This window comes from Ptychodera flava, chromosome 13 (assembly GCF_041260155.1).
Source record: "Ptychodera flava strain L36383 chromosome 13, AS_Pfla_20210202, whole genome shotgun sequence".
In the NCBI taxonomy this organism is placed as follows: domain Eukaryota; kingdom Metazoa; phylum Hemichordata; class Enteropneusta; family Ptychoderidae; genus Ptychodera; species Ptychodera flava.
This window is the reverse complement of record NC_091940.1, coordinates 35,493,486-35,565,574: the sequence shown is the minus strand read 5'-3', so window position 1 is coordinate 35,565,574 and position 72,089 is coordinate 35,493,486. Positions and strand designations below refer to the sequence as shown.

Sequence of the window (72,089 nt, the reverse complement as noted above, 5' to 3'; positions counted from 1 at the left end):
TAAAATCTGCACATGAATTGGTTTTATGGAATAAAAGTAATTTTTGCTCTCTAAAAAGTCTTACATCGCATTTGACTCATTGACCTTTGTGTTGCCTGCCACACTTTGGCTTGTAAGTTAATGAGTAGCACTGACTGTGTATAAAGGATTTCATAGTAGTTGTACTGTTGTACCTGTTCACTTTTGTGTCAATTTTTATACCGTACTTCTTTCTCAATGTTTGTGTTGTTTTTGTCGATGTCAAATCATATAAAGTTGTATTTCGTGTATTTGGTAATTTACACAATTTAAAGCTACAGTATTTTCATTCTGGTAATTGCCCTCTGTGAAGCTTGTCAGTCCCTTGACATGTCTTTACAGTAAAATTTATCGTCAAGGACAGAAAATACTTATGATCACACCCTTGGTGTTTGTAGGTTCTTGCATTTTTGCAACCGTCAAGAGCTTTTATGCGATGTTTGTTAGGATGATTTATAAGTTTGGTATCGACAAGATAAATCAATACAATAATAAATTATATTGCATGTTGTCATAACATATCAGATGTTTCTAACAGCTTTGAACATAAAAGTTCAATAAAGACTGAAGTGTGTAAGTCAGTTCATGACTTTTCCTGTTCAGAATATTCACTGTTTCATAGAGCCTAACCAACCAATTAACTGGCTTATGCCAATTTTCCCCCTCAATTTATGCAAGTTGCCTGTTGTATTTATGTTAAAATTACAGTGACATAAAACATAACAAAGAAGTTAAACTTTCAGTTTCGTGACATCAGTGAAAATATAATTACAAGGGAAGGTGATATTGATCATGAGTGTATGGCTTTCAATCCATTTAAAATCTATAATTCTGTAATCAAAGTATAAATTCTTGACAATTTTGTTTATTCTCTTACAGCTCCATTCTTCCAAGACTGCATTTCAGAACAAGATCTTGATGAGATGAACATTGAGATCATCAGAAACACACTGTACAAGGCCTACCTAGAGGGCTTCTACAAGTTCTGTAAAGGTCTTGGTGGGGCCACTGCAGATGTAATGTGTGAAGTACTTGCTGTAAGTATCAAGGTTATAAATATGTATTCTATTTTACTGTAAAAAGCTCCAACTTAACTTGTTAACCTCTATCCCCTGTAAAGAGGTCCACACTCACCATTGATAACAATAGGTTTGGGCCAAATCATAGTGGTTAAAAGGGTGAATGCACCTCCACAGCTTTAACTTAGTGTTACATGTTTCAGGTATTTTGAAAATTCTGTGGAAAAAACTTGTACATTTGTGTAAATACATAGGGGCTTATATCCCTCCACATACTGATATGTATGGGTAAGTCAGTCTGAAAGCCAAGTGAAACTTTGCAATGTACACTACAAAGTTTTATCCCCTTATATCTTCTTTATAAGTGCACCAGGAACTTTAAAGTTAGATAAGTAATGTGGTTTCTCTTTTCTGTGTTCAGTTTGAAGCAGACCGTAGAGCCATCATCATTACTATCAACTCCTTCGGCACAGAGCTGACAAAGGATGACAGAGCTAAGCTGTATCCAAGATGTGGCAGACTGTTTCCAGATGGCTTGGCAGGACTTGCCAGGGCTGATGACTATGAACAAGTTAGAGCCATTGCTGATTACTATGCTGTGAGTTGCTGCATAACTTTCAGTGTTATGTCTTTCTGTATTGTTACCAGTGAAAGAGATGGTTCTGTTTCCAACACGAGGAGACACTGTAGCAGCTTAGAAGGGGAGGGGAATTGGCATAACAAATGACAAGGTCATGGTGGATTTTTACTACTTGTGACAGTGGTACTCTGTGTTGGTTAGAACTGATTGAGAGAGCCACTGTACCATTCATTGACAGCTATCTTTCCTTTGACATAAATGAGGATAATAGAATGCCTGTTTGCTTTGTTGTTTTAGAAGAAATCGCCAATAGAACTAACACTGTGCTTGTCACACTGTTTTTACAAAGTGCATTGTGTCTCATCTCAGTGGTCACATATTTGGTGTTCGTCAACTTTAGAAAGTTAAATTTTTGGGTATTACAAGTAATATTAGATTTGCAAGCTGCTATCATTGGCTATTAGGGTTTCACTTTTGTTTTTAATTCCGTGGCAAAAAATATCAACTTGCAAAATGGCAGAATATGAGAATGTATGCCAGTGAAAAATTGATCTCATGGGACATGTTGTCTTTTGATATTGCATTTCAAACAAAAGAAATGGATACGTGCATGTAATTTGCATTACAATTTATTCAAAGATGATTGTGACGATAGTGTTCAGGCAGTACACACCGTGAATAAGCTGCCTTCAAAGACTGTCATTGAACTACATGTATAAAAAATACAGGCAAGATACATTGCTCACGTACATGTATCATGCCTGCATTACAAGACATAGCAACCAGGCTATTTATCTTTGAATTGTTCCTTCTTTTCACAGGAATACAGGCTGCTCTTTGAAGGTGCTGGTAACAATCCTGGAGACAAAACGCTGGAAGATAAATTCTTTGAGCATGAGGTGAGTGGTGTTAATGTTGATAAAAGTACATAAAAGTCACTGCTCAGAGTGTTGGTGTGGATCCAGTGTGTAGAATCTTCATGTCATGTGTGAACATTCTTCAGATGAGTGTTTTTGTCAAAGTGTGGCAACTTAGGTACATGCTGTGGGAACCCTAGTACTATTTTTAGTGTCATCTAGTATGATTGCATTGATATATGGTGGGAACCTGGCAATATATTTGGGGACCCACAATAAAATGTACGTAGGTACCACCTTTGACAAAACTGTGTGTGGATCAATGATACCGTAATTATGTGTAGAGGGAGACAGCTGCTATTTGTTTACTACTGTTGGCAGGCAATATTCCTTTCAATGTATTCATAAGAATCTTATACTTTGTGTGTTATGTAATCTTTTGTAAAGTGTCTCTGTCGCACACTATTGTTCCTATATTTACTGTATGAATCATAATAATTAATTTCATTTCAATCAAGATCCCTGTCCAACATAAAACTATATTTGTTTTTCACACTGAGCCTGTAATGTAATCAATATCTACTTCAATCCATAAGTAGTTGTGAAACAAAAATCAAGGAAATGTTTTTCCAGAAATTAGGGTCTAGCAATTTTGATATTGCTACGATATACTAAATGCTTCAGAAATTATGATTTGACAGTTATTTTGACTTGGCCATATGGTTAGTCAATGTTTTATTGCCTACTTTAGTCACATCAAGCTGTAATTTTTATTTCATTCACGTTTTTTTTTCATTATTCAAACCCTTCTTTCTTTTTTCCCCTCATGCAGGTTAAACTGAATGTGTATGCCTTCCTTCAGCAGTTCCATTTTGGAATCTTCTATGCATGGGTCAAATTGAAGGAACAGGAATGCAGGAACATTGTGTGGATTGCCGAGTGCATTGCACAGGGCCAGCGAGGAAAAATTGACAGCTACATTCAGATTCTTGAATAAACATACCCCTCCCAAACCATGCCTGTTAAAATGTTAAATGGACAGTTTCAGTTACAAAAAGACAATTACGGTCAATCCACAAGGAGAGTATTGTAGGGGTAGTCCTATTTGACATTTGTGTTATGTCATCAATGGCAGGAAGTATTTTGTGTTCAGTGTATTGATAGCATACAAAAACGGTGTATAGTCTTATCAAAGAAATCATGTGTGGACAAAATATTGCTGTCCAGACGTGATCACTTGATGAAATATTCATATTACTAGATTTAAAATTGTACTTGAAAGGAAATTACAGGACATATGTTTAATTATGTATTCAACATGAAATCATGAATCAAATTATTTTTATGCCAGATGAGAAAAGTTTCTCTATTCATACTATTAATATTTTCGCAATGTTTGAAGGCGGGTCGGTCGGTGTTAATAGAAGCTGAGAAATTCCCTCTTCCCTTCAGATCAACTGTCTTAAATCAAAGGTACTGTAGTGAAGAGGTGTGGAGTTTCTTGATACATGTTCTTGCCTTTAAAAAGTTAAAGCAGAGCAATTGTTCCATATGTATGACAATATGTTACCCTTAACTGATGGAGTATTATTTCTGTGTTATCAGCAAACACAAGCTATGCATTGGTAAAATTACTGGCCCATATTTAAAAAGAGATACGAAGTTGTAGTAAGACTGTAAATAGTTTACAGAAATTTGAAAACTAATGATGATATTTTAGATGCATAAGTGAGGCAGTGTGTGTCTATGCGATAGATGAGTCTTAATGTTGTAATATAAGTAAGATTACAAGTGTAAATGTATGTTTAAATAAAATATTCTTTCAAGTGTGAAATGGAGATGGTAGGCCATTTTTCTGACAACCATATAATTATGTTTAAAAACTGTTTACAGTAGCACCTGTATTATATATATATTCTGTAAAAAATTCTTCAATTTGCCCAATGTAAGTTACATTTGTGCTTGTGTGGTGGCCAAACTCCGCATAATACAATTTCTGTGGTGGATAGTTTTAAAATTTCTTTGTTCTTTATGTCATTTGTGACAATATGTCTCCAATTGAACATGATCAGTTATGTACCATAGGTAGTACTGGTGGTGTTGCAAGTCTGAACGTGCCAATAAAGAACTCTATCAATTTTAAATGAAACTGTTATACTGAGATTTTGTTGGCATTTCTGGTCTTGCATAACCAATCTGCAGTCTGCATGAGCTCCATTATACTATTATTTCACTTGCTATGTGAATACAATTTTAATGTATTTTGGACATGCTACTTTTTACACACTCCCCCAGTAACTAGTCTGTATAATTTGATGTGTTGGTGAACGTTTGTTGACAAGATGAAGTTTCAGAAAAATGTAATGATGTAAAAAGTGGTAAATGTCTAATGCTGCTGATGTTGTATGGTGTTCACCGTTAATTGCTGCAAATCTGAATAAAAACATAAACACTGTCAAATCAGATCCTGTGTCACTGCAGTCACATTTTTCTCAAAAAAAAAATTCAAAGATACATTTTTCTCTAAAAAAATTCAAAGATACACTTGAATGGAGCTTAGTGCAACTCATATCATTGCTTAAACCATATAAAGTGTATAGTTCCTTTAAATTACCCCTCGAAGATTTCATGTTATATTGGATGTATACCCAAATTGCAAATATATTCTCAAAACAATAACATTTGTGTTTGAATACTCTCTGAATGGCAAACTGAGCATTGTGTACGTACTGGTAAATGTACGTTCAGCACCCAAGTGATGTTCAATGTTCACGGTTTTCTGGCAGTTATCATCATGAAAACCAGAGAATACAGTCTTTCCATTGTGTCCAGTTTCCATTTTTTATCCGACACCCTGCAACAATTTTCTGACACCTGAATCGACTGCTTCAGGATTTCGCAAGTAGAGTCCAACCTATTTTTAATACGCCGCCGAAATTTTCTCAAGTGTAGCGCCCCCAGGCGTTAATTTTTGAGCAAACAAAAGAATCCAACAATTTGCCGTTGATGGAAGCATGGCACCAGGTACTCGTACACGAGATGTTATTTGCAAGGAAATCTCCAGGTGAACGACAAATGAAATATCGTACATGAATTAAGTATCATAATGTAGCTTTTTGGCTGTGCTGGCCGTTTATTTTCTTATTCTCGTCAAAAGACTCGTGACAAACCATCGTATTTGTGAACGAGGTCGAAAGGAAACGTAATACGCATGCGCATTCACCCGTTAGCAACATAGCCAGAAGAAGCAAAATCAGATTGTCAACATGGTGAGCAATAATACTAAATTTTTCCTTCTTTATCCACTTATCATCTTTCAAACCAGTGTCGGATTCATTTATAGTTACTAGACAATAAGCGCGGAGACAAACACTTCTAATCATAGAACAGTAGAGGCTTATTTTCATGTTGTGCAGTTTTCCGTAGTTGATCTCGTACTTGGGCGAGTCCTGTCTGTTTGTAGTTCCTACCTGTCAACAGCACACATTCACATAGTAAAACCGTCATTGCATGATTTTTCCATTTTTATTGCGACAGGCCGAGATTGAAGAAACGCTTAAGAGGATCCAGTTACACAAAGGTGTGATTGGCATCATCGTAGTCAATGCTGAAGGTGAGGGAAAATGTGTTTGCAACCAAACATGATAATTCGAAGATCAAGGAACGAAGTCGAAATTGTGCAAATTTATTGGTTTTTGTAACAACATTCATGCCTTAGTAACATGAGCAAACTTCAGCAGCATCATTTGGATCAATTTTATCGACTGAAACCGAGCATTGTCCAGCCACAGTATGTTTGATGACATGCTGTGTGAAGGTTCGGTTAACAGTGGTTGTGAGACTTTCATGTAACTTGTAAGGTCACCAGTGTGCCATCAAGTTTTTAAGATTTCCAAACTAGTTGAGTCAATTTGGGAATTATTGGAAATTTCCTTGAGTTACTCTCATACTAAGACGTGTAATGTGTAAAAGACTCTTGTGTCAGAGAGAAAAATTTTGAGGTAGTGCCAGTGGCACATCAAAGTAGTGTAGAGGGCTCAATGCAATATTGGTAGCTCCATGCTGTGATACAGTGATGTTAAATGAAAACAAAGCAGTTTGCTGCACAAACTAGAAAGTGTTTTCCCCTTTCTGACCTTGTTAATGGGCATATAAATAACATTTTTGTAAATGTCAATTTTATCCCCAGGAATTCCGATCCGTACGACATTAGATAACTCAACGACAGTTCAGTACTCTGGTCTTATTCACCAGTTGACAGCCAAAGCCAGGAGTACCGTCAGAGACATCGACCCACAGAATGATCTTACCTTCTTGAGAGTAAGATCAAAGAAGCATGAAATTATGGTCGCACCAGGTACAGTATTTATGATACATCCAGGAAACCAATGTTGAAGAGGCTTTTGAATATTGCTTCACCTGAAAATTTTCTACTGGCAAAAGTGCTTCTATTGATAATGTATTTTTTTTGTGAAACCGAAAAATTGAGATAAAAAATAGGATGAAAAGCGTTTATATTCCCAGTTTTATCCTGTATTTCCAGTTTTAATTGTGGAGATCAGATTGGTTTTCTCCTGTAACTCTCACTAGTACAGTGTTTTTTACCTTTTTGAAGGTATTTTTGTGTGTTTGAGTTTTGTGAAGTTTAAGACTACACAACTATAGATTGACCAACTGAAAGAGCAAGTGAAGCAAGTGTACCCCATAGGATTATGTTGATATGTAACATCATTGAGTATCTCTTCCTACCCTTCATTACAGACAAGGAATACCTCCTGATTGTCATCCAGAATCCAAAGGATTGAATTGCTGCCCATGCCTTCAACACCATCAAACTTATCAGTCATTTGACACATTTAGCATTACTCATCCAATGCGTCTGACATGCCTAATCAATCTGGTATGCTTATTTTATTTGTATATACATGAATACAAAAAAAATGAAAATTTTGATTACTTCCAGTTCTGTAGGCAGCATTTTTAGCATTTCGGTTATTCCTTTTGTCAAATCTTCCGGTTGCATTGTCATGTGACTAGTTGTAGTCCGTATTTAAGTATTTTACAGTTATATGACACACTGTAACTTCATAGAAAATATCAATTCTTCTTGGTTATGTATTTCATTTCATTAATAAAGATATGTGTTCTCTATTTGTGCTTATTGTGTTTTGTATTTATTATAAAGGTGTGACATGTGTTCAGGAATATGTGAACTTCAAAAGGCCATAGCCAAGATATGTTGATGGTCACTACCTGTTTGTAACCTCTCCTTTGACCTCCATCTGATTACAAACACAAGTCACAAACGATTAACAAATGTCTTGTTCAAAGTTTTTAGGAAGGTATAAACATCAATTGAAGGGATGATAAGACGAGCCAGTGGTATCATGGATGAATAAAAACTTTATTCTTACAAATGATGAATGTTTTGTGACGTTGCATACAGTCCACCTTGATCACAATCAGCCACCATTTATGATATGAGACCCACCATGATGGCTTGGGAACAGTGCTATTTTCTGATACAGATTCACAATGCATGTCAGAGTAATCTTCAATGGAACACACCACAAAATTTATATAGTAAAGGAGGTTGTAGTTCAACAAGCATTATACATGCAAAGGTAGAGGCACTACATTTTCTCCAGTGGTGGTCAGTGGCCAGTGATATGCTTACATAACAGAAGTGGATTCACAATCAATGCTGGCTGACTGACTGCAAAACTTGGGAATGTTAACTGTAGTAGTTAGCACCAAGATGCATCCTGAGTCAGAGTTGAGGTTTGGTTAAAATGGACATAATTCCAAAATAGATATAAAGTAAGGTTGAAAAATGGTCAAAATAGAGAAATATAGGGAACAATAAATATCTTATTTGTTATAAGTTTGTATCTTAGGTAGAAATAATGTAACATTTTTATTTGCAATATCTGTAATTTTCTCTTTTCAGCGACTTTTACTCTGTTGCCTTTTAGCATAAAAAAATCCTTTTCAGTGACTGCAGAATGCCAGATTTAGTTAAATTTGATTTGCAGATTCTTAAAGGTGTTGTTCATATTGTATATCTATTAAAATAAATCGGGATGCCCTGCAGTAAACTGTAGTCGTAGTCAAGCCTTGATGTAACAAACACATGAATCAATAGTATGGCTGTATCGTCAGTGAGATATTTTCTTATTTTGCTGATGTTCGTTGTATGGAAATAAGCTGATCTGTAGGTCTTAGAGTAAAGATGATCCCTTCTTGGATCCTGAAATGGTGATGACCACATCATAGTTTGCTCCCCTACTCTCAAGCTATATTGGAGAACCATTTTATTTTGAGCGGGGCTGGTGAAGTATCTTATGAAGCTACATGTTCTGTAATGGCTTGAGAAAAAAAATAGATTTACAATAGCAAAATAATTGCTGTCACATAACAATACAAATTGCCGCCAAACGTGTTTCCTCCACCCAGAGATATCAAATGCTTTTCCCCTAAAAAATGAACATCCCTACACATGGCATGGCATACAAGTCTAGGATTAGATCCTGGAGGTTCAAGGTCAATATATGAATTAAGTAAATTCAATTGAATATATTAATGTGAAGGTTAAAGGTGAAACTGCAGTTTGTGTAGTTCTCTTCATTTGAAATGTTGGGAAAATAGTCACAATTTTAGACTCATTTAGCGTAAAAGCTGAGGAAATTACCAAGAAGTATCACTCTACAGAGGCCCTTGGTGCCTGTCATAATTTAAAGATCGTTTTGGGTGGCACATAGAAGGGTCAATGCAGTTACTCTGTAAAAGTAAATTGGTATTTTCAAATATGTTTTTGCAAAATGTATAAAAGAGAGATGAGATTCGCCTTCTATTATTATGTAACACAATTATAATGCATTTTTTACTATTTATAGTACAGACAAAATTCATAATCTGAATAAAAGTAAATTTGATAAACATTATTGTTCCCATAGTCATCGTACAGGGGTACTTACTTATATAGATTTGGTCATACCCATGCGTGCGTGCATCCATTCACGCAAATTTCTCAGAGATGCCTGGAGAACTTTGTTCAAAGATTACTCTCATACATACATACCTTGATTTGTTTTTCGATTTGATCCAGTATGACCATGTGACAGCCATTTTATTGATAGAAGTGGGGACTATGTAACTGACAATAACTTTGGAAAAGAGCAGTTTCTGGAGTGATTACACTAAATTTGATGAAACTTTGTACAAATGTTGGTCACACAGAGCTCTAATAACAAACAATGGAGGTATGTAAGGGTAGCTCAAACCCCCAACTGGGACTGCCAACTGGGACTCCCAGTTGGCTTAAAATGCACTCTGGGACCGGTCCCAGTTCGCTTCTGGAACCGGTCCCAGAAGCCAACTGGGACCGGTCCCAGTTGGCCTCTAGGACCGGTCCCAGAAGCCAACTGGGACCGGTCCCAGAAGCGTAGCTCGACGTAACTGGGACCATTATGATTGCGGGGAAATGCACTTGTATCAAATGAACTGTACCATGGAGGTAAGGTACCTCCATGCTGTAATGACGAAACCATAATATTGATGGGAAAGAAGTTTCCCATCCCACTGTATGCCTTTTGTAGCAATTGTATATGCACTAGTTTTATTCATATTCTCTGTGCTGTTGTGAAAATTATGTGTGTTTTTTGTGTGGGAAAGCTAAAATCTCCCAGTTTCATTCTAGGACAGTCACGTCTCATTTCAATTCTGGGACTCGTAGTTCCATAGAGCTATGACAGACATACAGACTGAAATAGAAAACACTGAGACAGCATATGCTACATAGCTACTAGCTGTCAATGAAGTTTTGAAGCAGTGCATGTTGTTAACTTGTATGTTCAAAACCCTTTGTCTTAAAATGTAATGGGACTATTATCACCTCATTGATGTCTATTTTTTCCTCGCATAACAATGAAATGATTCTGCTGTACCAGTACATGCATGCACCAATGGTTGCCCCTCTCCTATTTATGTCTATCTGTTCAGAAATATAACTAGGTCCAAATTAAGATATCACTCATATACTGCAAATGAACTGCAATTCTATTAAAACACAGTAAGTTTTCGTTAAATGTTTTGTTTGCTGTTTTTAATGTAAATTCGAACGCCTTGATGAGTTGCTTGTCTTGCACAGTTATTTTCATCTCCTTTTTTCATCTGATTCAGTACACAGTCTCTCTATCAAGGTGATCTGTGCAGTAAGATTTCAACAAACACCATAGCACAGGACTTACTAGTGCTAAGAATGAGTACATCACAGTAAGGCCAAAGTAATCAAATTCTTTGTTTAGCGCACACTCAAATGTTTCGAAACATGAGCGGGAAGGCAGTACTAAAACACATACAAGAAAATCAAAACACGCGTTATATTTTCTTGATTATTTCCATGTAACAACATAAGTGGGTATACAAAAACCCTAGTATGTGCACACAGATGCAAAACAAAGAATTAAATTACTTTTGCCTTAGTTGGGATCTATTAAATGTGGCGTATACCTATGATTATGGCAGAGTAAAAAGATGAAATTAACAGATTGTTAGTATGAAGTACCAGTTACCGGGTTTTTTCATAGTGGTCCCAGTTCACAAATTGAATGTGTCCCTGAAGTGTACTGGGACTGATCCTGGAGGCCAACTGGGACTGGTCCCAGAGTCAATTTTGAAGCCAACTGGCCAGGACTGGTCCTGGAAGCCAATTGGGACCGGTCCTGGAAGCCAACTGGGACTGGTCCTGGAAGCCAACTGGGACCGGTCCCAGTTCGCTTCTGGGAACGGTCCCAGTTCGCTTCTGGGACCGGTCCCAGAGTGCATTTTAAGCCAACTGGGAGTCCCAGTTGGCGGTCCCAGTTAAGGGTTTGAGCTACCCTTACGTACCTGAACAATGGCATAATAGTATTGTGTCAATTAATTTCTAGTGTGCATATTTGATGAATTTTGCAATTCTGCAATACTGCAGCAAAATTGATGATAATTTGTAAAGATCTTTACCACAGTTCTATAATACTGTACAAAGACACTTGAGTGTCATGCGAATTACTTGCTCATTTGCATATTTAATGAACTTTCCTAAACAGTGTGCAATGTCCAGAAATACTGCATGAAATATGATGAAACATGGTACAGATGTTGATCTCTCAGTACTGTAATACTGTGCGTAGACATTAAGCAGTATCATGTCAATTAATTGCTAATTTGCATATTTTATGAATTTCCTAATTAGAGTGATTTGTCAAGAAATAATGCATCCAATTTGATGAAACATACTGATATTGATCTTCAAGTAGTGTAATGGCATGGAAAGGTATGTAGCAGTATCACGTCAATTAACTGCTGATTTGCATATGTATGAATTTTCATCATTAGGCTGATATGTCAAGAAATAGTTCATCAAATTTCATGAAACTTGGTATAGATGTTGAGCTCATATTGTTTTAAATGTTAATAAAGACATTTATCAGTGTCATATTAATTAATTTTTAATTTGCATATTTAACCCTTTTCCTGCCAAGTTCATATTTCACCATCAGGTCAAGTTTGTGAAATCTAATGAAGCACAATATATCCCAATTGGTGCATTTTAACAAAAAATCAAATATTTGAAGGCCCCTGAAATCACAGATACTGTAAACATGTTTTTTATGGACCAAAGCTGTTGGAACAGACCTGTAACCTCCACAAATGTAATAATCTCCACAAATGTAATATCAACCACAATTGTAATAAAATGCACCCATAAATGTAATATCACCCATAAATGTAACAAAAATCAACCATAAATGTAATAAATGGTAACCATAAATGTAATAAAAAAAACACCCATGAATGTAATACTTATCAACCATAAATGTAATAAAATTAATCTATTTTGTCGTTGCAATTGAGGAATTAGCCCTTAAATATTGATCTATGTAATAAGGAAAGCAACTCCACACATTATTCATTTCTTAATTGTTTGCGTTTAGTGTTTTTTGCATATTTGAAAGTGTATTTTACGTTTCCCTGTTTTGTGTACAGAACTGATTGGCAATGGCTAGACACAGCTGTAATGTGAATGTCAGTGCAGTCTCTACACCAGAGTGGGGAAGACTGTATAACACTACGATCCTTTAACGCCGTTTTTCGAAAATTGCCGTACTTTCTTAATCAATTGCCTCAAATTCGTCTTCAGTGGATAAATTGTGTGGAATAATCAATAGATTATCTGTATTCCTATGTTGTCCCACTTGAAGTTTGTTCCTTCACTAGGGATGCCAGGATGTCTAATTTTGTTCTACTGTGTTCATGTAGTGTTCGTATTGTTTTTTACTAGATTGAAATATATGTTCTTGTCAACATGTTTTGTGTCGTAAGTTTCTGTTATAAGGTTTTATATTTCTCTGTTATTTGTTCTGAGTCATCTGTCATAAACTTTGTGTGGTATCACAGGTTGACGAGTTATTTTGACGCTTCCTTATTATGTAATTATCAGTGTCTAGAACTGCTGTTCCACTTCCATTATCTAATGGTTTGATCAGTACCTCGCTGTTTTCTGATAGCGTTCTCAAAGTATTCTATTCTGTGTTTCGGAAAGGAAACCTAGTTTCAGGAAAGTATGCAATAACATTACACTAGTCTTATTAAAGTTATTATTTACTCAGGGCATTGATAAACAAATGATCACATATGCAAGTTCAAGTTTATTACATTTATGGTTGAGTTTTATTACATTTATGATTAATTTGTTTATTATTATTATTATTAATCTTAATTTAAACTCGATAATTCCATAGGTGAAACACCTCTTTTCGTGGAGGTCGAATAGACAAAAGAAAGTCATAATACACTTTACAGCACAAACATGAAAACACAAAAAACACAGAAGTACAAATACATATAAAAAAATAGCGTCAATGACACTGTAGCTCCCATCCTGGACTATTTAGTGTTTGTTCTCTGGTCAGATATTTGAACATGTGTGAAAGGGATAAAGTGCATGAAGTGAAAATACTTAAATGTAATGTACTGGAGACAGTGAAATATGTTTAATGTAATTATTCAGAATATAAAATGGAAAAAATACAGAATTAGATATATCGAATACTGTGATACAACCATTAACTCAACAAGTCATTGACAATGACATAGTCCCCACTTGTAATAGGAGTATTAGTCTTGATGGGGCAGGAAAATGTGGTCATTAAGAAGTATCACTGGAGTGTATATGTTGAGATCTATGGGCACATAGGTCTATGTCGTTGTTCGGAATTTGAAACACATGAGGCATGTCTATGTGTTATGGACAAATATGTATATTTGAGGTCAAAGGTCACAGAGGTCATGTGACATTTTGTCAAAAAAATTGTATTGCTAAGTTATCCCTATATACCAAAAATCAGACCTCTAGCTCTATTGGCTCGCTCAAAATTAGATATGCACATAATTAATGAGGTACAATATGTGGCGTCATAAGGTGTCCCATCATACCATATATGAAGGGTGAAGCACTTGTGGTTACCGAGTTATGGACAAATATGTATATTTGAGGTCAAAGGTCACAGAGGTCATGTGACATTTTGGAAAAAAAATTGTATTGCTAAGTTATCCCTATATACCAAAAATCAGACCTCTAGCTCTATTGGCTCGCTCAAAATTAGATATGCACATAATTAATGAGGTACAATATGTGGCGTCATAAGGTGTCCCATCATACCATATATGAAGGCTGTAGCACTTGTGGTTACTGAGTTATAGACAAATATGTATATTTGAGGTCAAAGGTCACCGAGGTCACGTGACATTTTGGAAAAAAAAATGTTTTGCTAAGTTATCCCTATATACCAAAAATCAGACCTCTAGCTCTATTGGCTCGCTCAAAATTAGATATGCGCATAATTAATGAGGTACAATATGTGGCGTCATCAGCTGTCCCATCATACCATACATGAAGGCTGTAGCACTTGTGGTTACTGAGTTATGGACAAATATGTATATTTGGGGTCAAAGGTCACAGAGGTCACGTTACATTTTGGAAAAAAAATTGTATTGCTAAGTTATCCCTATATACCAAAAATCACACCTCTAGCTCTATTGGCTCGCTCAAAATTAGATATGTGCATAATTAATGAGGTACAATATGTGGCGTCATAAGGTGTCCCATCATACCATACATGAAGGCTGTAGCACTTGTGGTTACTGAGTTATGGACAAATATGTATATTTGAGGTCAAAGGTCACCGAGGTCACGTGACATTTTGTCAAAAAAATTGTTTTGCTAAGTTATCCCTATACACCAAAAATCAGGCGTCTAGCTCTATTGGCTCGCTCAAAATTAGATATGTGCATAATTAATGAGGTACAATATGTGGCGTCATAAGGTGTCCCATCATACCATATATATAGGGTGGTAGCACTTGTGGTTACTGAGTTATGGACAAATATGTATATTTGAGATCAAAGGTCATCAAGGTCACATGACATTTTGTCAAAATACCCAAGATATCTGTGTGAACGGATAGACTAACGGATGGACGAACAGACAGACATGACCCAATCTATAAGCTCACTGGACTTCATCTGTGGGGACTAAAAATTTGTGTCACTGCATCCTTTTTGCAATATGAATACGATGAGAAACTAAATTTTTATTTTTCGTGGCCTTATACATGGGAGTCTATGGAGATCTGCCTTATACATGGGAGTCTATGGACGTGTAAACTAAAAATATGCAAATTTCACCACGATTTGCCCAAATTTGGGAAAGGTCACTCCTATGCACTTCCATACCAAGTTTCAAATCAATCGGACTTGTGGTTTCAGAGCAGGAGATTTTTTGACCAAAAATGGGAGAAAATTACAAAAAAATTCATGAAAAATAGCAAGTCCAAGATACTGACCCAAGATGTGCACAATCATTTCATGTCAGCCCAAAGTACTTACATGCTAATTTTTCATGTAATCTGCTCAGTGGTTATTGAGTTTTTTCAATTTTGACTGTTTTTACATTTTTTCACTTAATTTGCATATTTTTGGCAATGACAACTTCATTTGAACAAAATCTCATCTACAGCCCATCATCCATGTACACACCAAATATCAAGATGAAATCTACAGCGGTTTTGGAGTTTTTGATGTTGACGGACAGACATTCAGACATACAGACATACAGACACACAGACATTTCCCTAGCCTATAAGAATAGCTTCCATTGCCATATATACATATGGCTATGGGAGCTAAAAACTACGAAAAGGCATCAGACAAGTAAGTATTATACAAAAAGTTGTTACAAGATTTCTTAAAACTAGTCAGTGACTCAGAGTCCCTCATTGATTTGGGGAGATTGTTATATTCATCCACACCCACAACTGACAAGGTGTTCTGATAAAGAAGTGTACGTGCTTTGGGAACTTTAAGGAGGTTCAGATTGGAAGAACGAAGTGATCTGGAAGGGATGTAATTATTGAACATTACATTTGTGGTTGCGAGTTGTTACATAAATGGTTGACTATTTTATTACATTTGTGGTTGATTTTATTACAATTGTGGTTGATATTACATTTGTGGAGATTTTTACATTTGTGGAGGTTATAAGACCAAGCAAATGAGAGGAAATACGTATGGTTGTGGCTCAATACCACTTTTCACTGAGTTGGCTGATGGGGAAGTGATACAATCTTGCAAGTCAAGGGTTAGTGAACTTTTACTTTCCTAATTAGAGTGATATGTCCGGAAATACTGCATCAAGGCTCACCACTAGTAAATGTACATATACCACATATGGGAGCAAAAAACAAAACAAAACAAAACAAAATAAATAACAAAAAACCAGGGCACACATTTGTCCAATCAAAATCTGCATGAAATTTATTCAAATTGAACATAAACAGGTCAAAATAATTTAAATCAAAAGACAAGCTCTATTCAGTTTTATGAAATTATTACATTGCCATGATTTATAAAGAGAATCTCTCTGAATAAAGGTACCATGCCACAGAATACGCCATCATAAAGTATCCTCCTGTGTAACAGGCAGGTTCATATTGTCTCCATGTCTAACTTGCCATTCCAACAACAACGTTCAACATGTAAATGTTCAAGTGGACGCTGAGGGATGTGTGAAGATTGCAAATACTGTCTTGGAGGCATCGTATCTTATCTAGTGTCATTGTGAAACTTAAACTTTTTTGTCTTTTTGTAACTTTATTACTACCCTATACAATGAAAGGAGTTAAGAAAGTTAGCCATGCTTTTCATGTTTCTTACAATTCAACAAACACAAATAACATGATGGGTAATAGAACAATAAACTGTATAAGTTTTTCCCTCTCAATCTCTCAATGGCAACAATCACAGATATTAAACAATAGCTGGTATTTTAATAAATCACACTTATCCCACAAGAATCTAATATAAAAAAAACAAGTTAAATATTGTCTGCTGCCTCAGGAACCGATTCTGACCTCACATATCTTATAGTTTTTTTCTGATCTCCCACTTGAACTGGCTCATTTTAAAGCCCTTGGAGTACAAAAAAAATTCAGTCTTGGTTTCTTGAAAGTGTAATTTTTCCAACCAAAATTTTAGTGCAACATTTTACCAATTTTTATGAGTTTTCCTGTAAATCTTTTGATAATTTTGGACCAAACAGATATCACATTTCATTATCTACAGCTTTTCATCAAAATTTTCTAAAAAATACCGCAATTATACGGTGTCGCTCACATTTGATCAGAATTGGTACATACAAATATGGGTACGAAAGATCAACAATAAATGTTTCTATCTGTTCAGTGCACGAAAATTCTACGCTGATGTTATGACAATGATTTTTGCACAGTACAACCAGAAAAACAACAAGAAATATTTAAACCAGAAAAAACAAGAATGACAAACGTAAATAAGGTCTGAAACTTTAGGTACAGGGGGTCAACTTTAGCAACATGCATAGCAGAAAGGCAGCTAGCCCCCTTACTGCCTTAGTTTGACCATAGACGGTCTTCCTAACCCCCCTCTACTGAAGGTCTTTCCTCTCCCCTCCAACTCTCTACGGCTACTGGTTGACCAGGTCTATTAATATGTAACAGTTCAATGACAATGACAGGAAATGACTCAAGTCAGTGGAGTAAGCCTGTTTCAAGCCTGTTTCAGAATTTCGCTTTTTCTTACCTCATTTGCACATTTTTGACACTGATGTGTTCATTTGAACAAATTCACATCTCAACCCCTACATCTACCTGTACACCAAATACTGAGACAGTAGCTTTGGCGGTATGGGAGCCTTTGTGTGTGACGGACATACATCCGCACATACCCACAAATATACAGACATTTAGACTCATCATATAAGCTCTTTTTGGTATTTATATATAAAACCAAATATGAGCTAAAAAATTGACGGGTGTATTTTGTAAAGGCAACAAAAGTTGGCTTTCACGCCCAAAGGGTTAATTCCTGGCAAACAACAGGTCGCCCTATAATCTATCAACTTGACAAGAGAAAATACAATGTTCAGATTAACTGAGGTGCCACTGCATTGTGAACATGCCCATAACTTCACACTATCCTAAAAACTCTCATTGAGCTATTGGTGTATATGTTATCCTCCTAATTGAATAAAACAACTGTAATTATTTCATCCTAAGATAGGAACAAAACTACAACAAAACCTGAACTCTACCATTATATGTATAATCCATTCAACAATATGGCCAACTTACAACAATCTAGTCTTGGTTACCCAGACATTGGGACTCAGCGGCCCATATCTCCGAGCATGATAGCGTGATGCAGTCAAGTGATGCATCCACGATGTTATTATTATGTTTTGAGACAAAGTCCCAGAAAATACAGCTTCAAGATTACGTTTACATAGAAGTGGCTTTTGAAGCCCCTCTTTAGTAATGTTTGTGACCTGCAGTTCATGGATAAGTACACTAAAAGTGATCCAGGATGTAAAAATCATCATTCACACTCATTTAAGGTGAGACTTCTAAAGCCACTTCTACTAACATGAAACATGTTGCAGCTATGTTTTCTGCTTTTTTTTCTCAAAATATGATAATTACATCATAGATCAGTTGCTCCCAGGATGAATTGCTTTTGTCAGTGTTGCGCCATCTTGATAGGAGATTGGGTAGCTGAGACTAAAACAATTTTGAAGTGATGTACAGGGGTAGACACTTTTTGAATACAATATTTTAACACAGACTAAAGCACTGATTTCAGATAAATCCAACTAAACAATGGGTCGGTGATTGGGAATCAAGGTAGAGCATCCATTAAGGAAACTTGATGTCACACAAATATTAAAATAACAGTCCTATATTTGATATGGTATTAAACCCTATACTCCAATAATTTGGTACATACCATCCCTACTGTATTCTATAGGATGGTTCCATATACAAGAAAATACCGCCAATAATTCGGTGCACTTCAAGCATGAGACGTGATGTGACGTTTAAAGGGAAATAGTTGTTGGAAGTGCCCCTGTGTGAGTTTCTTGTTTACAAACAATGTATTTCGTGCACGATATCTAGATGCACCTCATCATCATAGCTGCAAAGTTTAAATTACAGATTATGACAGAGCATTTTTTAACTTTCATCAATAACCATCGTACCTTGGATACAGTGTTTACATTGGTTGTATGGGTCCCATACAACCTTTGAGCACAGTTCAACGACGGTCTTCCTTTAAGAGGGCGCGCACCCAACTCAGTGTATTTTGCTCAAAAATCACTTTTTTTGCAAACACTCATTAAACTTTAATAATTTGTTAACCAAAGATTGAAATATTGGTTGGGTTCACCTTTTAGATTGTTAAGCAGTCGTAATTTTTGGGATAAAGAAGTGCTAATTATGCAAATCACCCAATTTTCAGGCTTCTCTGTTATCTCAATTTCAAAATTTCCAAAGAATTTAACTCCACTCTGGCTATGTCAAATTTTGTGAAATTTTCACATTATATTCTTGAAATGCTACATAACAAAACAACTATTTTGTTTGACAATAAAAATCTTACATTTTGAATAAGAGGCATTTCACTGTTGCTACCATACTAAACTTTAGATTCTCCGCTTTCTGAAAATATATAGTATAAGGGTTTTCTTGCCATCTTTGATGAGAAATATAGCTTTGAAAACACTGTGTTGGCAACATGCAGCTCCACCTTAAAACCCAGCTCGAAAAGGCCTGGGATCGGGATTAACTACGCTGTTAAGAAGATTATGAGGTGTTTCTGTCTTTTGTTCTCCTTTGAAATTGCAATAGTTATATAAATATATTGCCAGATTTTTGGATAAGTCCGCCACACAGGTTTAAGAGAATTGTTCCATGCAACACTCTGTCTACACACTTTTCAGATGAATGGCTTTTCCTTTGTATGTGTCCTCATATGATCGCTTAAAGACTTGTTTTCATGGTACAACTCTTACCACACACTTCAGAGACAAATGAATGCTAAGTAGAACTCTTTCAGCACACTTTGCAAATAAATGGCTTTTCCTTGAATTCTGTGCAAAACCTTTGTCACACTTTTCAGATGAATGGCTTTTTATTTGTATGTATCTGGAGTGTAATTTGAGATGTTTATTCCGTGTAAAACTCTTACCACACACTTTGCAAGCAATGGCATCTCGATTAGATAAATGTTGAGCCATAAGATGGAAAACCCTTGCTACACACTTTGCAGACAAAAGGCTTTTCATTTGTATGTGTCAGCATATGAAGTTTCAGACTTCCATTAACAGTGAAACCTTTGTCACAGACTTTACAGACAAAAGGCTTCTCATCTGTATGTGTCCACATATGAACTTTCAATTGTCCATTATGTCTGAAACCCTTGCTACACACTTTGCAGACATAAGGCTTCTCATCTGTATATGTGTCCACAAACGAACTTTCAATTGTCCATTCAGTGCAAAACCCTTGCCACACACTTAGCAGATAAAGGCTTCTCATGTGTATGTGTCCGCGTATGAGTTTTGAGATTTCTATTTAGTGTGAAACCTTTGTCACACACTTTGCAGACAAAAGGCTTCTCACCTGTATGTGTCCGCATATGAGTTTTGAGATTTCCAGTTTGTGTGAAACCCTTGCTACACACTTTGCAGACAAAAGGCTTTTCATTTGTATGTGTCAGCATATGAAGTTTCAGACTTCCATTAACAGTGAAACCTTTGTCACAGACTTTACAGACAAAAGGCTTCTCACCTGTATGTGTCCACATATGAACTTTCAATTGTCCATTCCGTGCAAAACCCTTGCCACACACTTTGCAGACAAAAGGCTTTTCATTTGTATGTGTCAGCATATGAAGTTTCAGACTTCCATTAACAGTGAAACCTTTGTCACAGACTTTACAGACAAAAGGCTTCTCATGTGTATGTGTCATCATATGAGTTTTGAGAGATACATTTTGTGTGAAACGCTTGCCACACACTTTGCAGACAAAAGGCTTCTCATGTGTATGTGTCATCATATGAGTTTTGAGATTTCCATTTTCTGTGAAACGCTTGCCACACACTTTGCAGACAAAAGGCTTCCCATGTGTATGTGTCATCATATGAGTTTTGAGATTTCCATTTTGTGTGAAACGCTTGCCACACACTTTGCAGACAAAAGGCTTCTCATGTGTATGTGTCAGCATATGAGTTTTGAGATTTCCAGTTTGTGTGAAACCCTTGCCACACACTTTGCAAACATAAGGCTTCTCATCTGTATGTTTCCGCATATGAACTTTCAATTGTCCATTATCTCTGAAACCCTTGCTACACACTTTGCAGACAAAAGGCTTTTCATTTGTATGTGTCAGCATATGAAGTTTCAGACTTCCATTAACAGTGAAACCTTTGCCACAGACTTTGCAGACAAAAGGCTTCTCATGTGTATGTGTCCGCATATGAGTTGTGAGATTTCCAGTTTGTGTGAAACCCTTGCTACACACTTTGCAGACAAAAGGCTTTTCATTTGTATGTGTCAGCATATGAAGTTTCAGACTTCCATTAACAGTGAAACCTTTGCCACAGACTTTGCAGACAAAAGGCTTCTCATGTGTATGTGTCCGCATATGAGTTTTGAGATTTCCAGTTTGTGTGAAACCCTTGCTACACACTTTGCAGACAAAAGGCTTTTCATTTGTATGTGTCAGCATATGAAGTTTCAGACTTCCATTAACAGTGAAACCTTTGCCACACACTTTGCAGACAAAAGGCTTCTCACCTGTATGTGTCCGCATATGAGTTTTGAGATTTCCAGTTTGTGTGAAACCCTTGCTACACACTTTGCAGACAAAAGGCTTTTCATTTGTATGTGTCAGCATATGAAGTTTCAGACTTCCATTAACAGTGAAACCTTTGCCACACACTTTGCAGACAAATGGCTTTTCATTTTTATGTGTGTTGATGTGGTGTTGATGTGGTGTAAAACTCTTACAGCATACTTTACAAACAAAAGGTGTTTCCTCTGTGTGAATCCTTAGATGTCTTTGCAGATGGTTACTCCTTGTTAAACTCTTACTACACACTTTACAAGTGAATCGCCTCATCTTCGTATATTATTGCCACACGTATGGTCTCTCTGTTTCTGGTGCAACATTACAAAAACTTCTTTGCGTCATACCTGAAAGTAAATGGACAAAGCTTCAGAGAAGATTGTTTGCAAAAAAGTTTCATAGCAATCAGACCAGTTGTTTTGGAGAAGCTGCGAATGTGAAAAAGTTGAAGTAGGTCACCATTGACTGGGGATGACGGCAGACAATCACATATATCTGATAAGCTGCACATTGCTGACAGTGGAGTGAACAAGTACATAACTTTAACCCTTTTCCTGCCAGACAGTATCACTTCCCCATCAACCAAGTCAGTAAAAAGCGGTATTGAGCCAAAACATGACGTATTTTCACCCACTTGGCTTGGTATGTTATAGCATCTTTAGTCCAAAAAAATCAAGTTTACCGTATTTACGTTTTCAACAGCCTTCAAATGTACAGTATTCTGTTAAAATACACCATATGGAATATGTTGTGTTTCATTAATTTTAACCATCTTGACCTGATGGTGAAATATGGACTTGGCAGGAAAAGGGTTAAAAAAGTCTACATTTTGGCCCAAATACTGCCGCCAAAACTGTACATTTTTTACAAACTGAAGGGTAAAAATTATGCTGGTTGCAAAAACAGGGGTTAATCTCTACATTTTATCAAAATTTCATCAGCAAAAACTGTACATGAGGCAAAAAAGGTGGCACAAGACATATTGCTTCTCCAGGTGAAGTGTTTTTTGTCCTTTGCCAATAACTTATCCTTGCAAATGTGCAGACAAACTTGCAGGGTATGCATTCATAAAATGGCTCTCGTCAGGATATCGGTATCTGCCCCCAAATTCTGAAAGCCACTATCTACAACATGTAAAAGGACAACAAGTCATCATTGATGACACAGTCCCCACTTGTTAACGGTTACTTTAATTAATTACAAGTCCTTGGAGAGGATCCAAAGTCATTTAGCACTTTTACTTCAGCCAATTCCTAATTTGCATATTTAATGAACTTTTCTTATTGACAAAATTTGATGAAACTTGCTAGGTATATTTGAGATACACTATTATAGCAATAATGAAAGTTGTTTTAGCAGTTTTAGATAAACTTATGACTAATTTGCATATTTAAGGATCTTTCCTTATTAATAAAGTTTACATCTGGATTGACATGATCAAACTTGACAAAACTTGCAACACTACGTTAAACATTATTGAAAGTCATTGAGCAGTTTTACTTCAGCTAATTACTGATTTCCATATTTAATGAACTTTCCTAATTAGGGTTATATATCTGGATTGACTTGACACAAGTTGACAAAACTGGGAATGTCACAGATTTTCCATTCCTGCATATTCTTTGGTCTTCAATCTCTAGCAAACTGAGAACGGCTTTTTTACTAAATGTATTGTCATTGTCTGGTTGTTTGATATTGTGATTCAAATACTGATCATGCAAAAAAATAATAACAAGTCATTTTCAATGACATATTCCCCCATCAAATATAAATTTTGTCAATTTACTATGCTGAAAGTGTGGAAATGTGTTTGTAAATGCACTTTCAAGTCACAAGTCCAGTAGTGGGTGATAGTCACTTGTGTGTGTACACACTTTGTCAGGATACATGTGTTGAAATATGCTGAAACTGCCTTGTTCTCGTTTGAGTAAACATGCAGGAACATGCAGGATTACTTGGACAGGATGGGTTATCAGTGAGACTACAGTGGACTAGAAGTTGTATAAATAGGGGATTGAAAATAACCTTGGAATTGTTTTCGTGAGCAAATTTTATACAGATCAATACCAATTATGACTATGTTACACTAGTAACATGTTTTATGTTGCTATGGGTTATTTTAGGTGGTCAGGAGCAAAATTCCCCAAAATATTCATAAAAAATACAAACTTAAAGTATACCAACAGAAGTTACACATTTGAATAGGACTTGAGAAAAGAAGATGTGAAATATATATCGACCTAATCTGACCTACAAATCCAGAGTTTTGGCAGTTTTACTAATGTAACCTTGCCATTTCACCATTTGCATATTTTTGACAAAAGCATGTTCAATCAACAATGTCACCACTCCATCCTATGCTGCACCTGCACACCTAACACTAAGATTGTGAGAGTTGCGGTTTTTGATGTGGACATACATACAAAAATGTACATATAGACATACATACGTACATAGACACATACTTACCGGTACATAGATACATACATAGACATATACAGCCATACATACGTACATACATACATACATACAGAGGGATGGACAGACAGACATACATACATGTATATATATACATACACAGATAACATGCATATGTACATACGGACAAAAAAAAACACATACATACAGATTGACAGATAAATAAAAAATACAGACATGCATACATACATACTAATATACATACATACATACATACAAGCATACATACAGACAAACATACATACATTCATAGATAAATACATACACACAGACATACATACAAAGATACATACATATGTTTATACATACAGACATGCATACATACAGGCCTACATACGGTACATTCTGGGCAAGCCAATAGAGCTAAAGGTCTGATTTTTGGTATATAAAAATACCTACGGGATACAATTTTTTGACAATGCCAACTCCATGAAACAAAATGACTGCCAAGCGGCCAGATTGGATTGTATCCAACAACAATATAACGTGCATATGTCTGCTGAAGTGCATTACCTTTGTACAACGTTTGAAAGAAATCAGTCAATACATGTATGAGATATCTCCGTGGACACACGGATGCACACAACTCCATCTACAAGTCTCTACTTTGTCGGTTCTAGTGGGGACTAAAAATATTAGTGTTCAATGTCATTTTCAAATAGTTTTACCGAGCGCAAAATAAATTGAAATACCTCTCAGATTGCACCATTACACACAGCAATTTCTCAAAATTTTCTATGCAAGAGGGGGAGCCCCTTCTCTCGTGCTCTTCCCAAAAGGGGGTGTTCTAACAGTTTCACTCAGTGAAAAAACAAATTAACAAGTCACTGACAATGACATAGTCCCCCTTGTAATTAGGAAATTGTTACTGGAAGTGACTAAAATTGAAGTTGATATAAAGCGTATGAAAAAGGAAATACAGTTACCAAAGCCCTTTCTGTGACTGATGCCCATATTGGATTGGATTTTAAACAAATTGTGAATAAATGTCCGACATGGCGAAAAAATTGCTACGCCTTTGTCATGCATGGCGAAAGCTCGTGACCAGGTGCTGTGTTGGGATCATTGACCCAAGACATTACCTTCGAAATTCACGTCAGTCCTGCAGTTCCCAGACCAACTGTTTTCCTGAAGGACCAAGAATTTTTACATGCAGGAGTTCCTTGTGACTGACCCAAAATATGAACTGGATTATTTCTGCAGCCTACTATTCTAACAACTGGTCGTTTTTACAAATAAATGTACGTTATTTTCCGCAATACAAATTTTTCTTGCCAAACATTTGACCTGGTTACTTATGTCAGGGTGCAACGGTAATTGAGTTCACGCCAGCACAACGTATTGCAAACAGCGTGCACCATCGTTGATCACGCCAGTTTCGTCATCAAAATAACCCTTATATCGGTCAGATTATCAAAATACTCAGTCATTTAATAATTTGTTGCTCTGTCGTTCGTCGGCCAATGATTGACAGCAGAGTTCCTGAGCATGCAACTGACAGACTGAAGTGATGGCGTTGGACTTTGACCAGAGCTAAAATGACCATGTGCGAAAAAGTTTCAAGATCCCCAGTTTGTATACTCCAGTCCTTGTACGGCTTGAGTAGTTTGGTAGTTTCGAGACACCCAAACAATGCAAATGCTTTACGAATGCACGGTACGATGTGTCTAGTGGGCAGCTACAATTACTAACTAAAAACAGTTTATTGATTGTTCTCACCTGGGAAAGAAACTAGGTTTAAAATAGCTTCTACTTTACAAAAAAAAAGAAAATAAGAAAACAACCGAGAAGAAAAAGACTGATGAACCACGGTCTACACTATGGTCGAATAAAGTATACAGCAAGGTTTTTGTCTGTGCATAGCATGATGGTAAATGTGAGACTCTAGAGGATAAGCCCAGTTGATCACAGATTTGTCATATTGACGAACTGCCCATTTAATTTTTTGGCGAGTTTGCGAATTTTAAATGTTTCAAAACCTTAAGTCTCAGAACCTAAGCAATTTTTTAATATCAATAGTTTTCTTTAATGCTTTATGGACAATGCTTTGCATAGTCAGGCAATTACTGTAATTTTATCCAGATCACCAGATAATGGTCATAAACAGTAGATTTTAAATCATGTTAAAAAATTAAAACATAGGGCCAAAGTCCCTGAAGCTACTATAGACATGGATACAAAATTAAGTATTTCCTGACTGTATGAAATTATCTCACTAAGGTCATCCTAGGGACATGTAAACCAAATATTAAAGCTGTCTGACCAGCGGTTTTGAAAAAACAAGTGACTCAAAAGTTGACAGAGCTCTGCTGTGTTATGTAGAGAATAACCTTTTGTGACACATGTATTGATGAAGAAGGTGGATATTTTTGATAGCTCATTTCAGGATGGCCTGACCAAAAATGGAAAAAAATTCTGTAAAAATACAGATTTGCATATTTCATCAGACTATATTAGTCTATAACAGCAAATAAACGAGAGTTAATTACATTCTAATTAAAGTAAACAAGACTTGCGTAAATCAAAAATTTACGTCATAAAAAAAGAGCATATCTGTCAGGTTATAAAGAATCTTAAGCTGCGTGGACGGACGCCTCACAAAGTTCAAGGTCTTCAAAAGCATTACAAGGAATCATGTTACACTTTCATTGCATTGTTTACACAGATTGCATAATTGCTATAAATAGCACATGAGGAATCTTACAGTCCAGCTTTACCATAAAAACCCTATCACTTTGACCACTCTATTTTTTTCCTCAAAAAGTAATCTTATTTTATCCTTACCAAGTCAACCATAAATGGAAATTAGAACTTTCTCTATCTCTATTTATTTGACCACCCTATCATGACAAATTATTATGGGCAATTTCTTTTAGATAACATAAATGGTGGTTCAGAATATATCAAAGTTGGGATTCAGGAAAGTTGCCTTTACATGTTTTAATCCTCAATTCACTATGAACTGTCAAAAAAAGTTTAACTTTCTGATAATTCCACACTAAAATTATTTTGGCTTTGATGATTTCCTAATTAATTCAATTATTTAAAATCATATTAATTATTTTTTCCTGGGTGGATTGATAGGGTTTATACAGTACAAGAATTACATACAATGTAAGTCAAACTTTGACCAAAAATGACAAAAAAATTCCTTAAAAATACACATTTGCATATTTCATCACAATTTGAACAAATCTAAGTTGGGTTATCCCTAGGGACCTGTATACCAAATAACAAAGCTGTCTGACCAGCGGTTACGAAGAAGAAGATTTTTTACAAAAAAAGCCTTTTTTGGCATTAATTTGCCTATTTTCAACAATATCAAAAAATTAAAAAAAACAGTTTCTCAAAATCATAATTTTAATCTACACAACAAATATCAAATCAGTAAGTACTGCGGTTCTCAAGATATTTGAGTGGACGGACGCCTCACAAACGGACATACATACATACATACAGACTGACGCCGGACGCCGGACGGATACCCATCCCAATAGCTTCTATAGACTATAGTAGCTAAAAAGAGGAACAATCATGGCCAATGATTAGACTTTGACGATTTTTTTATGACATGTGCAAGTTTTGTTCTAGAAACTCTCTTTGTTACATTGTTTGTGTCATAATAAAAGTTAAAAATAAACAGAAGTTTGTTTGTCCCTGTCTATTGAATAAAGAATTTATTCACCAGCATTCATGAAATATAGATCTGAATGCAGTTAAGACCAATTTTTGTATAATACATATTTTTTTAATTAAGGACAGACAATTTTTGCAAAGGACCTGGAGCTTTACTTTGGGCAGACAGTCCATGTAGCCGACAATGAGATGCTAATGATATGCAGAATGTACAAGTTTCAGGTTTCGTCGACCAACTTCCCCCTCTTGGGTACAACTTCAAACTCTGAAATACCAAGTCGGTGGCTATCGTCTGTTACATAATTCAATAGCAAACTTGTGGAAGTTTCCAAGTTCGTGGGACCCTCTGCCAACTTGCCAACTTACTTGCCAACTTTCAATGGGGAAGTTGGCGGGGGCCTCTGCCAACTTGCCAACTTACTTACTTGCCAACTTTCATGCGTGGAAGTTGGTGGCGCCCCTGTCAAGTTGTGGAAGTTAGCAAGTTCGTGGGACCCTCTGCCAACTTGCCAACTTACTTGCCAACTTTCAATGGGGAAGTTGGCGGGGGCCTCTGCCAACTTGCCAACTTACTTACTTGCCAACTTTCATGGGCCAAAGTTGGCGGGGGCCTCTGCCAGCTTGCCAACTTACTTGCCAACTTTCATGGGTGGAAGTTGGCGGGGGCCTCTGCCAACTTGCCAACTTACTTACTTGCCAACTTTTATGGGTGGAAGTTGGCAAGAAAGTAAGTTGGCAAGTTGGCAGAGGCCCCCGCCAACTTCCAACCATGAAAGTTGTCAAGTAAGTTGGCAAGTTGGCAGAGGCCCCCGCCAACTTCCACCCATTAAAGTTGGCAAGTAAGTAAGTTGGCAAGTTGGCAGAGGCCCCCGCCAACTTCCCGGTATGAAAGTTGGCAAGTAAGTTGGCAAGTTGGCACAGGCCTCCGCCAACTTCCACCCATGAAAGTTGGCAAGTAAGTTGGCAAGTTGGCAGAGGCCCCGCCAACTTCCACCCATGAAAGTTGGCAAGTAAGTAAGTTGGCAAGTTGGCAGAGGCCCCCGCCAACTTCCTGGTATGAAAGTTGGCAAGTAAGTTGGCAAGTTGGCACAGGCCCTCCGCCAACTTCCACCCATGAAAGTTGGCAAGTAAGTTGGCAAGTTGGCACAGGCCCCCGCCAACTTCCACCCATGAAAGTTGGCAAGTAAGTAAGTTGGCAAGTTGGCACAGGCCCCCGCCAACTTCCACCCATTAAAGTTGGCAAGTAAGTTAGCAAGTTGGCAGAGGCCCCCGCCAACTTCCACCCATGAAAGTTGGCAAGTAAGTAAGTTGGCAAGTTGGCACAGGCCCCCGCCAACTTTCCTGTATGAAAGTTGGCAAGTAAGTTGGCAAGTTGGCATAGGCCCCCGCCAACTTCCAGCAGACAGTCCATGTAGCCGAAGATGAGATGCTAATGATATGCAGAATGTACAAGTGTCAGGTTTCGTCGACCAACTTCCCCCTCTTGGGTACAACTTCAAACTCTGAAATAACAAAATGGTGGCTATGTCTGTTACATAATTCAATAGCAAATTTGTGGAAGTTTCCAAGTTCGTAGGACCCTCTGCCAACTTGCCAACTTACTTGACAACTTTCATTCAGGGAAGTTGGCGGGGGCCTCTGCCAACTTGCCAACTTACTTACTTGCCAACTTTCATGCGTGGAACTTGGTGGCACCCTTTGCCAAGTTGTGGAAGTTAGTAAGTTCGTGGGACCCTCTTCCAACTTGCCAACTTACTTGCCAACTTTCAATGGGAAAGTTGGCGGGGGCCTCTGCCAACTTGCCAACTTACTTACTTGCCAACTTTCATGGGCCGAAGTTGGCGGGGGCCTCTGCCAACTTGCCAACTTACTTGCCAACTTTCAATGGGGAAGTTGGCAGAGGCCTCTGCCAACTTCCACCCATGAAAGTTGACAAGTAAGTAAGTTGGCAAGTTGGCACAGGCTTCCGCCAACTTCCACCCATGAAAGTTGGCAAGTAAGTTGGCAAGCTGGCACAGGCCTCCACCAACATCCACCCATGAAAGTTGGCAAGTAAGTAAGTTGGCAAGTTGGCACAGGCCCCCGCCAACTTCCACCCATGAAAGTTGTCAAGTAAGTTGGCAAGTTGGCAGAGGCCCCCGCCAACTTTCACCCATGAAAGTTGGCAAGTAAGTAAGTTGGCAAGTTGGCAGAGGCCCCCGCCAACTTCCCAGTATGAAAGTTGGCAAGTAAGTTGGCAAGTTGGCACAGGCCTCCGCAAACTTCCACCCATGAAAGTTGGCAAGTAAGTAAGTTGGCAAGTTGGCAGAGGCCCCCGCCAACTTCCACCCATGAAAGTTGGCAAGTAAGTAAGTTGGCAAGTTGGCAGAGGCCCCCGCCAACTTCCACCCATGAAAGTTGGCAAGTAAGTTGGTAAGTTGGCACAGGCCTCCGCCAACTTCCACCCATGAAAGTTAGCAAGTAAGTTAGCAAGTTGGCAGAGGCCCCCGCCAACTTTCACCCATGAAAGTTGGCAAGTAAGTAAGTTGGCAAGTTGGCAGAGGCCCCCGCCAACTTCCACCCATTAAAGTTGGCAAGTAAGTTAGCAAGTTGGCAGAGGCCCCCGCCAACTTCCACCCATGAAAGTTGGCAAGTAAGTTGGCAAGTTGGCACAGGCCCCCGCCAACTTCCACCCATGAAAGTTGGCAGGTAAGTAAGTTGGCAAGTTGGCAGAGGTCCCCACCAACTTCCACCCATGAAAGTTTGCAAGTAAGTAAGTTGGTAAGTTGGCACAGGCCCCCGCCAACTTCCACCCATGAAAGTTGGCAAGTAAGATGGCAAGTTAGCACAGGCTTCCGCCAAGTTCTACCCATGAAAGTTGGCAAGTAAGTAAGTTGGCAAGTTGGCACAGGCCCCGCCAACTTCCCTGAATTAAAGTTGTCAAGTAAGTTGGCAAGTTGGCAGAGGCCCCCGCCAACTTCCCGCCAACTTCCACTCATTAAAGTTGGCAAGTAAGTAAGTTGGCAAGTTGGCAGAGGCCCCCGCCAACTTCCACCCATGAAAGTTGGCAAGTAAGTTGACAAGTTGGCAGAGGCCCCCGCCAACTTCCACCCATGAAAGTTGGCAAGTAAGTAAGTTGGCAAGTTGACAGAGGCCCCCGCCAACTTCCACCCATTAAAGTTGTCAAGTAAGTTGGCAAGTTGGCAGAGGCCCCCGCCAACTTCCACCCATTAAAGTTGGCAAGTAAGTAAGTTGGCAAGTTGGCAGAGGCCCCCGCCAACTTCCACCCATGAAAGTTGGCAAGTAAGTAAGTTGGCAAGTTGGCAGAGGCCCCCACCAACTTCCACCCACGAAAGTTTGCAAGTAAGTTAGCAAGTTGGCAGAGGCCCCCGCCAACTTCCACCCATTAAAGTTGGCAAGTAAGTTAGCAAGTTGGCAGAGGCCCCCGCCAACTTCCACCCATGAAAGTTGGCAAGTAAGTAAGTTGGCAAGTTGGCAGAGGCCCCCGCCAACTTCAACCCATCGAAGTTGGCAAGTAAGTTGGCAAGTTGCCACAGGCCCCCGCCAACTTCCACCCATTAAAGTTGGCAAGTAAGTTGGCAAGTTGGCACAGGCCCCCGCCAACTTCCACCCATGAAAGTTGGCAAGTAAGTAAGTTGGCAAGTTGGCAGAGGCCCCGCCAACTTCCCTGAATGAAAGTTGTCAAGTAAGTTGGCAAGTTGGCAGAGGCCCCCACCAACTTCCACCCATGAAAGTTGGCAAGTAAGTAAGTTGGCAATTTGGCAGAGGCCCCCGCCAACTTCCACCCATGAAAGTTGGCAAGTAAGTAAGTTGGCAAGTTGGCACAGGCCCCCGCCAACTTCCACCCATGAAAGTTGGCAAGTAAGTTAGCAAGTTGGCAGAGGCCCCCGCCAACTTCCACCCATTAAAGTTGGCAAGTAAGTAAGTTGGCAAGTTCGCAGAGGCCCCCGCCAACTTCCCTGTATGAAAGTTGGCAAGTAAGTTGGCAAGTTGGCAGAGGCCCCCGCCAACTTCCACCCATGAAAGTTGGCAAGTAAGTAAGTTGGCAAGTTGACAGAGGCCCCCGCCAACTTCAACCCATGAAAGTTGTCAAGTAAGTTGGCAAGTTGGCAGAGGCCCCCGCCAACTTCCACCCATTAAAGTTGGCAAGTAAGTAAGTTGGCAAGTTGGCAGAGGCCCCTGCCAACTTCCCTGAATGACAGTTGACAAGTAAGTTGTCAAGTTGGCACAGGCCTCTGCCAACTTCCACCCATGAAAGTTGGCAAGTAAGTAAGTTGGCAAGTTGGCACAGGCCCCTGCCAAGTTCCACCCATGAAAGTTGTCAAGTAAGTAAGTTGGCAAGTTGGCACAGGCCCCAGCCAACTTCCCTGTATGAAAGTTGGCAAGTAAGTTGGCAAGTTGGCACAGGCCCCCGCCAACTTCCCTGTATGAAAGTTGGCAAGTAAGTTAGTTGGCAAGTTGGCAGAGGTCCCCGCCAACTTCCACCCCTGAAAGTTGGCAAGTAAGTTGCCAAGTTGGCGGGGGCCTGTGCCAACTTAGACTCATGAAAGTTGGCAAGTAAGTAAGTTGGCAAGCTGTCAGGGGGCCCCACCAACTTTCCAGTTGTCAAGTAAGTTGCCAAGAGGGCAGAGGCCCGTGTCATCTATTATTGTCTTCTCATTTACATATTTTTCGTGTAACCCCATGTTCGTGTCGGCTACATAGACTATCTGCCTTACTTTGCTCCTGGTCCTTATTATCTGCAGCCACAGCAGAAAATGTGCTCAGCAGTTTATCTGTCGAGGAATTAAAGTGTATGTACAACTGCCCTGGGCAAACATGTGGATAACAAAGTAAAAACGTTATTGAAAGTAGGTTTTGTGCAATATGTATGTGAAATTGATTTGCTTGTGGCTAAAATAAATTTGATCGTTTTAGCCACTCTAACAGACTGTGACTAAGATGAAAAAATTCCTAGCACCAACACTGAATAAGGTCTGAAACTTAAGGTACTGGAGGTCAACTTTAGGAACATGCACAGCAGAGGAATGTTTCAACACAGTCCCTCTTGGTTTCAGCAGGTCTGCCAATATGTATCAGTTCATGAACAATGACAGGAAATGACTCATCCAGTGGAGAAGGCTGTTTCAGCTACTGCCACCACTTCTGAATATTTGCAGGATTTTCCCTTTTTCTTACCTCATTTACATATTTTTGACACTGATATGTTTACCGTACTCGTCCGAGTATAAGCCCCCAGTTCGGCAACACTAAACGGCGGTAAAACTAGGGGAGGGGCTTATACTCGAGCAACCCCATGTTATCTGCCATGGACGCTTAATTTATGCTAATTTTATGAACAATTTTTTCAACACCACTCGACCTTTGTATTGCTTTAAAAATCAACTTACACATCAAAAGAAATTGATTACACAATCTCTTAATACAAAAGTGATATTTTAGTGAAATTTCAGCATCGAAAAAACCGCAAACTTGAAACAAAGACGTCATGTATGCCGCTGATCAACAGTAATGTGAACTGGCATGCATTGCCTACATGGAAAGGCAACTCAATATACCAGTATCAAACTGCCTACATCTTGTGAAAATAACAACATAGCAGTGAAAATTGTAAATGTCACCAGAAAAAAGTCTTAAGGATAATTGTTTCAAACAAAAGAAACTGCATGTTTAGAGGATGAAAACATTGTGGCCGTGAATGAAAATAAACAATGGCGGATGTGAGTGAGACTATTCTATTTAGGGGACGGGGATGAGCGGGGTCAAAGAATCAAGAAAGTACTGGAAAGACGTGTCATTTTCCTTACGATGCTGTTAAGGGAACTGCAGTTTCCCATCGTTTTAACATCTTTTAATAGTTTCTTTCTTATCTTAAAGTAATTTTACCAAGTTTCATGATCAAATATACTCTCTTAACTTTTCTGTCTTTGAGTTACAATAGGGTAGGGCATATACATGGATGTAATGCTTATACTCAGACGAGTACGGTATTTGAACAAATTCACATCTCCACCTCTGGGTCCACCTGTACACCAAATACAGAGATGGTAGGTACGACGCTTTGGGAGTTTTTTATGTGGACGGACATACATCCGCATATACTAACAGAGTTCGCGTTTACGCAAAAAATGTGCGTATTTACGCATTGAAATTGACTTTCTACGCATTTTTTCCATTGTTATGCGTTTTCTATACACAAAGGAAAACAGTAAAAATGTTTCCTAAAGCACTCCCTGCGACTGAGCTTAGGCGACAACCAGACGAGATGAGTGCCTGGTTTGACATTAAATTTGTTGCAACATTTCTGTCAATCACTCATTTTGTGTGGCAAGTTTCGGATTCTCTGGGTGTGGTCTGAAAAATTGGCATCATAGTTTAAAGGAACGTTATCATGTCAGCTGTGCCTGTGAATTATGTTGCTAATTTTCAGGCGAGCGATAGTTTCAGTAACGTATAACACAAAGTGAGTGATTGACAGATATGTTGCAACATATTAAATGCCAACTGTGCACTCTCATCGCGTCTCACTGTCCCTAAATTTGATCAAAGCACACATGCAGCATGGCGTCAAAGCAAACAACTATTTTCTTTCAACTTTTCTCCATGAGTCTGTGAAAAAAATGATTCAGAGTAGATCGAAAGACACTACCGGGCAACCCAACATGGAGAACACGTAGAAGCGCAGTGAAATTGAACCCATGTCGGAATCCACGATGTATTGTGCTGTTATCGCCAATACAACAACAGGGGATCTGCGCCACGGTGAAACCGTTAGCCGTGATGATGATGCACCGGTTACCAAAATCCCGTCCATAACCACACGCAGGCTACTAAGAGCAGTGGAAGACTGAATATCCATGGTTACGTTTTGATGTAATCAACAACAAGACACTGCTGTACGTCCAATCATGTGAAAATGGAAAGCGGAATGCATTTACCCGTGGTTCGGCCGATGTACAGAAATCCGCTGTTAAAAGGCATATCAAGACTGGATAAGCTGCAATAACTCTAACTTTGGGTTGCCTGATATGTTTTGAAGGTCACATGTATACCTTCGCTGTTACATTTCAGCATGTTTGAAACACAGAGTTCAAGTTGTTTGTTAAACTGTTTCCATTCAAATAATCTTACATCGTCCCATCCGAATATGTAGTGTAGGTTTATTGAACGGCACATTGTATTTTGCAGTCAGTTTTTTCATCAATCGAGAGCAGAAGTGAAATTACACACTCAAATATAACCATTACGCAATTTCAGCAGACTAATGCGTATGCCGTATGCGAGGAGAAAAAAGTCACCGCGAACACTGTACTAACATACATACACATGCCACCAACTCACCATATAAGCTCTACTTTGGTATTTATACACATACCAATTATGAGCTAAAAATCATTAAATATACAAATACATGATTAATTGATATGATACGACAAGATGTGTTTGCTTGCTACTACGACACTTTGAGATCAACATCTGTACCAAGTTTCATCAAATTTGCTGTAGAATTTCTAGACATATCGAACTTATTATCAAAGTTCATTAAATATGCAAATTAGCAATCAATCTATATGATACTGCTTAATGTCTTCACACAGTATTAGAGTACAAAGAGATAAACATCTGTCCAGCGTTTAATCAAATTTGGTGCAGTTCTGGACATAGCGCACGAATTAGAAAAGTTCATTAAATATGCAAATTAGCAATTAATTGACAACATACGGCTAAATATTTTCTTCCCTATTAGTCAATACTGTGTGCTAAACCTCTGTACTGAGTTTCATCAAATTTGCTGCAGTATGTCTATACATATTTCCTTAATTACAGAAATTCATCAAATATGTAAATTAGCAATTAAATGACATGATCCTGCTAAGCACAGTGTTACAGCTTTCGTATATCAACATCTGTAAGAAGTTACAACAAATTTGAGTCAGTATTTATTGAAATATTACTGGAATTATGAAAATTCATAAAATATGCAAATTAGCAATTAATTGACACAATACTGACAAATGTCTTTGTGTTCTATTAGAGCTCTGTGTTATCAACATGTGCACAAAGTTTCATCAAAATTTGGTGCAGTCTCTTAAGAAGCAGAGCTCTTTTCAAAAATCACTAACTATTCAAATTAGCGCTAATTATGCCTGCAACACCAAAAACACTGAACGCCTATATGTGGGCCATAGTGTATTATCCTTGTACAAAGTTTGAAAGAAATTGGCTTAGGCATGTCTAAGATATCTGCATGGATGGACAGACGGACGGAGCCAAAACCATTAGTCCCATGGACTTCGTCAGGGGGATTAAAAGCACCTCTTGGATTGCACCAGACTGCACCATTGCACACATCAATTTCTCAAAATTTTCCACACAAGAGAGGGGACTCCTCCTCTGACACTTTCCCCCTCAGCTTCTAGCGTGTTCTACCCCTGTACTTTCAAATTCTGCCCAGCCAGATACGGTGAAACCCCTGTCATGATATCCATCCAAATTTAGACAATACTATATGGTTGGATACTGGTTATAGCGTGAGCTTTTATATCTATATTTTGTTGTTACATTGAATTTCATATCTGTCATGAGATAACAGATGATAATCTAGCACAGTAGGCCTACACTAGGATTTGAAAGGTCCTTCATATTGCTGTATTTTTGTAAATTTTACAAATTTATATTGTAATGATATTTTAACTTTGCTGTGTACACTGGGAGGGGCAGTCAGTCAAAATATGTGTTAGAGAGGGGTTACTCAAATTCATCATGATTGGCGGGGAGGGGGGTACTCGAAATTTCTGAGTTTCCAATGAAATTCTTTAAGACCCCCCCCGGCCGTACATAATGACGGCTCCCTCAGTGGGACTTGGTTGAACCCTGGTTGTGAACACAGTCACTTGTGGTTACACAGCGATGGCCACTGTGGAAGCTGGTGTGCATTACCCACGTTCAGCGGCCATCGCCTATCAAACTAAAAGCGACTGTGTGGTGGTAGTGCCCGGGGGGTTACCCAGTCTGAGGACTGGTAGGGGTGTGTGGCTGCACGTAAAAAACCTGGGGCCCATTTTAGACCTAAAATCTCGTTATTTTAGGACCCCATTTTAGACCTTATGACCTTTGACCCAGGTCAAAAGTCATAGTGTCAAAATTTGCAAAAACGTAATCGGGTAAAAAGCAAGCATTTGCGTGACCAAGCTACCAGCAGAGCTTACCACTATACTGCATTTACGGCTATGTTGTTCCTGGCCAAGCCATGATTTCCCAAAAAAATTTTTGGAAATACTAAAAAAATTGAGTGAAAGAACCTATCTTTCACCCTCACCAAAGTTTTGTCCAGCTTCTGAAATTATCACTTATCTGCAGTTACAGTCTAACTGGTGGTTTTTAAAATTCCAAACTACAAGCAGCCTCGCCGTACTTCAATAAGGCACTGCTAGTTTTCCCATGGTCGACCTGTTACATGTGTTACGAGAGTAGTAGTAGAGCCACTTTGTTTCGATATTTTCTATTGGGCAAAATTCTTCCATATATTGGGATTCTGACCAATTAGTGACAGTGTTTTAAAACAAAGTCTATATTTATTTTGGCCAGGGGGTCTCTTTCATGGTTCCCCTGCCACACAAAAAGATATCGATGCTTATTGAGTGCAGCTCAAAACCCTGTGCTAGAGTAACGCCTTAAAATGATGACACTTTGACCTTTTACCGACTTTTTAGGATTTTATTACTTTGACCTTTTACCGACTTTCATTCCTTGTATAACTTTTATGGTTTTATTAGCTACTATAGACTATAGTCTATAGAAGCTATTGGGATGGGTATCCGTCCGGCGTCAGTCTGTATGTATGTATGTATGTATGTATGTATGTATGTATGTATGTATGTCCGTTTGTGAGGCGTCCGTCCACTCAAATATCTTGAGAACCGCAGTACTTACTGATTTGATATTTGTTGTGTAGATGAAAAATACAATTTTGAGAAACTGTTTTTTTTAATTTTTTGATATTGTTGAAAATAGGCAAATTAATGCCAAAAAAGGTGTTTTTGGTAAAAAATCTTCTTCTTCATAACCGCTGGTCAGACAGCTTTGTTATTTGGTATACAGGTCCCTAGGGGTAACCCAACTTAGACTTGTTCAAATTGTGATGAAATATGCAAATCTGTATTTTTAAGGAATTTTTTTGTCATTTTTGGTCAAAATTTGACTTACATTGTATGTAATTCTTGTACTGTATAAACCCTATCAATTCACCCAGAAAAAAATAATTAATATGATTTTAAATAATTGAATTAATTAGGAAATCATCAAAGCCAAAATAATTTTAGTGTAGAATTATCAGAAAGTTCAACTTTTTTTGACAGTTCATAGTGAATGCTTACCATCTTGGAGGATTAAAACACGTAAAGGCAACTTTCCTGAATCCCAACTTTGACATAATCTGAACCGTCATTTATTGTGCCCTGTATGTTATCTAAAAGAAATTGCTCAAAATAGTCAATAGAGATAGAGATAGAGATAGAGATAGAGAAAGTTCTAATTTCCATTTATGGTTGACTTGGTAAGGATAAAATAAAATTACTTTTTGAGGAAAAAAATAGAGTGGTCAATTAAAAGAGTGGTCAAAGTGATAGGGTTTTTATGGTAAAGCTGGGCTGTATAAAGATTCCTCGTGCTATTTATAGCAATTATGCAATCTGTGTAAACAGTGCAATGAAAGTGTAACATGATTCCTTATAATGCTTTTGATGACCTTGAACTTCTTAAGTTTCAAACCTTTGTCTCTTCAGTGTGCTTTCTCTGAGTATGTACAGTCTCAACTTATTAAACAGAACTCACAATGTTAATCAAAGATATCCACCTTCTTCATCAATACATGTGTCATAAAAGGTTATTCTCTACATAACTCAACAGAGCTCTGTCAACTGTTGAGTTGCTTGTTCTTTCAAAACCGCTGGTCAGACAGCTTTAATATTTAGTTTACTTGTCCGTAGGATGACCTTAGTGAGATAATTTCATACAGTAAGGAAATACTTAATTTTGTATCCATGTCTATAGTAGCTTCAGGGACTTTGGCCCTATGTTTACTCTTTCACGTGCAATGAACGTATGTCACATGGAGTCAAAACGTGATATAATTTTGATAAAATGTATGAAAGCCGATGATTTTGATAGCGGGGAGAACGGAGAACTGAGAACTTTCGGGAGAGTTTTTGCTGATCGATGATTGTATCCTGAGTACGGACTTGGTGCCGCTCTGCCTTAGTAATAAAGATCTGAAGTGGTGAGTTAAACTGACTACTTGGTGTGCGTTCCAGTTACTGAAAGTATTACGATTCCCCGTACTACCTCTCGATTGTGTGACTTTGAGTGAGTGACGATCTATTGACAATTACAAGTTACGAAGAGTCAGTCGTAACACTAGGAAGACGGGAACTGACAGTTGGAATTTGTTCTTGTGTGGCACTCAAAAATCGACCCCATTTTAGACCCTGGTTTACTGTGAATTGATACCCCCATTTTAGACCAAGTTGCTGAAATACCCACCCCATTGGGCGGCACGTATACATATTGGCAAATAATGGAAGTACCCCCCGGGGGTAGTGCTTGTATTATACAGGTTTTGTGGAGGGACCATGCGTGCGGCCCACAGGCGCTTTTTAGCTGGGTAGTCTGCCAAGTAGATCGATTTTCGGATCGATCTATTGATATGTATAGTCGATATGCCCGCCACTGCAACCTAAATACTCACAAGGTGTGCAACACAGTCACTCAAAAAACACACCACCCGATTTGTAAACTGGCCGTGCGTTCACACAAAACATTCAGAACTGCACTCCCATATACCTAGTCGGATCACAAATTTAACCATCTCCTCAAAAATCACGCCGATGAATGTGTTACTCGCGTTATCTTGAAGAAATCGGCCGTGTTTTGACACCAAGAACGGTGAAATGTGGCCTGCAGAACGATTCTACCATATGATGTCATTTTTTCCACTGCTGATTGGTTCAACTATACTACACCAGTGACGTGTTGCCATGACCTTTGCGCCAATGAGGAGACAATCCCTGTTTAACCATCAGGTCAAGACCACAACCAGACACAGGATGATGGAGATAAACGTCGAACTTTATTACGACTGGAACAAGACTAACACGACTACAACATGGCGATGCAGAGAGAGAGAGAGGAGCATGCGTAGAACAACTAGTCCAACAAAGTGCCCATCGCAAGAGGGCGATATAACAATGCAACAACACATAGTGGCGTGACCACTTTTTCCTCAAAATAAGAAGTCCGCAAGCCTGGAAAAGAACAAAGAACTAAACTACTAACAACATCGGTCAACTGTCTCAGAACGCAAGAGGGGCACGCAAAGACTATTGCCTCAAACTGTCTAAAAGTTCAGAATAAAGTCACTTAAGTGTCTTGGGAGCTTGCGCTCACGGGAAGATCGTCTACTGTCCTTGGCATCACTGGAAGCATTAACACTGGGACTGTCAACTGGATGTGGCCGTGGAACACTGTCGACACAAGCTGGCTCCGATGAGGAAAGAGGTGGGTCTCCGACAGGCTGACTCTGAGGTTGGCAAGTTTCATGTAGGTCTGGAGGTCTACCCTGCGAAGAGAGAACTTGTGGAATGCAGGGAGGCTCAGGAGGATTCTGGGCTGGACGTGGTGGGATGTCCTCGTCCGACGACAAATCTTCCGTAGTGTCACGTCTAAGGTGAGGAGGAGGGCCTGTAGCCTGTGGTACTTTATAACACTCACAGTCTTTAACACGGTACGATGTCCGACGAAGCTGGTCACCTCGGAACTTTCGGACATTACACCATTGGCCATCAACACTGATAATTAAGTAACGGTCACGGGCTGATGACTTATTGCGGTCTGCATGTAAGTAAACAAGATCACCAACTTGTAGAGGGGGAGGAGTTACAATCTTACCTCTTGGAGCTTTGGATTGTTCACTAGCACAGTGGTTAGCCAGGCGCTGAGCATGCTGTGCGATGATAAGATTGTGATTGTTTATTGGTAGCTGGGCGCTGGTGAACTGGTCTCTTTGCAACCACATTTCGCGGGCGGAGAGGCCCCTGGACCGGATGCGGGAATTAACATGAGCAACAGCTATTGCGAGTGATAGTGGCGTGGTAGTCGCGCACAGTGGATCTTGACGGAGAAGTTCATCTTCCACTTCTTGGATCGCTCTATCAACAACTGGGTTTTTATTACGATTCTTGATGCGGCCTATCTCAACTGAAAGTCTGTGCTGCTTGAGTAGAGCATCATTACGGAGAGCAGTGAATCCTGGGGCAGGGTCGGTGCGGATGACGGCGGGGGGACCATCTAGTGGTCGCATCTCAATACACAGTCGCACAAGAGCATCACGGAGTGAAGTATGGCGTTCATCCTCCACAAGGCAAGCTGTGGTGAAAGAGGTGACGCATTCACGAAGAACGAGGACAAGTTGGCGTTCTCTTTTGATAACATCAGCAGCGAAGGAAATACCAACAACCTCAGGTGGATCCATGGTAGACTGTTCGGCAAGTGATCGTGGAACCTTGCGCAGGGAGGCGCACTGGTGACATGATGAGCATACCTGCTGAATGGACTTATCTAAGTCAAGGGCGTAGAAGTAGCGACGTATGATCTGTTTCATCTGATGACAAGATGGGTGGCTTAATCTAATGTGCATCGCTGTCAGGAAACCATCCAGAACCTGGCGCGGGATTACGATGCATTCACGGGACGGTACAAATGGGTCGGAGCGTTTAACAACTAGTAATCCATCTTTTGCAATGGTCACAGTGTTTAAATAGCGCTTGATATCCTTGATGTCAGTCATCTTTTTGGAAGGACGAGTTCCTTGGGTCAAGTGTGCATGCGTTCTGCGTAGATCGGAGCACTCTGACTGTAAATCGTGCCATGCACCCCTATTCGTGAAAGGAAGTCGAGCATTGCCTGAGACAACATCCTGGATTGACAGGGATCTGACAGTGCTGTCCTCAATGCGTTCCACAAAGGAGCAAACCTGACAGGACGGAGTGGAGCATGGTTGTGCGTTGCGACTGGCAAAGTCCGAAGGAATATTCTCAGTGCCTGAGAGATGGCGAACCGACGCTTGGTATCTGCTCGCAGCGGATAAGAATGTAGTCACTCGCGGACTGGCAGAAAACTGTCCACGGCACAACTTCTCATAGGCTTGCACGCAGGGCTTGCTGTCTGTGAGGACACAAGGCTTGTGGTGAGACTGGATAATGTATGGGCTGAAGTGCGTCACAGAGACAGCGATACAGAGGGCTTCAACTTCACATGGAAGCCATGTTGCCTGGCGTCCTCGTAATTTGGCGCTGAAGAAACCTGCAAGGTGTAGTTTATTGCGACGGGAAATATACAGAGTAGAACCAATACCATGGCTTTTGACAGCTGCGTCAGTAACAATCCATAGTTGGTCAGAAGGTCTGGGAAGTGTTATTGCCCGATTGGTTGACAACGCTGATTGCGCTGCATAGAAGGCGTCATAGAGGGTATCAGTCCACACAATGTTGTCGGTTGACTGGAGGCCGGCAGTTGCGTTTTCAAGTGGGGTGAGGAGTGAGGCACATCCTGGTATAACCCTTGCTAACACTTTATAGGCACCAATAAATGAGCGAAGACCGCGGACTGACTTCGGAGGTTGGCAAGACGACAGAGTTGCGATGCTATGTCGGCTCGCTGAGAGAGTGCCTTTGTGCCAAATCCAACCGAGTATTGTTGCAGTAGCGGGACATATGGTGGTCTTGGTAGCTGAAAGACATAGGTTGTTCAGGTGTAAGGCCTGTAATACACGCTTCCAGTTGACTAAAAGCTCTTCAACGGTATTAGCGCCACAGTAGAGGTCATCTGCTATCTTGGCTACGATGCCATCGGCAAGAAGGTCACCTAAAACTCGGCACATTAGCTCTTCCAGGGCTGTTTCGGAGCCTGGCATCCCCATGGCGGACCGTGTATACACTCGAACACCGCGAAATGGGGTGGCTACACCGCAATACTTAAGAGATTCGCGGGAAAGGGGGATCTGGTAGAATGCCTTGGTGAGGTCGGTGGCAATGATGTACTCCCATTGGGCTATCTGGTTCAGTGTACTGTCCACACTAGGTAGCAACGATGGTTGTGGCTTACTATAGCGCCCTACATCAGCAAAGGCAGTGACAAGTCTTGAACCACCACTGGGTTTCTTGACTAAGAACGACGGGTTGATATATTCAACATTAACCTGGATATCCTCCGGGCGAGCAAAAACACCAATTTCCTCTAGCTCATCGAATTTTTGTTGCAACTCGACAAGCTTGTTGCGAGAGTATTGAGGAAGACGGCCCTTGCGTTGTGGCGGCTGGACTGGACCCATGTTGACGACCGCCTGAAATGGACCAGATGCGCCGTTATAACCTTTGAAACAAGGGTTGAAAACGTCATCAAAGTCCTGGTGTATCTTGCGAAACTCAGCTAGCTGGCTGCACGAGAGTTGATTATCCGGGTCTAATCTGATGGAGGCAGAGTGGGTAACATCTTTGCGTGTGTTCCTTGGTTGGGTAGGTGGACTGGTCACACTACAGTCATCTGTGGCTGGGATGAACACCGGGCGGATAGTGCAAAAGTGTTCACTGCGCTTAAGTGTCTGAGGAGTACTGGACAAATTCGGTATGCGAATTTTCCCGGACAGACTTTGGTATACATCTGGCAATGGCCATACTTCTTGTGTACCACGAGCCTGTGGGCTTCTATGAGGCTCAAGAGCAAAGGTTTCATCAGATCGGTGAAAATCGCCAGTAATGTCCATTTCAATGAAGTCTCCTGGCCAGATAGTAGTGGGTTGGGTAGGAGCTCGTAAGACACAGGCACGACGAATGGTGTTGTGTGTATTCTGAGGGTTCGAGCCATAAGTGTAGGTCGAGCCATCGCCGAGAGTAACTTGTCGTCTTGCAGGACGAATGCTGATGTCGTTAGCTTCCATAAACGGCGTACCTGCTAAAATGTCCACATCGAGGTTTTCGACGACAAGACCTTCAAACGTAAATTTGACACCATTGCGGGTTAGAAGAAACTTTGTCTCTGCAGTGACATTTAGGGGTGATGAACCGTCAGCTTGGTGGGCAGACTGGGAACTTGCTTTGGTTGGTACACCCAGTCGTCTGGCAGCAGCCAGGCATATCATATTACCTGTAGCACCACTGTCAATGGTTAGTCGGGCTGTCTGATGGCCATAGAATACATCAAGATAAGGAGACTGACGAACCTGGACCCTCATGGCAGTTGGGGTGTCGTCAGATGGGGCGATGTCATCGTCAACTTCGTCAAAGGCATCGGGTTGACAGTCAAACTCAGTATCGTCATCTATGATATTGACAATCTGCCTCGCCTTGGCCATATATTTACGGTCTTTGGCTGGTAAGAAGTTGCACTCACTAAGAAAGTGAACATCCGGACGGCCTGCTTGTTTACATAGAGGACAGGAGCGGGACGATCGCTGGTCTCTGGAGCGTGTCCTTTGTTTGGCACGTTTATTGAGGCTGGCATCTTGGTGTCGTGAGGACGTGGTGCGCATCACAGCGGCATCCTCCATGGAACGGATTTCATCCAGAAGGGAAGTGAGGGCTTGAGATATTTCGGGTTTTATTGATGCTAGTGTGCGTGTGCGGAGCTCTGTTCCGTATCGTTGTTTTACAAGCCGTGGCAGGTCCTTATGGACCAACTGCAACCAAGTCAATACAATATAGTTCTCAAGGGAAGGAGACAGCTCCTCATCGTCGACAATTTTCTCGCCGCTATGAGTAATGCCAGAGTCCTTACGAAGCAGGTTGTCTTCGACAAATGCTGTCAAGCGTTGGAAAAGGTCCTCTGGACGCTCGTCAGGTTCAAGATGAATGTCACAAAAGTCCAGAAGGTGTGCTCCAGTGGACTGAAAACCATAGTGGAGACGTATGGTTTGCCAGATATGGTCCACTGATGTTGACTTTCTAACTATAGTGTTACGGGAAATGATTGGGCAATAGTTAGCGATCTGACCTAGCATGAGTTCAAGAGCGTTGACCTTTTGTTGTGCTGTACGGCGTTTGGCAGCGGGGGTGTCTTCGCCATCGTTAGTAAATCCTCTAAGAGGGGAAGACTTGGTTTTGGCTTTCCATGTGGCGCCCTCACTCAAGAACAGTTCAAAGTTAGGGTCTAGTGACAAAGTGTAGCTGAGATTTTGGCGCCAGCTCTCAAAGGAAGTAATGGTTTCTGACTTACTTAAGCACCATTGCTTTGGTGCGCGGTGAAGGTTCGCCATGTTGAGTGTAGCTTGAGAGTGTCCGAACGTCCGTGATACCCAGTAATATTATAGTTACTGACTGGTTGTCCACCTGTATGTGAAGTCTGGACGGCTGCTGGTATGGGAAAGGTCTGTTCGAAAAGCTTCGTTATTTCGTAAATGGCGTATAGGTCCGTAAATCGCTGCCACCACGCCAATGAGGAGACAATCCCTGTTTAACCATCAGGTCAAGACCACAACCAGACACAGGATGTTGGAGATAAACGTCGAACTTTATTACGACTGGAACAAGACTAACACGACTACAACATGGCGATGCAGAGAGAGAGAGAGAGGAGCATGCGTAGAACAACTAGTCCAACAAAGTGCCCATCGCAAGAGGGCGATATAACAATGCAACAACACATAGTGGCGTTGTTTTGGCCGTTGATTAGCCAATCAGTAGTGGAATAAATTACATCATATGGTAGAATCGTTCTGCAGGCCACATTTCACCGTTCTTGGTCTCAAAACACGGCCGATTTCTTCAAGATAACGCGAGTAACACATTCATCGGCGTGATTTTTGAGGAGATGGTTAAATTTGTGATCCAACTAGGTATATGGGAGTGCAGTTCTGAATGTTTTGTGCGAGCGCACGGCCAGTTTACAAATCGGGTGGTGTGTTTTTTGAGTGACTGTGTTGCACACCTTGTGAGTATTTAGGTTGCAGTGGCGGGCATATCGACTACGGGATCAATAGATCGATCCGAAAATCGATCTACTTAGCAGACTACCCAGCTAAGGAGCGCCTGTGGTGCGGCCGGCCATGACCACTCACGCCATGGCGCCAAGCGCCACCACGCCGCTTTCAGTTTCACGTTCATACTTACACAATCACATCCACTGGACGCCGTTCAACGATCGAGAGGGACCGGACCGTGGTTGGACTCCCTCTTCTTTCCTATTATTGCAGTCTCTCGAACAGTACGGGTGGCAACAGTTCGCAAGGGCAGCGGTGAAGAGGCAAGCCTGGAATGCCAGAGACCATGACTGCGAATACATTGAAGCAGACCAGGGAATGCTTGCAGAAGTTCGGAGGGACTATATACGCAGCGCCCTCGCCGACAACAGAGGAGAAAACTCTTTGTGATTTCATGAATTCTGCGTCTGGGACCTCGACCATGGAATTTGTAGAGTCAAAGTTTATTACTTTAGTCGGGTTACAATAAACAAGAAATAAATTTCTTATCCTTTTCATTTTAGACGTGTTGTGAGTGTTAAAAGTAAAATATCTGACTATATCAAGTAAGTAGAGTCCCCGGGTAGAGTCCCAGGAATCGAGTTTGTTCTAGTCTGTAAGAGGATTATGAAGGTGTCATAGCCTTTTGTTTTCCATTAAAATTGTAATCTAGTAAGTAAATTTCCTGGCAAGACAAGCTGACACCTGAACCATGCTGGTCAGCTTCTTCGGCCGGGGATGGATTATTTTTGCCGATGTCAAAAAATGGCTGACCCCATCACAGGCAACCCATAAAGTATTACTGAGATTTTCACTCTGTTTTCTCTATCATTTTCTCTCCTTTCTTCATGCTCTGACTGATCGGAGTAAAGAAAATAAATGGTTTCTAGCCTCTGTGACTCTTTATTTATTTTACACTCCATTACAAGGACGTATATCTCTCATACACACATGCTGTAATTAATTAGTCAACACAACTAATTATGCTAATCCGTGGACTTATCAGGGATTTTACGGGTTGGTCAACATCGCGAAAGATAGGAATGGTTACTCCTTTTTCATTAACATCACTATCTTTCCGATGTTGACCAACCTCTGATAAGTCCACGTATGGATGTCAATCATTAATATCAAAGAGGAAAAAGCAGTGAATCAAAAACTTTGATGGGTGTTAAAGGCAGGGGGAGCCTATAAATACCACCCCCTATCTCCCTGGGGATTCATAATCCAACATGAGTGGCACATGGTAACAACGTCAACGAATGCTCCCGAAAATCTGGATCTTTCAACAACCATTGTGTAAATTAAAGCACTGTTCCAACATATTACGTTTTGTGAATACTTGTGGCATCACCCTGTTGGCGAAATTCTCTCACTTTTTCCATTTTAAGTTGATTTTCTATGCCAAAACTGCTTCGATGCTGTGTTCGAAGCGTCCAACAAACATAGATGAAAGCATTCAAACAGCTGCCAATCACGAGGGGACGCGCAAAGGTGCAAACGATCAAACATTTGGTGTGTACATCGGATCGATTACGATGTCAACAATGAATAAACGATTCTTACTACTGAACGAAAAAACTTGACCAACGGTTACTGAACACGCGCCTCAATGAATTCAGACACAAACGGACTACTTCATGGTTTCAAGCAGATTGCCTCTCCCTTTTTGTTCGTTGATATGTGTACCTGTAGGCCTATGAATGGGTGATGTGTATATGTTGACCTGCAGTACGATATTTTACGATAGATCGCCTTTGGAAGTATGTTGTGGCATAGCCCTGCGTACGATGACGTGTATTCCCGGCGTTATACGGCCTCCCACCACAGCTCTGCTGATACCATGGACAAAACCGGCAACATGCGGATCCAATTTGGACGGAGCACGAAAAACTACTTTCTAACTGTTTTTCCGCCGAAATCAACTCGATTCCGATCTACATGTATGCAGCCTACCCAAACCACTCAACCGCTCACAGATTGCGAAAAAAATGCTCTCGTGACGTCCAAAACCGTTGTTTGCTCGCGATGCACGGTTAGTCAATGGCTCATGCAGTGGACGGGCATTGGATACGTTTATGCCACGATTACATGTATACAGGTGCCCATGTATTTCCTGTCGGGTCGGGGCGATGAAACTAAATCGTGATTGATTCATCTCTGTCGGATTTGACCAAAAAGAGACACTTGACATAGATTATAGCATCAAATGTTGACCGTTCAGACTGAAACATGATAAAAGATCTGAAGATCGCCGTGATCGGTGATGTCGTTCTTCTCTATACGTTTTTCTGAGCTAGTTTTTTACTAAATTGTTCGAGTATTAGCTGACGTTTTTTTTGAAAACTTAATCAACTTTTCTTTCCCAACCAGGGCACAACATTACCTTTTTTACTTTCATGGTAACCTAGGATGAATTAAATCGCAGATTAATAGACTCTTATGTTCTTCCTCGATTGTCTGTGACTGATTTTGCTATCTCCATATCGATATTGCGTTCGCACTCGGGTGTCTTGAAACTTACGTCATTCACTGAAATAGTTTTCGGACAAACTCAAGAAATTCGACAACTACTAACGAATAGTCGGCAAAATTTACAGAGACAAGCAATAATAATTATGGTCATTTTACCGTCTTTTTTACCATTTTTACTGTCTTTAGATAAGCGGACTCGTTTGACGGAAGCAGTATATAACGATCTGAGTTCCCATATTTTTACCCTACCGTGTGAGTGTAGTATTCGAATGAGTGAGATCATAATCTTACGCTGTTCCGAGTGGTCTGGAGATTTTTTACAATATACAATAAATTGACCTTATCAAAATTATTGTTTTACATTGCTTGGATATTGATATTTTTTCCGTACGTTTTGACTGTTGATTTGAAGTCTTTTGATTCTCCATTGGCAGCAGCACATGTACGGTTACAACCGTCATGTGATGACCAGAGTGTGATTGTAAAGTTGTCGGGAAGTTGTTCAGAAGAAAAATCATTTTGTATTTAGAGGCTTCAGTTCGGGAATTTTCAAGATAAACAAATCATTATACATTTCCTACGTCTTTGAAACGGGGATTACGGTAATGTGATGAATGTGATGAAAATTTTGTGAACGTCTTTGCAATGTGTTCCCACGATGAGTGTCAACTGATTCTTTGTTAGTAAAAATCGTCAGAAATGGTCCAGTGACCGTGATAAATAAACACAGATGCAAAACCATTGCGAGGAAGATAGTAAGAAATTCACATTGCAATATTTGCTGTCGTATTTCTCAGCAGGAATAATCAATTTTTACACGTTGTGTATAAGATCAGCAAGCAGGTGTTCGGCGGTCAATTGCTTCTATCATAATGATCTTGATCGCAGCTATTTGGCGAGAAGACAGCGGGTACTTATAATCTCGCAAAATTATTGACATCATGTCTTTGTGTTGAAAATTTTCGATCGGAGGCAGCTTAAATCAACAGCCGTGATATATTCGGAATCGTGTTCTCACTGGACACCGAACTACCTGCTATCAACAGTAAGTTATGTACCATCGGCGGTAACACATTGGTCGTAATCTTGTCTAATTCTGCCCCGCCGTTTGTACCGTCCAGAAATTTCAAAGCTAGATTTTTTCACCCTGACATATAATACAGCGACCTTGCACACTAATGATCATTCAACTGTTTCTGTTGGGGTTTGTTGGTTTTTTAATTTGCTCCGTGGCCCCGGTAAGATTTTTTCAATACGATACAAGTTTGAATTTTTTCAAGGTAAATTTAGTATATTCCCAGTTTGTGGGGTAAAGTTTTCTGGAGTGAAAGTTTGAGTTGACGCTGATAGAGTAGACGTCGAGCCCGGCACAGTTGACTGGGACCCGGTCGGTTTGGGGTCGTTTAGTCCAGAAACCTGCAGCAGAGTTCTGTATGATCACCGTTCGGCATTTGGGTGATTTTTTGGTCAAAGTAATGCAGTAACAATGTACGCCAGATTTTTTGTGTTGTTTTTGTCACAACTGTCATGTGCGTATACGGACGGTTTTCGATTAAAAACGGTAGTAATATCCAGTGCTCGTAAATGCGTGCAAAATTTATTCAGTGACTGTTTACGCAGCACTCGTAAATACGACTAGGATTTACCACTACGTAACAACTGTAAACACCGCATCAATAGTCCATACGAAAATTTTGTGCTGAATCGAGGGAGATAACAATTGCGGTAGAAAAGGTCAGTCCATCATCCGTCAAAGTTGTTGATCGAAAAATCTTCACTGAGCGCCAACTACATGAGTGGCTGTTATAGTTGTACACGTAGTTCTGTGGGCTTTCCGCTCTCACTTGTTACGAGCTATGTTCAAAGTGCGTCAAGCTACGAATATTTTCATGTACTGAGTTACAGACATCGGTGAAGTACCGGGTACATTGATTTTGTTCAAAACCACTGCCTGTTTGTTCCTCGTGTTGTTTTTTGTGTCCCTAACGTCGACTGGCTCTATGTGCGTACAAACATAGCAGTCGGGATTAAGATTTCCTGGATAAATAGATTTATTCCGCCTCTGACGCAAAGATACACACTGTTTTACATGTGCCACTCCTAGGCCCTGGGATCGATTTCCATACTTTAAGACTTGCCAACCATCCTATATAAATCTCCTGAGGAGCCATAGAGAGCTTTTTTAGCCAAATCTGATGTGTACAGTGTCTGAGAGGACCTTTTTCCCTGATAAACTCAAAGTTGCAAAGGTCACCCCAATATTTAAAAAAGGTTCCGCTCATGAAGTTAGTATTAGACTACAGACCAATATCTATCTTACCAACTTATAGCAAAATCTTTGAGAGTGTTGTTAATAAGCAGATGTGTAAGTTTTTAGACAAATTTAACATTCTCGTTGAAACACAATATGGGTTCCGTAAAGGTCACAGTACTAAACTTGCTTCAGCAGATCTTACCACTCAGAAATGGACAATGGCTCTGTAACCTCGGGTGTCTTTATTGATTTAAGAAAGGCATTCGACACCATAAATCACGACATTCTACTATGTAAGTTAAATCATTACGGTATTCGTGGGCCCGCATATAGCTGGTTTAAGTCTTATTTGGAAAACCGTCGACAATTTGTTGACATAAACAGCTGTTCGTCAGATATACAGAGAATCACCTATGGAGTGCCGCAGGGATCAATACTTGGTCCTCTGCTATTTCTTATTTACATTAATGATATTCAAAACTCAACTGATATTTTTAAATTCAGGCTTTATGCTGACGATACAAACCTGTTTAGGTCAACGAGAACCAACAATGTCGATCTTAACAGTTTAAACACAGACTTGGACAAGGTGTCAGGATGGTGTAAAGCAAACAAGCTTACAATCAACACTGAAAAAACTAACTATGTGATCTTTAAAACACCGCAAAAGAACATCTTTCTGAATGGGAATCTGTCTTTTGATGGTTTTCCCTTAGAGAATGTGTCTTCTGTGTTGTATCTTGGGGTTACAATTGACGAATCTTTATCTTGGAAATCTCACGTTAAAAATGTGGTCAATAAGATTAGCCAAAAAGTAGGTATTTTATCTTATCTGCGTCATTTTCTACCCAAATCAACCATTCTGATGTTGTATAATTCCCTAATTCTGCCGCATATAATTACTGCATTGAAATATGGGGCAACACACATATAACCTACAACAACCAAATTTTCAAACTTCAAAAGAAACCTGTTCGTTTGATTTCTTTCTCTGACCCTCACTCACATTCTGCACCATTATTTGAAACAGCTAGGTATCCTCGATATTCGTAAACTTTGTAAATATCACACATGTACCTTTATCTTCGATTTGAGAAATAACCACTACGCTCACACAATACATCATTATGCGTCCTTTTTGTCACATTCCTACCCTACTAGATCGGTTTTACGTAATGATTTTTTATTTCCGAAAGTTAATTTAAGTAGTACTCAAAATATTTTTTTCTGTGCATTATTAAACCATTGGAATGACATTCCTACTTCAATTAAATCGATTAAATCAAGAATTTAAGCTTAAACTTCAACAAACACTGGATGACGGTGCTTCACGGGAGGATAAGCTTAGGTACAATAAATAAATTTTCACAAGAGGTAGTTTATTTTTTTGAGTAAAGATACACAAACTTTTCAAGGCGTATACAAACTTGTGGATGGAAATAGAATGTCTGGTGAATGTTGTATTTTGGACATTCTGCGTGACGCAGTGAAATTCGTCCTCAATGTACCTAATGATGATGGCGATACTTATTTTTCATTTTCGCGTTCATTTTGCCCTAACTATGAACCCTATAAGCTTAAATACTAGTTTGACGATTGGTAAATATTTGCATTCTTTGGCTTCAGGAACTCTAGTGAATAAAACACAACATCGTTCAAAACATTTGAAACTGTGTGTTCATTCTCGCTTCACGTTCACTGTGCTTCGAAGTGACATGACACCTGATCAGGTCACGTGACGCACTACACTGGCTCCCATCAGTACATGCAGTACACAAATGAGCATGGTGTGTATATGGCGTCTGCCATGAGTGTCTCCTTTATCGTATTCGCTCAAACATACAGTATTATTCAGCAAATTTGGACGTTCAGAATTTTTTAGGATCCCATTTTATGATAACTCGTGGAGCATGATAAAGATATAGATGTTGTAGACGACAAGCAGTGACCCAGCTCTATTCGTATGTGACGAGACAGCTGGTGGTAGGCACGAATCTTCTAAAGTGGATCCTGAGCTTGGGCCTGCATGGCCGGGAGTACATAAACCGACTGATGAAATATCTGTGTTGAAGAGCGGGAATCAGGAGAACTTTAAAGTTGTGTTTCATCAAACTCTGCAATGTCGTTTGAATCCAATTTGCCGGTTTCTACCCAACAGTCACAAAACAACGATCACAAACAGGAAAAGACCTTGCGTACCCACAAAGTGATTCTGTTGGGCGATGCTGGAGTTGGAAAGACAAGTCTCTTCCGACGGTACATGGGTCTCAGCTTCCCGAGGACAACGGAAACTACCCTTACGACGCGTCCTAGCTTTCCTCGACACTTTCAAGATTGCAATGGGCAACCGATAGAGGTAAGGATCAGTGATATTTTGCCTTATGTACAGAGCTCGCAAACATGATCCCATTCTGGTAAGTACGGCGGAATGTGTACACCTCAGACCCCGGAGGGACTACAGGGTCGTCTGCGGTCTAGATGACATCCCATGTTCACGGTTCAGGGCGAAATTGCACGGCATTAGGGTTCAGCGTTCCGGATGTTTTATGTGTATGTCTGCTTAACGGAAAGCAATCCATCACACAGTGTTTCTTACTTCCTACCAAGGTGATGAAACGTGTGCTCCAATGGCAAATGCTTTTGCTGTACAAAACGTTGCATCCAGTGCCCTGAATGGAATGCCATGTTTGGAGACTGGGGTCCTCTTTTACATGTAAAATCGCACAAGATACTGACAGAGGAAAATCTGCAGCAGGCGAACACTTAATTTTTTTGATCTCGTATAAATTATGGATGGGGTAGTCACAGTTCTGTTTACAGAGAAAAACAAAACTGCTGATCCTGGGCAGCGTGCTCAGAAGGTTATAGCAGATTGGTCGATTGTCACTATTCATAGTAATCTAGACTTTATTCAAATATAACTGCAAGATTCAGCCACCCAATTGGATAACAGCTTCTGAGACGCTACACATCAACCCCCCAAAAACAAATGCCATGTGCGTGTATGACAGGATCTGTGTCTCTGATCTGCAGCCAGGTGTTATTTCATAGAACACACGACTCTTGACATGAGTGCCGCACTATGTATGACCTTACAGATGATAGGTTTGCCATTGATATTTGCACACAATCATAATACTCCTTAACCTGGTCATTTCTCAGAATCAACTTTGAAATGCCACTATATACATACATATATATATACATATATATACATATATATATATATATATATATATATATATATATATATATATATATATATCCTTTACTTCTATATCCTTTACTTCTATCTGAAGATTACAAGATGCATGAAACTTAAGTAACACATATTATTACTTTGTACTTAATTTGTGTTATTTATAACGCTCTGCTTTCCACATTGAGCACTGGGGCTTGATATTTATTATTATATGGGCCCTGCAGAGAATATGAGAATTTCCCCTTCCATTAATCTTGAAGAAAATAACCTGTACAGGTTTTTGCCATTTTTAGCTACTATAGACTATAGTCTATAGAAGCTATTGGGATGGGTATCCGTCCGGCGTCCGTCGTCAGTCTGTATGTATGTATGTATGTATGTATGTATGTATGTATGTATGTATGTATGTATGTATGTATGTCCGTTTGTGAGGCGTCCGTCCACTCAAATATCTTGAGAACTGCAGTACTTACTGATTTGATAATTGTTGTGTAGATGAAAAATATGATTTTGAGAAACCATTTTTTTTAATTTTTTGATATCTTTGAAAATAGGCAAATTAATGCCAAAAAAGGTGTTTTTTGGTAAAAAATCTTCTTCTTCATAACCGCTGGTCAGACAGCTTTGTTATTTGGTATTTGGTATACAGGTCCCTAGGGATAACCCAATTTAGATTTGTTCACATTGTGATGAAATATGCAAATGTGTATTTTTAAGGAATTTTTTGTCATTTTTGGTCAAAATTTGACTTACATTGTATGTAATTCTTGTACTGTATAAACCCTATCAATTCACCCAGAAAAAAATAATTAATATGATTTTAAATAATTGAATTAATTAGGAATCATCAAAGCCAAAATAATTTTAGTGTAGAATTATCAGAAAGTTCAACTTTTTTTGACAGTTCATAGTGAATTGAGGATTAAAACATGTTAAGGCAACTTTCCTGAATCCCAACTTTGATATATTCTGAACCACCATTTATGTTATCTAAAAGAAATTGCCCATAATAATTTGTCATGATAGGGTGGTCAAATAAATAGAGATAGAGAAAGTTCTAATTTCCATTTATGGTTGACTTGGTAAGGATAAAATAAGATTACTTTTTGAGGAAAAAATAGAGTGGTCAATTAAAAGAGTGGTCAAAGTGATAGGGTTTTTATGGTAAAGCTGGGCTGTAAGATTCCTCGTGCTATTTTTAGCAATTATGCAATCTGTGTAAACAGTGCAATGAAAGTGTAACATGATTCCTTATAATGCTTTTGATGACCTTGAACTTCTTAAGTTTCAAACATTTGTCTCTTCAGTGTGCTTTCTCTGAGTATGTACAGTCTCAACTTATTCAACAGAACTTACTTACAATGTTAATTTGAAAGTTAAAATGTGCTTGGTTAATAGGATGAAAATACTGATAAAGGTAACCAGCTTAAGATTCTTTATAACCTGACAGATATGCTGTTTTTTTATGACGTAAATCTTGATTTAAGCAAGTCTTGTTTACTTCAATTAGAATGTAACTCTCGTTTATTAGCTACTATAGACTAATATAGTCTATAGAAGCTATTGGGATGGGTATCCGTCCGGCGTGCACCGTCAGTCTGTATGTATGTATGTATGTATCTCTGTATGCAAATTAGCGCCAAAAAAGGCGTTTTTGGTAAAAAATCTTCTTCATAACCACTGTTCAGACAGCTTTGTTATTTGGTATACAGGTCCCAAGGGATAACCCAACTTAGATTTGTTAAAATATGCAAATCTGAATTTTTACGGATTTTTTTTTTCCATTTTTGGTCGGGCCATCCTGAAATAAGCTATCAAAGATATCCACCTTCTTCATCAATACATGTGTCACAAAAGGTTATTCTCTACATAACACAGCAGAGCTCTGTCAACTGTTGAGTTGCTTGCTTTTTCAAAACCACTGGTCAGACAGCTTTAATATTTGGTTTACAGGTCCCTAGGATGACCTAAGTGAGACAATTTCATACTGTCAGGAAATACTTAATTTTGTATCCATGTCTATAGTAGCTTCAGGGACTTTGGCCCTATGTTTATTTTTTGTTGTTAAATATTTAGAATGGTTGTTTGTCCTTAAGATAATAGAGATGTATATTGAACAATCCCACATCCTTCCCAAATGCTGGCAATGAAAGCTAATGCCTGTAGAATTTATCAGATCATAGTAGAGGTATTTCCTGTCATGTAATAGCGTAAATTTGCAACCTATTATGCCAGCAAAACATCATTTGAAACCCTATACCAATGCAAAACTGTCTGTCTGAGCCCTCTCTGTCCTGTCTACATCTATAATTTTCATAGTATAAACTGCAAGATTAAATGTTTTGACAAACAGAAGTGCTCATGAAAATATCGTCAAGGCTAATAGTTGAACAAAGTAGATCACTAGATGTTAGACCTGAGATGTCATCTTTGATTGCTCATTGAGGAAATGCAGGCTTCTATGGATATACGAATCATATCGCGTCTACGTGACTGGTTAGTCAGAGTTGTATATGATCTAGTATTTCATGTTTGCTTACATTACAAGACCAGTGTCACTTTACCCAGTTGAAGTGTCAGAGAAAAAATTCCCAGCATAATACACTGAGGTAGATGCAGTACTCTTTGTATTTGTTTAAATCAAGGGCAATGTCCTAGGTTATTGTAAATGTTGTGTAAAAATTGTTTAGCCATTATTGGAGTAGTCTGTGATTAGAGCTGGTCTCCAGCATCATAGTAAATGAGAAAAACACAGCTTCAACATTTTAAGAAACTGAAAGTCTGTTTAATACTGTGTTACTGATTTTACTGAATGTGTAGACATGTAGGTGTTTTAATCCAACATGTATGGCAGTCTGGAGGTGATCAAGTGCATACATAACAACACAAATTTCTTGCAGTAGTTGCAATCTTTCTATGAGCAAATTATTGTTAACACAAATATAAATACTCTCTATAGCCCGTAATCCTAAATCACAAGTTAAATTTGTCAGTGCTTGGTCTTATTTTGTGCTTGTAAGCTGTGTGAATTTAGATTTTGAAATTGTTTGGCACAGTGCACACATACAGAACACAACATACACCACCCATTAGATTTATGCAAATAAAATGATCTTGTGTTCAGGGTTGATGTCCTTGTCACTTCCTATGGGCCATGAAAGTGAATGTTGTTTTATCATGTTTTCGATTTCTCTGTGCATATTATTCATTATATTCAGGATATTATAATATATATTCAGGGCTTTGCTGTCTATATTTAGCATGGCATTGAATGCCAGAAAACCCCTGGACAAAACATACACATGATGCGAAACACAGGTGTCTGCTCTGTCACCTACGTGTATGAAACATAGATTGAAGAATGATCACTTGTGATAAATAAACAGATTTTATAAATTTCTCCCAAGGGAAATTAAGAGGTTGACAAGAAAATGGAGAAATGTATCAGAGCTACAACATGCAGAATGTCATGAAAATTGCACTCTTCTCTGTTCATGACGATAGAAAATTACAACAGTGCACTAGTTCACAGATTTAATTTTCAATTTTCAATTTCTTGATGAAATTACTTATCAAGAATGTTCTTGAATCGCAAAAATAGGTTTGGCTGCAATCAGGGACTTTCTGTATATACATACAAATAATATTTTTTAGCTCCGCTGTCAGCGACGCGGAGCTTATCAAATAGGTTGATTTTCCGTCGTCGTCCGTCGTCGTCCGTCGTCCGTCGTCGTCGTCGTCGTCGTCGTCCGTCAACAATTGCCTTCTCCTCTGAAACCGCAAGTCCAATTGCTTTGAAATTTTATATGCAGTTCACTTTGGGTGACCTCACTTAAGTTTGTTCAAATCGTGGTGAAATTTGCATATTTGTATTTTTGGGGCATTTTTTGGTGTTTTTGGTAAAAAAATCTTCTTCTCTTAAACCGCTTGTCCGATTGCTTTGAAATTTAAAATGCAGTTTACTTAGGGTGACTTCAGTCAGATTTGTTCAAATCGTGGTGAAATTTGCATATTTGTATTTTTAAGGCAATTTTTGTCATTTTTGGTAAAAAAATCTTTAAAAATCTTCTTCTTCAAAACTACCAGTCAGATAGCTTTGAAATTTGGTACATATGTCCCTAGGGATGATCTATTTCAGATTTGTTCAAATTGTGAAGAAATATGCAAATTTGCATTTTTAAGGCAATTTTTGCCATTTTTGGTCAAAAAATGTATTCTCAAAAAGTACTGGTCTGATAGTTTTGACATTTGGTATACAGGTTTCTATAGATGCACTAAGTAATATATATTGAATTTCTGATGAAATCTGTAATTTTGTATTTTTGGGGCAAATTTTGCCATTTTTGGTCAAAAATGTGTATTTCCAAAACTACTCATCTGATAGCTTTGAAATTTAGTATAGAGGTTCCTACACATGAACTAATGATATGCATTGAAATTATGATGAAATCTGCAATTTTGTATTTTTGGGGCAATTTTGCCATTTTTGGTCAAAAAATGTGTATTTCCAAAAGTACTCATCTGATAGCTTTGAAATTTAGTATACAGGTTCCTACAGATCACCTTAATGATATTTGTAGAAATTATGATGAAATCTGCAATTTTGTAATTTTGGGGCAATTTTTGCCATTTTGGTCAAAAAATGTGTATTTCCAAAACTACTCATCTGATAGCTTTGAAATTTAGTATAGAGGTTCCTACACATGAACTAAATGATATGCATTGAAATTATGATGAAATCTGCAATTTTGTATTTTTGGGGCAATTTTGCCATTTTTGGTCAAAAAATGTGTATTTCCAAAAGTACTCATCTGATAGCTTTGAAATTTAGTATACAGGTTCCTACAGATCACCTTAATGATATTTGTAGAAATTATGATGAAATCTGCAATTTTGTAATTTTGGGGCAATTTTTGCCATTTTTGGTCAAAAAACGTGTTTCTCAAAAAGTACTGGTCTGATAGCTTTGAAATTTGGTATACACATGTACAGATGAGCTAAGTAATATATATTTAATTTCTCTTGAAATCTGTTGTTTTGTATTTTTGGGGCAATTTTTGCAATTTTAGGTCAAAAAATGTGTATTTCAAAAACTGCTCATCTGATAGCTTTGAAATTTGGTATACAGGTTTCCATAGATGAACTAAATGATATTTATTGAAATAATGATGAAATCTGCAATTTGAATTTTGGGGCAATTTTTCCCATTTTTGGTCAAAATATGTGTTTCTCAAAAAGTACTGGTCTAACAGCTTTGAAATTTGGTATACAGGTTTCTATAGATGAACTAAATTTGATCTTTTGAAATTATGATGAAATCTGCAATTTTTATTTTGGGGGGCAATTGTTGCCATTTTTGGTCAGAAAATTTTATTCTCAAAACACTACTCATCAGATAGCTTTGGTTGACATGTTCCTAGGGATGATCCGATGTGATATATTCAAAGTATGATGAAATCTTCAATTGTGTATTTTTGCAGCTTATTTTAGCCACTTTTTTCTGGCCACTGCATTGAGCTATCAAAGATTTCCTCCTTCTTCATCAACATGTGTCAAAAATAGTTATTCTCTACATAAACACAGCGGAGCTATATCGGCCGCTAGGTCGCTTGTTCTATAAATGATATATTTACCAGACTGAGTATGATGGTTGTAATATTAATTTACATCAAATGTTTTCATCTGTGTGGATATGTACATGAGTAAATGTTTATGTTGTTGTGGAATCACTACATGTACACATATGCTATGTGTTTTTACAAAGGTTGACTTTTAATTTCAGTTGGCTTGGTATTTTGAAGTTGGCACAAAAAATGTGAAACAGAGAAGCATCTATCCAGAATTATGTCATGGTTCTGTCATTGATATGAAATATGCAAATTTGTGAAAAAAATTTTCATAGGATTTTTAGAATTCAAACTTGCAAAGATAATGACATTGATACATCTTTCATCACCTATGTTATGATGGATCGCCATTTTAATCACATGCCAAGGGCTTTATCACAAACCACAGCTGTAAATACAGACACAGAACACACAAAATTTGTCATAACACATTGCCAGTCACAGCCAATGATTGTTGAAAACAGAATTGGTCAATAGCAACAGACTGTCAAAGTGATCATAGATCTCATAGGCTTACTCACATACTCATGTGAAATGTGAATGTTGTATGTATATAGTGGCAAGTATGTATGTTTGTTTTTCTGAGCTTTTCACATTATGAAATACCTCTGGCTACTAAAAATACATCTCTGAAATACCAACAAAGGCACCAAAACACATAAATATCACAAATACAACTTGCAATGTGCATTTGTGGTCGTTGTGGTAAAGTGTGGTTTAACTAAGGTTGTAAACCTATTGTAAATTTATGCATGTAGAATCATCTTACCAATATCTTATTTTTATTCTGTGACAAAATTGACATCATTGAATACTGACCTTTGACCTTATAACATACATTACAATTGTCATTTACAATGTTGATGATATGTGTATTGAATTCAGCCAACACTGGTTATTGGCTGGATAATCAAACACTCAGCAATTTGATCATCTAAATTTAGTTGAAAATTCAACTATGTCATGACGACATGATTTTTCAGTCTCAAGTATGCCATAAATTTTGTAATGATTACGACCTATCTCATTTACTGAGGAAGCCATATCTGTTGATGATTATTATGTAGGTCACAATGGAAAAATCAATGCTGCGAGTCCATTTATTTGAATGAGTTCTTTGTCCCACTGCATAAAATATTTGTCAAATCTAACATTGAGGACACATTTTGTTGACCATCAAGAAGTGAACATCATCTGTTATCTAACAAAGAGTTGATCGTTAATGGTTTTAACTCTATATTACACAAAATCAATACTGGGATAAAAATAAATATATTGTATGTCAAAGTTTAGTCAATATGTAGTCTAGTGTTCAGTTGTGTTGTTAATCGGTTTATATGCAACATCTCCTCAGCTGAGAGAAATATTTTTGTAAAGGAAATTGTGATAAATACCTCCTACATGTATGTCTCTTGAACAGATCAGTTAACTTTTAGATGGAGTTTTTTGTTAATAAGTGCAACAAGAAATTATTATTTTTATTCTATGTTAACATGATAGTGGGTGTTCCAAAATCAAGCAAGCTGAAAATATGCTGCTTTTTACTTTTTGCTTAATTAGAACAATAATAGTTGAAATAGTGCTGTTTAATTTTGAATAAGTTGCATTGTAATATCTGTGATTACGGTACTACCGGAACAGATGACAATAGTATCAACAATAGATACATATACAGTACTATGACGTCATATTTTAACACTATGCCTATTACAACCAGACCATGGTCCAATCCACTTTTGAACTGGATAGGTAGAGTTGTGTCATATTGTGTGTGAGGGGCAGGATGTAACTCAATTTGATGCACTGTTGTCTTGAAGAAGTTTGTTGTAGCTCAAGGAAATTTAATATATAACATGCATTAGTAAAGGGATGGCTCAAGGAAATTGAAAGAAACTTCTAAATCAATTGAGAAAGGGGACATGGGAGGAAAAGGGATCCGATTGAATCCAAAGTCTCCCTCCAGTGCCTTGAACAAGATATCATTAATTTAACAAATTTGTAACTATGATAGAAAAGGAGTGATATAATCAATGCACCAACAGTTATACTGAAGGTCTACCATCATGTAATTCAAGATTTCAAAAAATGTGAAGCAATTGCTGTAAAATGATATTAACCATAATTTTGAGAAAGTTTGCTGCTCATGAGAAAATTTGGGAATTCAATGATGGTTTTCTTTCTTGAACATTTTATCATAAAAAGATACATATATACCATATTGAGCATGTACAAATATTGTTTATCTTTGAATTTCAGGTTGATATTTGGGACACAGCAGGTGCAGAGAGAATGAGATCGCTGACAGAGAATTACTTCAGACAAACGTCGGCGGCGCTCATGGTGTATGATGTCACGAGCTATGAGAGTTTTGACACGATCGTCTCGTACTGGGCGGAGAGCATCATCAGCCGTGAACCGGCTGCCAAGCTTTTCCTGATAGGCAACAAAATAGACTTGATCAAAGGCAGAGACTACGAAGACACTGAAACACTCGTGCAGGCTGAAAAATTCATGGAAACGCAGAACATAAAGATCATAAAGCATTTCAAAGTGTCGGCGAAGACGGACGAGGGCGTGGAAGTGATGTATCACCAAATAGCGCAGTGTCTTGATGACAGAGATGACCTGAAGAAGACAAGGAGTACAATAAAGATATCAGAATCATTCGACGAAAATCAGCCAAAAGCTTTCGATATTATAAATTGGCTCAAAACAAAATGTCAGCTATGATATGATTATGATGTACATCATCTTTGTCAACTTTCATGACCCCAGATGACCTTAGATTCTGATATCTTTTTGTGGCATTTAGTCATTCAAGGGTCAGTTTTAGGGGCTTTCCTAGCTTAGAAAATGCATAGTTTGATTGTAGCATCATAGAGGAGAAGTTGAAATTGTGCACGGGGTGAATAACTAAGCGGAAAGATGTAGAGTTTGAAATTACATGGACAGGCCATCACCAACACAAGTACCGGGATGGAAGGTCATCTAGGGGTCATGAATGCAGCCACCATGATTGGCCAATGTTGTATCTATTACTATTAGTGATATTAGTGCCTTCATATTGTTGCATAGCAACTAGAATCGCTGTAAACTTTCCACAACTCACCAATGCATTTGATGTTCGTTTCATTGTTTCAAATGGTGGTGCAATGCAAATTTCACAAATTTTTAAATTTCGAAACGTGACAGCATGCTTAAACTATTCAACAAATCCTAGGTGCCATATTCTACACTGAGATCAAGAGAAAGAGTGATAAATACTTTTTTCTTTGGTGTAAATTATGAGAAGGTATCCTGGCCGTAAGTTGGCCTTCACCCCTTAAGTTATACTTTGCAAACAAGTGCTTCTGAATCACAAAAATAATTTAAGTGTTGTGTAAGTGAAAGTTTTCATCCGAGAGTTTTTGAATGCTAGTGTTTGCTAAGTAGATATCTACCGGTATATATGTCCCTGTCTTGTTTTCACTTCTGATCATCAGGTTATTTTGCTTCAACTGTTTGTCAGTATGTTGGAATGTGGAGTAAATTTACTCACATTTTGTTGTGAAAATAAGTCCTGTCTTTATGGCTTGCTCCTCCAATCAGTAAAACGTGATGTGAGTTTAGTATTTTCTGCCTTTCAAAGTGAATCAGTGGAAAAAACCTTGTAGCCGTGGCATTGCTGGGAATTTCTTACAAAACCATGGCATCTGAAGTCTTATTTTGACAGGAAAGCTATTGCATAAAGCTCCTTTAGCTGTATCTTTTGATGTGTTTCCAGTAATTTTGTTTTGTTAATGGAGAACTGTTTTGCGTTTAACTGTAAAAATCATGTGAGAATGCCAAGTTTTCAACTTGTCAACTATAACTGTCTGTGTGTCTTGTCTGATGTCAATATTGACAAGCAAACCTTTGCCTAACTAGATTTCACTTGTCAACAATAACACTGCAAATAATACTTGATGCACTGCTTTTGTTATGTTTATGCTGTGTATTTCGACATACCTTCACTAGGAGTCATAAAAATGCAAAACTTCTTTTACAAAACACAGTGTATGAAATACCCTCTGTGGACCAGACCAGTTCCATAATTCTGGAAGATTTTAACATCTGTGAAGTACTAGACCTCACATACCTAAGATTAACTTTGGCAACAAAGTAGCAATGTTATCCAGTGACCTTATGTGACCTCATCATGGTCTCTTTGGTGATATCAGTAAAACCTGAATGAGGAAACTCATGTTAATTGAACTGTGTCATTTCCTATAGAGAACAGCTGTGTCGTCAGTGTTTCCAGATGGCTTCCCTCTCTGAGCAGATCGCATTCTGAATTTCTCAACAATATTTGTCTTTTCAAGTCCTAGTACAAGTTTAAAACACTTTTCTAATAAGGCAGATCGTATTCAAGGCATTGTTTGACTATAAATGAGTCCAAGAGCGTGTCCTTCAAACTTTGTCCCAGTGGAGAGACTTTCAGTAGATGCTAGATTACTGTCCTAGATCCTTCCAGGATATCGGCTCAAGGTTTTTCTGAAACCAGGACATCATTGTCTCCAACTTACTCTTGTTGTGGTTTTTGCACCCAGTGGGTTATGATTGCAGTACTGTTGTGTTTTGAAATGTAAATTTTGCTTAATTGAAATTTCTTGTCATTTCCCATTCTTTTGTATAGTTGTGTGTACATGCTGAACCACATAGTGTCACATCGAGGCCTTACTGCTTGATCTGTGAGGATACCTACCTAGGGTTAATCACGGTTCTAGGGTAGAGTAACTGTGGGTTAATGGAATGTCATCCCCCCTGTTGTTACAAAACCCTGGTGATTGAGGAAGTGAGGTCAAGGGTCAATTCAAATTGGTAATGCGATATGCTTGAGTTGCCTCTTTGTGTGTCATTTGTGTAGCATGCATGTTCTTATTTAAGTCTGTTCTGGTCAGCTCCACAATTGTGTGACAAGTGTTGTCTTGGCAGAGACAGTGGTAATGAACTTCTACAGCCGCATGGTAAACAGTTACAGTGTTGTGTTTGAAATTGAATGACTCAGATGTTTTGTAATTGCATCATGACTTTTCAACTTTTGTTACTGAAACGAAAGTTAGTGATCTCACAGTCACATCATGTGAAACTGTGATGATAAATATATCAATGCGCTTCAAGTTACAAATGTCTAATGCTTTCAATGGGTGAGCTGATAGTGGACAGTGGTACCTTTGAATAGATTGCAGTGATGCTGTCACCCAGACAACTGAAAATCATCATTGTCCAAACCCCTCTAGCAGTGAGATTTGCACAGTTTGGATGAGTTCTGTCTGATAATACACCCTTTGTGATGTTACCCCACTCAACTTATTCATCACTTTTGCAAGTAGAATACCAAAATGGTCCTTGTATTTTTTCAGGACCTGGGGACCAGATTATTTTCCATGTTGTTCCATTTCCATTCATTCACTCTATTCATGAAGATTAGTACCAAAGAAATTTCTTTTCTTTCCCAGTACCAAATTAAATTCTACATTTGCCTTGTTCCACGCAATGAAGAGAAAATCTGTGACTTCAAGAAACATTTTGACATACCTTCATCCGTCAAGTTTAATGGAAGTTCTCAAAACAAGAGCAATCCATGTGATTCCGTGCAGGTATTACTGTTTAACTCACTGATGAAGACGGCAGTGCCGATTTTCAGCTGCTGAAAAATTGACACAAACTACCACTTGCACCCCTTCTTTCTTGTTGATCCATCACCATTTTCAATTTTTCACAAGTTCATGGTTTCGAGTTCTATGTACTGTTAGTTATCAATATTACTCTCGCATGTAAGAGCAAAAAATGTTTGGCAGAAGAACATTGACAGTAAACTTCTTACTTGGAGGAAGTCCAGTGGAAAGAGAAAGAGCTGATAGTTTGACTTAGCGGGACATACCCACAGGACGGGTATTCCATACCTACAGGATTGATATTCCATACCTATAGGATGGATATTCCATACCTACAGGATGGATGTTCCATACCTACAGGATGGGTATTCCATACCTACAGGATGGTATTCCATACCTACAGGATGGGTGTTCCATACCTACAGGATGGGTGTTCCATACCTACAGGATGGGTGTTCCATACCTACAGGATGGGTGTTCCATACCTACAGGATGGGTGTTCCATACCTACAGGATGGGTATTCCATACCTACAGGATGGATGTTCCATACCTACAGGATGGATATTCCATACCTACAGGATGGTATTCCATACCTACAGGATGGGTGTTCCATACCTACAGGATGGGTGTTCCATACCTACAGGATGGGTTTTCCATACCTACAGGATGGGTGTTCCATACCTACAGGATGGGTATTCCATATTTCTGATCAGGAATTTTATCATCTTTATCAGAGAAATTTTCACCAACACTTTTACGATAGAATGATGAAATCAGGGTACATGTAAATCAGAGATCAAACATTTAGTTGTCATTGAGATATAATGATTGGCAGTTGTAACCATGACGATATACACCAATTAATTATTTCTCACATAAATATCACATTTGTAGATCTAGCAAACTTGTATTTACATCATAGAAATATTGTGTTCAATGTGACGATCTTCGTAGATGATTCAATACATTTAGTCATAAAATTGATGTTTTCAAAATTTTGTCACTTGATGTGTCATCCAAGCTTAGATCAGCATTATCAAAAAGAGAGATAACGACAAATGTTGAAGTGTCGGTATAAGTGTATTTGAATTTTGTCATTTATAATTTAGTTACATTATGGGCTGGGGAAGGACCTTTGTCTTCATGTTGAGGACTCTCAATGTTTTGAAAGAAACTGCAGTGATATTCATGTTTACACATTACATCAGCAATGTACTTTTTAGCATGATGTTTAATTTCACTAAGTCTGAAATCAAAAGACTTTTGCAAAGTGTGCCATTGTTATGAAAGTACTGATTGGTTGATGTGCACAATGGTCGATACAACTGTGAATTTGTTAAACTGCCGCGATACAAAGCTATATGCCATAGTGTACCTGAAACCAAATTCTCAATTTCAGAAGCATTGTGGGTAATGCCAATTCAGTACTTCTCACAGTTTTTGTCGGATATGCATGTCCAGTGTGCTGTTTTGTTGAAGTATTCAATTCTTGAGTTTTATCAAGATAATTTGTCTGTTGATGGCCAAAAATAGGAACTTTCATAATCTTTGAATATTAATGAATTAGCAGATCTCTTTTCATCTGTTTTTCAGCAGCTCATGTAGACAAATGTAGAAAGTGATGCAACGCTAACAGCAAGTCAACAGTAAACAGAGTTACTGAAATCTTTAAAGATTTGTCCAAAATCTCTGATGAACCAGACACGGCAAAATCTGAATTTCCAGTTATGTCTCATATTATTGTGCAGTATCCTGTTGTTAAACTGGGCAAACTTGACTTGTCGTTTGGTTTGGTCAATATTTACAATGTAAAAAAAAAAAGATGTATTTTTCTGAGGTAAAGTGGTTGTATATTTTAATTCAAGTTGTCATTTTATCATAAAATGTGGAAGCATTATAAAGCTGTCTTTCTTGCAAGCTTTTGTGGATCACATTGCTTCACCTGGATTATTTTGAATATGTAAATTTTGTCAGGTTGATTTTACATCAATGTAATTTTGCAGATTTCAGAGAACTTTTATCATCTGAGCAAGTGTGGCAGTAAAAGTTTTGCACAGTTGCTCATCATTTAGGCTAGAAAATGCTCTGAGTATCAGAGAATGCCACCTGTGTGGAGCAATGATCCACCTGAAGAAACCCGGGCCATCTCTTCCTTATGGTGGATATATGCTTGGCTTAGGGAGGCTTTCATCAAATGGGAATATGGAGATACTCCCTAGCAATGTGTATCTGAAATATATTGTAGTATATGGTCCCAATATTCTTCAGTCATGCCATTTGAAAATGTATTCTGCTGTGAGACTACACATGTATTAGATCAAAAGATATTCTTTCAACACAATCTCTATTACATTGTAAACTTTGACCTTTGACCTGCTGGGCCATTTCACTGCATTGAGGCTTTCCCCATCCTATTATGCTTTGGGGTGTTTTTGTTTGTTTTTTTTTTTTTTGTGGGGGGGGGGGGGGGGGGGGAAGCCTGAAAGTTTCTATCCTTGGAGAAAAAGCAACATTACCACAAAGTGGATTCCTCACAGACAATAGCAAATAAGAAAACAGGAAATGATGACAAGAAATGCAGTGAAAACCAATATTGAGAAAGGCATTATTCTAAAAAATAGCCATCGGATACCGTAATATATAAAGCAAAGGAACAGAGGAATTTTTCCAGTGACAGTGAAATGGTGTATGTCAGCAAAGGTCAAATAAATATGCCAATTTTTGTTCTTTGAACGCTCTAAAAACGTTTTGGTTTCCAGTATATGCGGGGAAAAAATGCAAAACTTAGACATGAGATAAATTTATAAATTTTGAAAAATTCTTGGCTCAAGCTACTTGAGTTAACACTGCAGTTTTTGTAGATATTTTTGGCTTTAAAGGCAGAATCTGCAAAGTAAATGTATAGTTCCAGAATCCATAGACTTGTACATGCACATTGGGGCTTTGTATTCAATAAATAGATATTTAAATTGACACTTTAAAGCACTTGGTATCTCAAACACTTAATTCATTCTGTAATGGAGGTCTAACACCAATATTCACCTGTTTAGATTCAATTTTTCCCTGTGAATGTGTCTCTGTAAGATATCTGCAGATAATGAAGTAAAGTTATAAATGCAACAGCGATGTGCAGTTTATTTTCTCTCTTGCATTCATTTCCAGTTTGTGTAAATATGTTGGTGACTTGGATCTAGGAAGGTGTCCTGTAAACGGGTTGCTCATAACATCGGAAAACACAACAAAGAACCATTTTAGGCTACCATGTGCTGAAGGCACAGTAGATGGAGGGGGGAGAGAGACGATGTCATTGCTGTGTGTGTGTGTCTGTGTGTGTCTGTGTGTGTCTATCTGTTTGTGCATCCCTCTGCCTGTTCTGGCACTTCTATTCAGCATTGGACAAATTTATGGAGCTGATAACTTGAAAACTATCAGACCAATCATGAGTGTAAGTATGTAGACTGGTAGCTGTGGATCCATAGCTGTGGTGTTTTCGGACTGGATTTCTGACTTTTACGGGCTGATTTTGACTTATACGTTATTAATGCTGTTTTTTTGAATTTTGAAAAAGTAAGCCAGTGAAAAGTTTTCTCACACCAAGAGCTTTAAAATGAACCCCACAAGTGGTATATCAGAAAAGAATTGTAAAAGTGTGAGAGTCTGAAAAATGACATGCTGACATTGAGCTCATTTGCACATTTCGTGAACTTCTGGCATATATAAAGACTGAATGCTCTGAATTTGTTTGGATGTCTCAAGACACATTCGTCTCAGTTAGGTTTAGGAGTGATGAAAGGTTGAGCAAGACATACTGATCATTACCTCATTTGCATATTTATAATGATTTAATGATTTTCTGTAGTTAGACCATGCATCAAAACCGAACACTGATTTTGATCAGAACTCTGAGGTGCACCAGTCATATTTAAGTTACGCAAAAGAATCGAGGTGCAATGACGTACTGAGTCTGAGAGTGAGTTTTTTTTTTAATTTCAAGTTTAGGTTATAGAGTTACACTGACCTTCATACTTAGACAGGGTCCATGAAAGTCTTTGATATGATGACTGCAGTCACTGATAGGTGTCACGGGGTTAATTTGGTACCATGTCGTCATGGCAACTTTTCAATCATCCTTTCAATGTGAAAGTGAAAGATGAATTAAACTTTATAATCCAACAGTCCTGCCTTAATAATAATAATTTACCATTTTTTTTTGTGATTGACTAAAAAAAAAAATTGAAATTTGAAATTTGACTCCAACATGCAAGGTCATTGCCGTCATTTTCTGTTGGTCAGAGTAGATATGAATGATGTCTGAAGCAAGTAGCAAGATTCAAATGCCATTTCGTTGTGAGAGGACACATCTGTTATGCAAAGTTGACAGCTGATGGCCAATCCTGTATACTTTTATAGGGGCTTCAAGGTTACTACAAATTCACTGAACAGTCTGCAAATTTTACCAGAGAAAAAACAAAAACTATTGCGCATCCACATGTCGCCCTAAAGGTTCTTCAAATCGTTGTCAACACGGAGACTTCATTTGAAGTTGGGACGTGTACAAAGAGTCACTATGATTGAGTCAACACCCCCTTTTAAAGATTAGAAAAGTCACTGAAGAGTTGTGTCTGTTTTATAGCACAGCGACATATTAGAGAGTTTTTACGCAATATACTGGCGGTAAGAAACTACCGGTAACTACGGTCGATCAGTTTTATTTGCAAATGCATCAAAAAGCTTGCCGTACATTTCAAACCGTTCTTCGGTTATTTTTAAAAAGTAACTCTGAGCCTATTCCAGCTTTTTTGAAAGTTTATCATCTAAAATATTACAATGGAAATTTAGGTTGATAAAATTTTCAATTTTTTTTGCGATCGTTACAATTATCCCGACTTAAATATAATATTTCGGGGTTTTTTTGTAACTTCTAGGGAGTGTCATACGTTTTCATTTGAAAGTTAGGTTTGTAAATACAACGGGCCATCAAGTTATAATTTCAACAACAGTCATTTATTTCATTTATTTACATGCGTGTCATTTTGCTTCTGAGACAGATTGAAATATGAAGAGAAGAAATGTCAAAGAAAACTATACACGAAATTGACTTGTTAGTAATAAATCAAACGCTCTTTATGAAATGAAAAAGTGTCATCAGAGCGATTAGAGTTACAGAATCTGTGATGCGGCATTTGCCTAACAACTTGTCATTTCTGTCGCTTGGTGGCGCTTTCAGAAAACCAAGAGCTCTTTCAAAACTCAACTCTCACTCGGTCAATTTTTCATGCACATGTCATGAAGGCCAATGTTGAATGCCCTTGTTCATGTGGAATAGCGATATACATCGCCCATAGGGAAGGGCACATTAAATGCGGTACGCTTTGATATACTTATCAAAAACGAATACCTTTTTTATTCTTCTGAACAATTTTTAAATTTCAAAAATGGCTACATTCTCTATCTTATCAACGAGTACGTTAATCGATTCTGAGGAGAGGGGTTAACTTTCTCTTGCGGGACATGATCTTAAGTTATATATCTGTCATTTTGAGACAGTCGGCGACGGATAGAATTATGTAGAGACAAGTTTCCCGGCCGCTCAAAAGACATTTGCAACAAGAAGTCTGCAGAAATAGGCTGATGAAAGAGGCGCAAGGTAGTTGACCTGGTTGACACTCTGTACATTCAGCGATGATTGTATTCGCATCCTCACGACATGAAGATGATGTCCCCACAATCCTTTCCAAGACGTAATTCCGGTAGTATGCTTTCATGGCCTTACGTGAATGTACGTAAAACACAGTATTGATACGATAGATATGTTGAATATTACCCCTCAATCTATAATCAACACAACTTGAGCTCCGAACAATAACAATGGTTTTAAGAGTTCAATATACATTCTTAAAAGTGTTTCATCTCACCATTGTTGAAACAATTCTTCGAGGAGTTTGTACAAGGTCAATTTTATGAACAAAATTTATGACCTGCATTGGTCTTTTTCTGTTTTTATTGTTTTAATGATGAAAATACCGTACAACCTATCTCACGCTGTCTTACATACACCCCCTTCGCTCATGTACAGAGTTTAACCTTGGCCTTTTATGCTAATGAGCCGCCGCCACAACCACCATCACCATCATCATCGATGCTATCCTAAGTGGAATTGACATGTATTAAATTTTCAAGACTGATTTCAGCCCAATTACATGTAAACCGTACGCTTACTAGTTCATCAGCAACGTTGCCATGTTGTGAAATGGAATTCAAACTATCTGAACAACTTTGACTTTTGTTTACTACCAGTATCTGTGGACATCGCTTCAGCGCTGCGTCACTGAAGGTAAATCGCTGTCAAGAATCATTACGACTGATAAAAAAAGATCACTCGTTATATTCGACTTGCACCTTGTAAAATCAATTGTGAAACCCTCCATCTATGCAAATGAAACTCTTTTATCGTTGATCGTAATATCAAAATCAAGTTACTGAGCAAATTAAAGATATCGAATAGCCTGTTATTTACACACGATGTATGAGTCAAATTTGATTAAAGAGGTTCTCTTTCATTACAAGTATTTGTCATTCAAAACACGAGAATGGATTTCTGAATCGAATGTCAAGGTCTGTTACTTCATATAATAGCGATTTCAATAATGATATTCCCATTATGATGTTTATCATTTCTCTGAGGTTAAAACACGAGAACGAATCACCGAATCAAATATCAAGGTCTGCAATCAGTATTTCTGTGATTTCTCGTCATTCGAGCATTAAATGTTATCGAATCCCATTCTACGATTTGTACAGACCTGGTAAGATGCCGCTATCAAAAGACGGAAATTGAAATGGCTGATATAGTTTCATCAGTCTTCTTGACTTCTATCGGAAATCATCTGAATCATTAAATGTGTTTACGCGAATGTATTAAGTTTCCAAAAGCCCAAACAGCGCCTACGGTTTCTCACACCTTTGTTCAAATGTCGAATTCTGACCTAATGCCATTGGATTATGGATTGGTATGATTACGATTATTTCTCTG

The 72,089-nt window shown here is 38.6% G+C and overlaps 4 protein-coding genes across 4 annotated transcripts in view; 3 read left to right on the top strand and 1 right to left on the bottom strand.

The window, feature by feature from the left end:
- The window catches only part of LOC139148289 (V-type proton ATPase subunit d 1), a 6,865-nt gene extending 1,928 nt beyond the window's left edge, over positions 1-4,937 (top strand). The window contains exons 4-7 of the mRNA XM_070719648.1: positions 898-1,055; positions 1,459-1,635; positions 2,439-2,516; positions 3,307-4,937. Of these exons, the coding sequence (XP_070575749.1) occupies positions 898-1,055; positions 1,459-1,635; positions 2,439-2,516; positions 3,307-3,471 (578 nt within the window). The 3' untranslated portion in view covers positions 3,472-4,937. The remainder of the gene's footprint in view (positions 1-897; positions 1,056-1,458; positions 1,636-2,438; positions 2,517-3,306) is intronic.
- Positions 4,938-5,605: 668 nt separating this feature from the next.
- Positions 5,606-7,625, top strand: LOC139148292 (dynein light chain roadblock-type 2). The gene is made up of 4 exons (XM_070719651.1): positions 5,606-5,743; positions 6,012-6,087; positions 6,664-6,831; positions 7,236-7,625. The coding sequence occupies exons 1-4, from the start codon at positions 5,741-5,743 to the stop codon at positions 7,277-7,279; spliced, it is 291 nt and encodes a 96-aa protein (XP_070575752.1). The 5' UTR covers positions 5,606-5,740; the 3' UTR covers positions 7,280-7,625.
- A 12,610-nt stretch (positions 7,626-20,235) lies between these two features.
- LOC139148287 (zinc finger protein 26-like) lies at positions 20,236-46,147 on the bottom strand. Its single transcript, XM_070719646.1, has 2 exons — positions 46,013-46,147; positions 20,236-22,087 (listed from the first exon to the last, which is right to left on the bottom strand). The coding sequence occupies exon 2, from the start codon at positions 22,011-22,013 to the stop codon at positions 20,382-20,384; it is 1,632 nt and encodes a 543-aa protein (XP_070575747.1). The 5' UTR covers positions 22,014-22,087; positions 46,013-46,147; the 3' UTR covers positions 20,236-20,381.
- Positions 46,148-52,344: 6,197 nt separating this feature from the next.
- LOC139148286 (uncharacterized) lies at positions 52,345-66,866 on the top strand. Its single transcript, XM_070719645.1, has 2 exons — positions 52,345-52,946; positions 61,676-66,866. The coding sequence occupies exons 1-2, from the start codon at positions 52,710-52,712 to the stop codon at positions 62,147-62,149; spliced, it is 711 nt and encodes a 236-aa protein (XP_070575746.1). The 5' UTR covers positions 52,345-52,709; the 3' UTR covers positions 62,150-66,866.
- Positions 66,867-72,089: the final 5,223 nt, after the last annotated feature.

Bases quoted from the DNA above. Each gene is read 5' to 3' on its own strand.
- LOC139148286 (XM_070719645.1), top strand. From the start codon at position 52,710: ATGTCGTTTGAATCCAATTTGCCGGTTTCTACCCAACAGTCACAAAAC. The intron at 52,947-61,675 runs GTAAGGATCAGT...TTTGAATTTCAG, and splicing joins GCAATGGGCAACCGATAGAG to GTTGATATTTGGGACACAGC.
- LOC139148292 (XM_070719651.1), top strand. The intron at 6,088-6,663 runs GTGAGGGAAAAT...TTTTATCCCCAG, and splicing joins CATCGTAGTCAATGCTGAAG to GAATTCCGATCCGTACGACA. The intron at 6,832-7,235 runs GTACAGTATTTA...CCTTCATTACAG, and splicing joins TGAAATTATGGTCGCACCAG to ACAAGGAATACCTCCTGATT.
- LOC139148287 (XM_070719646.1), bottom strand. From the start codon at position 22,013: ATGAGGCGATTCACTTGTAAAGTGTGTAGTAAGAGTTTAACAAGGAGT.